The 71,105-nt window shown below is 47.7% G+C and overlaps 1 protein-coding gene, 2 long non-coding RNA genes and 1 pseudogene across 4 annotated transcripts; 3 read left to right on the forward strand and 1 right to left on the reverse strand.

The window, feature by feature from the left end:
* Positions 1-623: 623 nt before the first annotated feature.
* LOC142870094 (uncharacterized) lies at positions 624-12,278 on the reverse strand. The gene is made up of 3 exons (XR_012918659.1): positions 12,150-12,278; positions 7,580-10,486; positions 624-2,646 (listed from the first exon to the last, which is right to left on the reverse strand). It is a non-coding gene; the product is annotated as an uncharacterized LOC142870094 (long non-coding RNA).
* Positions 12,279-12,512: 234 nt separating this feature from the next.
* On the forward strand, positions 12,513-55,881 carry RHOH (ras homolog family member H). 2 transcript variants are annotated; one of them, XM_076001208.1, is made up of 4 exons: positions 12,513-12,603; positions 15,284-15,453; positions 16,291-16,551; positions 54,345-55,881. In XM_076001208.1, the coding sequence occupies exon 4, from the start codon at positions 54,556-54,558 to the stop codon at positions 55,129-55,131; it is 576 nt and encodes a 191-aa protein (XP_075857323.1). In that variant the 5' UTR covers positions 12,513-12,603; positions 15,284-15,453; positions 16,291-16,551; positions 54,345-54,555; the 3' UTR covers positions 55,132-55,881. The 2 variants fall into 2 exon arrangements, with proteins under 2 accessions (XP_075857323.1, XP_075857325.1); XM_076001210.1 differs by lacking the exons at positions 15,284-15,453; positions 16,291-16,551 and having other exon boundaries at positions 12,515-12,603.
* A 1,759-nt stretch (positions 55,882-57,640) lies between these two features.
* Positions 57,641-59,540, forward strand: LOC142870095 (uncharacterized). The gene is made up of 2 exons (XR_012918660.1): positions 57,641-57,805; positions 58,522-59,540. It is a non-coding gene; the product is annotated as an uncharacterized LOC142870095 (long non-coding RNA).
* Positions 59,541-70,660: 11,120 nt separating this feature from the next.
* Positions 70,661-71,105, forward strand: part of LOC109729720 (propionyl-CoA carboxylase alpha chain, mitochondrial pseudogene) — a 2,475-nt pseudogene continuing 2,030 nt past the window's right edge.

Here is a 71,105-nt window from a genome sequence, read left to right on the forward strand (position 1 = left end):
CAATTTGAGCAGCACATGTGCCTTCCACGGGATTAGACAGGTCTGTGCAGCTGCTGTCTGCGAGCTCTGGCAGGGCAAGACTCATGGTTGAAACACATAATCCCTGCCTTCTGTTCTATTTGCTTATAGCTTGCTGAGTTTTTGCATCTATGTGATCTGCCGTGCGACACTCTGTGCTCCTTGTTTGCAGTCTTCAGTTTTCTGTCTGTCTTCATTTACTGATTTTCATTTTTATTGATACAGGCAGGTGGCAGAAAGGGCAAGACTGTTTATAAGGATTGGCGCATTTGTGGAACATTTATTTATGGGTCATATTAGATATTAACCACTTTGGTGGGGCGCTCACCGGCCGCGAACCCTCGCCCACAGCCGCACCCCCAGCCCGCCCGGCGCTCTGCGCTGCGCATGCGCCACCAGCCCGTCTGCTCTCATGTGACGGGAAGCGGGAAAGCAGCGACAGCTTGCTTGACTTCACAGGTGGCTTTACTTGTCATGTCAATCAGAATAGGTAACATGCACATATATGTTTTCATTACGTTATTTTTAAATGTTCACGGTTTTATTTATTTATTTATTTCATTTTATTTTTATAAATGAAAAATTAGAAAAGTCATATCACGGCTGCCAGCTAAAGTCGACTCTCAGCTGCGCACCTTCACATCACGGCTGTCGGCTAAAGTCGCTGCGCGTTCATCTGAGGCTGTCGACTACAGTCGACGCTCATACCAAAGTGGTTAAAACATTTTGGAAAACTACCATCACTAAGTCACAGCAAGAATAATAGCTAATGTTTATTGACATGTTCTGTGTTGCAAGGAAGTGTTCTAAGAAGTTGGTTTGTCCTAATTCATTTAATTCCCACAACAGCCTTACGAAGTACTGATGCCATTACCATATCCATTCAACAGTTGAGGAAACTCAGGCACAGAAAAATTAAATAATGTTCCTGAGCTTATACGGCATAATCAAGATTTAAACTCAGTCAGGTTGGTGCCAGAGACTATACTATTAATCACTACGTTATTGCTTTGTCATTTCAAAAGAATGATAAGTCATCAATTACTAGAAAATATTGTTTACACTTTGGAGTGGTAAAGTCTTTCTGAGTAATCTCTAGAATTTGAAATTTGGGCATGGCAAAGGACACCAAAAACAAAATTAAAAGACAACAAATGACAGACTAAGAGATATGTCTGTAAAATATATTGAGACAGATCATTGATATCTTTAATATGTAAACAACTTTTCTAAACTAATATGTAAACAATAAACAACTCAATAGAAAATATAGGCACAGGATATAAATATACATTTCAGAAATACAAATGACTGGTAAATATGCAAAAATATGTTGAATCTAATAATTAGCAAGATACCACTTTTTAGCTGACAAAAACTAAAAAGATTTATAACATCTAATGTTGTGAGAATTCAATCAAATACTCATCCTCATGTATCGCTGACGGACTTCCCTGGAATGCGATTTGGTGATATCTACTGCAATGAAACCCAGCGAAGTCACGTCCTGCCATCATTCCACAGGAATGCTTACACATGCACAATTACACTGAAGTGTTACATTGTCTTGTATGAATATAGCACTGTTGGTCATAGCAAAATGAATTCACATCATGATGGACTAGTTATTATGAATTAATTATGGCACTTCCGTGTGGTGGAGCACTGTGCTGCTGTAAAAGGCAAGGGTCATCTATCTACTTTGTAGACTTGGATGTCCATGCCATATTTATAGGTTAAAACAAAACAAAAATAAGTTGCAAAACACTATGATCATATTTCTGGTATAAAGAAAAACCATATACTACATATATGTAAATACATTATCAAAACATGCAAACATGTAAAAATTGGCTCTAATACTCATTCCCTATTGAGTGGGAAATACGGCATTTCTAGCCATTTTCTGAGGGTTTGGGGAAGAGGGTGTTTATTATTAGCTCTGATTTCCTGCTTCTATTGAATGTACAGCCCTTTTATATTTCACTTCTGCTGTTGTTTGACTCTGCCTTAATCCTTCTTCCTTGATTTTCTAAAAAACTTGCTCATGCCAGGCTACTGTGAAAGTTAGACTTTTACTGAGAATTTGGTGGTAACATTAGAGAATTAAATTGTAGCATAGTACAATAGGTGACAATATTTAATATTAGTCACCTTTGTTCTTAAAAATCCTTTGGTCAAATCTTTGCCCTCATCCCCTCCCCCACAATAGCTACTGGTGGCTCCAGCTTCTCACTGTCCTGCCAGTCCACTGTCTCTTCTTCAGCCATCTGTTTTCCCTTTCAAATGAACCCAAAATCCCCAGAAGACTGTTCATTTTTTCTGGATAGCAATTCAGTGATACTGTTGTCATCCCTCTTCTAAAAGCATTTTTGCTACTAGCTCACCTTGTAGATTAATATATCAATTAGGATTAGGTTAAGTTGTGTGTGTGAGAAAACCCCAAAACAATAGTGGGCTATGCAAGATGTAAGTTAATTTCTCTCTTCTGTGTAGATGCGACCCAGATGGAAGCGCTCCAGGGCTGGTATGGCAGCAACGCCATCCTCATCATCTTCTTTCTTGTTCCTTCAAGCTCAACTCTTGGCTTTCATTTCATGGTTCCAGTTGGCTGCTCGAATTTAAGATCTAAGAGGAGAAGACAAAGAAGAGAGTCTCTCTTCCCACTGCGGAGATTCCTGGGGGCTGCCTGGAGGCGGTTACATGCCTAGAGCCAGAACTTAGCCACATGATTACACCCAGCTAAAAAGATCGGGGAAAAAGAGCTTGGATTGTAGGGTGCTGTACGCTGAGCTGAAAATTATGTTCTGCTGTCAAGGAAAGGGATTTGGGGGTACCCAGCAGTCTCTGCCACAGCGCTTGGCCTTGCTCCCCAGGAAAGGCTTCCCAGGCTGATGCACGAGCACGCGCAGAGGCAGGCAAGCGTGCTCACTGCAGCTGCTACAGGACGTGTGGCGGGAGATGAGGCCAGAAAGCCAGGCAGAGCCCATGTCAGGAGAGACTTTGAAAGTCAGGCTGAGAAGTTTGATTTTGTCCTGTAGGCAGCAGGGAGCCAAACATATTCTTATATTTGATATAAATTCTTCCAGGATTTAAGCTGATTGCTTGTCTATATGAGTTCATTTTATAATTTTAAATGCAAAAATTGTAACCTATGAGGCCCAACATTTAGAAAATAGAAAGCACTGTAGTCATAGTGTATATACAATGGCAATCCTGTTGTTCTTTTTTCACATAACCTTACGTCATGAGCATCTCCTCATGTAACATGACCTTCTTAAATATTATTTCTAAATGACTGTATAATAGTCCAGGAAAATAATCTAACCATTTCTATACAACATTCTACATTGTTGGCCATTTAGATTAGACATTGGCTAAGTTTTTATTAAATTTTGTAAGATATTGGTAGCTTTAACTTCAGACTTTTGTTACTTGTTACTAAATCATTAGAAGACATTTAATTTCAAGTACTAGGATACTTGAAATACTTGAACTATGGCTTAGATAATAAAGGCACTAATTATTGCACATAATAAAAATTGAGAGGTGGTAAGTGGGTCAACAATGTCAGGCCCTGGCCGTGTCTCTGCAGTTTTCTTGGGTTTCATGCTTGTCCTGAAATGGCTGCTATGGCTCTCTGGGCATCAGATTCTCACATGACAACTCTGAAAGCGTGACAGGAAGGTGGGTGCTCCTGCCCATGCCTCCCTGATCTAACTGTTGAAGAAAGTTTTTCCCAGGAGCAAGCAAGAAGACTTTCCCACACTGGGTCACATACATAGCCACCCATAGCTGCAAGAGAAGCTGAGAAGTAGGAATCGGAAAATTCTTTTTCATGGTCTTAGACTGGACATCAGGATTCATCCCCTGGTCCAAGACATTTTGCCCATCCCCAAACAGAGGTTCTTTTAGCAAGGAAGAGGAAATGACTATTGGGCAGGTAGTCAGTCGCTTATATTAAATGTTGGACTTATTATGGAGACAAAGAAAACCGCAGAAATGGTTTTTCAGGGTCTCCAAACCTGCCCTGTATTGCTATATGGGCTAGAATGGAGAAACAGGCCCTCAAAATAAATGATTGTGATTTCACCTTTTTTTTCAATGAAACCTCATCTGTTTTCTTTTTTAACAAAAAATTCCCAGCAATCTAAAAATGAAGTGAACCCAAATACATTACAGAATCACCAAAGAGAATACATGATATATCTACAGCACTGCATTTATTTTTTTTGCCCAGCTGACACCTTGATTTCATATAGCACTTTATTAAAAATAGATGTAATGTTTATCTGATTATAGAGTTAATCCTTACTAATTGCTAAAAATTTGCAGAGTACAAAAATTTAAAGAAAAAAGTGAAAAAATTATCTCCCATTTCACCCTTCAGAGACAATCACTGTTATTATTTGGTATAATTATTTTTAGCCCTTTGGACATATGAATAAATTTTGAATATAAAATTGGGATTTTACTGCACAGATAGTTTAGTTTTGTATCTTACCCTTTATACTAATAAATCTATGACCCTTTAAAAATAACAGAATTTTTCTACTTATTGTTTAGCTCTCTTCCATTCAACATTTACCTCTTATCATGCTATAATTAATTTAGATAAGTAATTTGTTTTCTTGGAGGGAATATGCTATAGAAGTACATTGATCCAGACAGCTCTCTCACTCTTGGCTGTATGGCCTTATAGAAGTTGCTTAACCTTTCTAAGCTTCAGTTTTTTCATTTGTAAAATGAAAATGTTGCTAATAATAATAATACTGGTTTTGCTATTTTGCTTGTGATAAATGATAATATTTATCAAAGTGCTTTGTAAATTAAAGTTGAAAGACAAAAATTCAAAGTTAAAAGAAAACTTAGTGCTAATACCCTTTAAAATATTTTAGACATCACATTATTTTATATTTGGAAAATTAAAAGATGGGAATTAGACAATAAAAACATTTTTCTTTTATATTTTGAATAATAATAAATACCATAGAGATAAGTTTGCTCAAAATTGTAAAATCTTTTTTGTTTTTGATAAACATTTGAGAACTTAAATTTTTTATTTGGAAAAAATGTTTTAATAGAAATTCTGCTTTTTAAAAAAGATTTATTTGGTTAAAAAAAGTAAAAGTAACAGATATTTGTTTATGACTAATCTTGAAATTTTATGCATAATTTAAAATGTCCTTTCAGGAAGTGCATATTTAGGAGAATTTACAAAAATACTTTCTTTTCTTTTGAATGATTAAAATATGCACAGCTACAATAATTTAAATAATATTCATAATACGAAGAAAATAGCAGGTTTAGTTTGAAACCAGATTTTGCAATCGTTGACTGCACTTGTCACAAACATGTTTTCCTCTAATAAGCATCAAGCATTTCCCACTACCTCTTTCTTTTTGAGCTCAGACACTGAATTAACTTCCCGGAAACCTCACTCTTTTATTTCTGAGTACTCCTTTATCTTCCCATGAAAAGATAAAGCTACTATTGTAGCCCAGGATATATTTCCCAAGTATCATTTCCATTTTTAGTGAAAGTTAAGACAGGGCTTATGAGAGGTTTAATGCAAAAGCCTCCCTTGTTTTTGGAGTCTATCTGGAATTCATATCTAGTTGAAATAATCTAAACATGACCATGTGTAGGCCGAGTAATGAGGAAGACAACTTTGCTATGCTCAGCTGTGGTTCAGTGATTGTCCTCTGAGAACCAACTGCTACAAAATCACAGGTTATTACGCAAAACATTCTGCAACTGAAGCAATGACTGAAACAAAACATTCTGCAACTGAAGCAAGGGTTTATGGAGAAAACTTGCTCAATGCAGTTTAAAAAAAGCAATAACTTTTCATCTAGTTTATATAAATAATAGATACTCATTATAGAAAATTTGGAAAATACAGAAAAGCAAGGGAAAAACCATAAAAATCACTTATGGCCTGTCAACTAGAGGTTGCTTCTATAAACAGTTGCGTTATGTGTATAAAACAACAAGTTGAACTCAAATTCAAGTTTTGTAACCTCCTTTTTTCACTCAACAGCACATTGTGAGAATGTTCCCATCTTGCTAAAGATCATTTGATTTACAGTGAGCTGATGCTGCCTGGACTCAACGACCAGCAGCACAGGAATGGAATCAGCGCCTTCCAGATGGAAGTGGCTGCCCTGGTGGCCGCACCTGTCCCTCTCTCGTTGAGCCCATGACTGTTTTCCCTGATAAGCAGTGCCAACTAGTATCATGTCTCAGCTAGATGACATGTTTGTGGTTTTTTAAAAAATCTATAGGCCTAATTGCAATTTATAAACCAGTATAAACTTTCACACAGATATTTAAAGATGGTTCTCTCTATGAAGGTTGCAACAGTAATAAAGTGAATGGAGTTTTAGTTGACTAAGTCAATATTTATCATTTATCTTGTGCAAGTGGATATTTCCAAAGCAAGAAGTTAATTGTTGAGTAGGAAGGGATATGCTAATCTGAATCTGGCTTCCTAAAGTACTGGCTAAATTATTCCAGATTTGCCCTCAGGCCAAATATAAGTTCTATTCAAGTAAAGAAAGCTTGAGGAGTATGCTAATTTCTGGTGAGGTGATTCTTTTGACCATTTTTAATACTGTAAATGGAATCTTAAAAAAAATCCATATTCCTCCAAAGCCGAAAATCTATACATATTCTGTGTATTTGTGCAAAAAAAATTTTAACTGCTACATATAGTTAAAATGACACTAGTCATTTTATTTCCAACTCAACACACACTGGGCCGGGTGCGGTGGCTCACACCTGTAATCCTAGCACTCTGGTGGTGAGAGAATCGCTTGAGCTTGGGAGTTTGAGATCCAACCTGAGCAAGAGTGAGACCCTGTCTCTATTAAAAATAAAAAAATTAGCCGGGCATGGTGGTGCATGCCTGTAGTCCCAGCTACTCAGGAGGCTGAGGCAGGAGGATCACTTGAGCCCAGGAGTTGGAGGTTGCAGTGAGCTACAATGATGCCACAGGACTCTACCCAGGGTGACAGAGAGAGACTCTGTCTTAAAAAAAAAAAAAAAAGAAAAGAAAAGAAAAGGAAAGAAACCTACCCTGACTTCCTTTTGTTGGTTATATGTTGCTGTAAGATGCATTTTATTCACTTGAGAGATCTACCTGTTCAGATTATGAACTGACAAGCTGTATCAATTCTAGTTTTGTGTGATTTTCAGAAGGCAATCACACACCTTGTCTATAAATCAGTATATGTCTATAACATCATCCAGACCTTTTTCAGAAGGACAAATGAAAGCCATTCTTACACACGTCCTTCACATTGTCCACAAAATTGTGAGTGAAATTCATCTTGCTTATTTGTATAGTGGCAATAACTAATAAAATAGCATTTAAAATTGAATGTCAGCTGGGCGCGGTGGTTCATGCCTATCATCCCAGCACTTTGGGAAGCTGAGACAAGAAGACTCCTTGCTTGAGGCCAGGAGTTTTAGACAGGCCTGGGCAACATAATGACACCCTGTCTCTACAGAAAAGTTTAAAAAAATAGTCAATAGCTGGGCTATTGGTGGCCCATACCTGTAGTCTCGTGTACTTGGGAGGCTGAGGCAGGAGGATCCCTTGAGCCCAGGAGTTCCAGGCTGCAGTGAACTATGATCACACCATTGCACTACAACCTGGGCAAAAGAATGAGACCCTGTGTATAAATACATATATACATACATACATAAATCTAAAATTTGTGTCCTATATCCTAAACAAAAAATAAGAGGTATCTTAGGAAAAAGAAAAAGACAAAAAGAGGCAAGGAACTATTCTTCAGAAGTGCAAGGAACAGAGAGAAGACAAAGGAAAATGTTTCTTTTTTCTTGGATAATAATGAATAATAGTAGCTTCTGAAGTTTAAAATCGATCTTAGTCAAGGAACCATTTGGAATTTAGGATTGGGCAAACTAGCTTGAGAAGTTGGGGTACCCACCTTCTGTGAGAGACCTAATAAATAATATTTAAATATAGCTGCATATACAGCTGATATAGCTGTACCCTGTAGTCAAGGATACCAAAGATATTGGCAGAATTCAGCTGGCTACCATCAGAAAGAAATGCAAACATGCACTACGAAATCAGGCTGCGCCATTTAGTGCCTGTGTGACCCTAGGCAAGACACTAAAGCTGTGTCCCTCAGCTTCCTCCTCTGTAACTGGAGATGACAGTAGCACCCACCACATAATCATTGGTATGATTAAGTAAGGAAATATACATCAAGGGCTTAACTGGTGCATAAGTGCTCAGTAGTGGTGAGCCAATGTGATTATTATTATTATGTTATATTATGATTTGGTTAAAAAGATCAAGGGAGCAGTGAATAGCAAGCTGAAGAAGAAAGCAGCATTATGGCACCAGGTCTTAAAAAGGTCCCAGTACTCTGGAATTTTCCACAAACCTCTGACCTCTCTAGTTCTCTCTAGATGCCAGCAGTCTGTTGTGGCAGACTCTCAAGGGTTTTGGGCGCAGGGGTGAGCAGCTAGGCGGGGGCGGGGACTGAGAAGTGAGCGTGAACCGGCCGCCCTCTCCTCCCGCCTGCGGTCTGGGCAGGAAAGCAGGCAGGCCTCCGGCCCAGCGCGGCGCTCGGCGGCCCTGCGGCCCCTACGCCTTCGGATTTATGCCGATAATGTTATGGAGCATGGCACATTAAAATGGCTTTTGGATGTTTTAAGAACCTCCTTCCCGGGAAGGACTTTCCTGACCACCATATTTAACTCTGTGTCCCCCGTACCCCAGTTTCCCATCTCCCTTCCCTGCTTCATTTTCCTTCTTAGTTATTAGCACACTGCTGCATGCTCCACTACTGAAGTTTCGTGTTCATTGCTTCTCTTCCTAGTAAGTAGACGTAAACTCAAAAGCGCAGGCTATTTTTGGTTCCTGTTGTTGTTCACTGCCATCTCCCTAGTGCCTAGCCCAGTGCTCCGTAAATATTATAGCAAATATCCAGTAACTCATTTGTTGGATGCAAGGAAAGGATAAATTCTCAAATATCTTAAGGCATTTGCAGTGTGGTGACCAGAGGACTTCAGGAGGCATTTCTGAAGATTCTATGTTGTTCAGATTATGCATAAGGAATTAAAGTATCATTAACAATTTGATTTTAAAGTTTTTGGACACTTTTACCCATTGAGACAAAAAATACATGGCATTAGAATCCTATGCATGATATGTAAGCTTGTATGATTATATTCCAACAGAACAGAGCTTCTCAAATTTTGCAATTTAATGGTTGTTATTTAAAGATGGAGAAGGCATGGGGGGGGGGGAATAAACTCCAGAAGGCAAAAATCCAGAACAGAAATGGCTAATAATAGCCATCATGTCTATTGTTTTCCAAGCACTATACAGTTTTTTTTTTTCAAGATAAAACTCTTCGAAAGTGGATATTTGACCTACTGCACAGACGGGAAGATCAGGGCCTCATCCTTAGTAAGTAGTAAGTGGAGCTGGGATTTGAATCTTGCTTTATGTGAGTCCAAACTTATATTTCCTCAAACTTTCCGATTGCCTCTGAGTGTAAGCTTCAACCTGTTCCCTCCAGAACTGTGCAGATCTGTTATTTTGAAAGGTGGCAAGCGAGCGCTCGGCTTGCCCGCCTTATAGCTGAGTGTCTGTGATGCCTGCCCGGAGCAGACGTGCAGGTGCAGCTACCCTGTGATGTTTGTGCTCAAGTGAAGGTCCCCATCAAGGTGATGTGTCAAGTGTGAGTTTGAGAAGGAGCAGTGATGGGCTTCTTCTCACCCTTTCCTTCTTTTAAAAAAAACCCCAGAATTCTACACCAGTGCTCATCTTGTATGCTTTGCAGTATTTTCCCTAGAGTCTGTGTGCTTGATCCAAAGATGCTGCTCTTACTAAGATCAGATTTCAAATTCTTCTTCTGGACTTACTCTCAGAGCCTGCGGCACATTCTTTAAAAATTTCATCAAGGACAGCAAATCTTTGTCCTTTTAGAGTGAATTTGATTTTAGGACACAGCCATGTGGAACTATACCCAGTGAATAAGGTGAGTGAAAATGCTGGATAATATTTTGAGTAAAAACCAAAGTAGTGAACAGAATGTGGTGATAATGGTTTGTTTTGTAGTTTATTAAATTGTCTCTGAAGGATGTTGTGAAAAGTTTCTAAAAGTGCTTTGGCTAATGTCTACGATGTTGGAAAAGTACATCAACTACCAAAAGGGACTGTGTTGAAGGGTAATGGTCATTTGACCACATTAGCTTTGCTCTGACAGTCTTAAAAAGAAAGTCGTATCATAACTTTAGATCCGTGGCTTGAATCATTGCTGTGGTTGCTGCCATCTGCAAGGAGACTCCATATTGTCATGAATTACGGCTCTGCAATCAGAAGAACCAGGACATGAATGTTTGCCAGATAAACACAGTTATGCAGGGCAAACCAGGATGAGAACAGGAGTGGAGAATCCTGAGAACCTAATATTCACTGAAACAAAAAGCAATATGTTACATTACATTAAAACACTTAAAGAGAAAATAGATGATGAGTATAACAGCAGGAAGAAATGATGTTTTTATGGTTATGGCAATAAAAGGGAAGCTAGAAGATGTTTGAAATGATATTCTTATCTAGTTAGGGAGGCTGTTGTTTATAAGGAATTAAAATATGAAAGGAGGAAATCATTCATGAGATTTCCAAAGATAGTTCAATATTTAGATTTTTTTTTTTTTTTTGAGACAGAGTGTCTTTGTTGCCAGGGCTAGAGTGCTGTGGTGTCAGTCTAGCTCAGAGTAATCTCAAACTCCTGGGCTCAAGCGATCCTTCTGCCTCAGCCTCCCCAGTAGCTGGGACTACAGGCATGTGCCACCATGCCCGGCTAATTTTTTTTCCATATATTTTTAGCTGTCCAAGTAATTTCTTTCTATTTTTATTTTTTTTTTTAATTTTTTTAATTTTTTTTTTTTGAGACAGAGTCTCGCTTTGTTGCCCAGGCTAGAGTGAGTGCCGTGGCGTCAGCCTAGCTCACAGCAACCTCAAACTCCTGGGCTCAAGTGATCCTCCTGCCTCAGCCTCCCGAGTAGCTGGGACTACAGGCATGCGCCACCATGCCCGGCTAATTTTTTATATATATATCAGTTGGCCAATTAGTTTCTTTCTATTTATAGTAGAGACGGGTCTCCCTCTTGCTCAGGCTGGTTTTGAACTCCTGACCTCGAGCAATCCGCCCGCCTCGGCCTCCCAGAGAGCTAGGATTACAGGCGTGAGCCACCGCGCCCGGCCTTCTTTCTATTTTTAGTAGAGATGGGATTTCACTCTTGCTCAGCCAGGTCTCCAATTCCTGAGCTCAAATGATCCACCTGCCTCAGCCTCCCAGAGTGCTAGGATTACAGGCGTGAGCCACGGTGCCTGGCAATATTTAGAATTTTAAAATGTATTTTATATCAATTTATTTTTACGCTGAAAGTTATATCAGAAAATTAAGATCTTTCTCTTAAGAAGAGTTAACATTTTGCAATACCCATCACGAAATCTCTCCATCAGAAGGAATGGGTATTTTGTTTCAATACGGTTGCGGAGCTAGGAAGAGAATGATTACAATAGGACAAATGCTCAGGGTTTGAAACTCAAGGCATTCAGACAAGGTTTTAGTACATATTTCCCATCTTCAGAACCCACTGAAAAATTTCATTAGGTGGCATACAAATGAGGGTGTGTGTAAGCATTAAGAACTACCCACTAAATCTAAATCATTTCTGTTAATAGGCCAACAGTAAGAAGGGGGAGGCGTCTCATTAGCCAGGGCCGAACGGACCGAGTGACGGTCTGCGCGTCAGCACCGCGGCTGTTCCTAGCAGGTCTTTCCGGTGTCGCGGCAGCGCACCTTTGCGACGCGCAAGAACAGCGCTCATGCATGAGGACAGGGCCCAGCCAGTTGTCTTATTATTTAAAAACCGTCAATAAAAGAGGTCTTTGTTCTTAAGAGACGATTAAAGAAAAAAAAGCTGTTCTTTTGCCATTTGCGAGGGCATTCGAACGAAGGGGTTTTGGGGCCTGCGGGACGGCGTGTGCCCGGAGGCCCAGGGCGCGGCGGGCAGAGCGCGGCGGCTCCGGTTCTGCTTTTCCTGTGCGGGCAGCAGGCTTCACGCACCTCGTTCACCAGTCGAGGCTGTTTCCGTGGCTGGAGGACAGGCTGCGCCCGGGCGGCTGTGAGGCTGGACGGGAGGATGCGTCTCTGGCCAGCAAGCGGCTACGCAGCGGCCGCGGTCCCCGACGCCCGCGGGCAGGCGGGCTGCGAGCGAGCGGGGCTCCTGCGGCGCGCGGCCTTCTCGGCGGCTTCCCGGGGCCTGGCTCCCACTAGGAAGCCTGGCCCACAGCTTTTCTCTCTGCCTCTCGGAAGTCCCCAGGGTCCCTCCGCTCCGTCCCGGGGCTGGACCGCAGAGCGACAGAGGCGACACAGGAGAGTGCTGGCCCGTGCGTGCCCGCGAGCAGGCGTGCGGGTCCGTGCGTGTCTGTCGGCGCGTGTTCCCCCGCCCTCCCTTTGGCTAAAAGTCTGATAAAATAATGAGGGGAAGAGAACACCAACAGGGGACACTTCCAGGAAAGTAAGAGACTGAGATGGCTGTCCCCTCCTTTCTTCCTCCAGGAAAATCCCCTCCGACGGAGCCGCGCGGGCCACTGGAGGCGCGGGGCGACAGGAAACACGCTCCCCGGGGCGACAGGAAACACGCTCCCCGGAGCGACGCGGGCCGGGCGCGGGGCGGCCGCGGGGAGGGGGCGCGGCCGCGGGGAGGGGGCGCGGCCGCGGGGAGGGGGCGCGGGGAGGGGCGCGGCCGCGGGGAGGGGCGCGGGGAGGGGGCGCGGCCGCGGGGAGGGGGCGCGGGGAGGGGGCGCGGCCGCGGGGAGGGGCGCGGGGAGGGGGCGCGGCCGCGGGGAGGGGGCGCGGGGAGGGGGCGCGGCCGCGGGGAGGGGGCGCGGCCGCGGGGAGGGGCGCGGGGAGGGGGCGCGGCCGCGGGGAGGGGGCGCGGCCGCGGGGAGGGGGCGCGGGGAGGGGGCGCGGCCGCGGGGAGGGGCGCGGGGAGGGGGCGCGGCCTTGGGGAGGGGCGCGGGGAGGGGGCGCGGCCGCGGGGAGGGGGCGCGGCCGCGGGGAGGGGGCGCGGCCGCGGGGAGGGGGCGCGGCCGCGGGGAGGGGGCGCGGCCGCGGGGAGGGGCGCGGCCTTCCCGCCCCTCCGGGACGGGGCCGAGCGGCGGGAGCGCCCGGTTCCCGGCAGCAGCTCCGCCCTTGCGCGGCGCGAGGCGCAGGCCCTGGGCTTGCGGGCGCTTCTCGCGCCTTCCTCGCCGCCCTGCCCGGCTCCTCCGCGCCCTGCCGGCCCGCGCCCAGCTGGCACACTGGGAAGTCCGCTGGTCCCCTGCTGGAAGGACAACCAGTTTTGAGCTCGATGCCACCCTAAATCTTTTAGAAGCTTCGATGAGAAAAATCTCTCGCCAGAATGTTCTAAGTGACACCTCCGCAGGAAATCGGAGCCTGCAGGCGGCAAAGGCCGCGCCGCCCGCTCCCGTTCCCGCTTAGTTAGGGTTTCGTTTCTCGTGACCTCATTTTAAAATTTATTGCTTTTAATTCGTCTTAACAATATCTTGCTAAGGTGCATGTAATTTTAAGCTGCTCTAAATCTTTCGATGAAGAAAACAAGTAAATAAAGAAGGCGAACTCACGCCCTCCGCCCGCCTGACGCCTGGCGGCCTCCGCAGGGGCGTTCCGGCCCGCGCCCGGGCGGACGGTTCTCACTGCGCGGTAGCACGGCCGCTCGCGGGCTCGCGCGGGAGTGCGGCGCGTGTGCGACCGCGAGGGCGCGCCCCGCACCGCCCCGCGAGTCCCCTGCCGCTGCGCCCCATGCACGCCTCTTCCGGCACCTCCCTGGGCCGCCGGCCCTGCCCTGGCCCCTGCCCCTGCCCCTGCCCCTGCCTGGCCCCTGCCCCTGCCCCTGCCCTTGCCCCTGCCTGGCCCTTGCCCCTGCCCCTGCCCCTGCCCCTGCCCCTGCCCCGGCCCCGGCCCCGGTCCCGGCCCCTGCCCCTGCCCCTGCCCCTGCCCCTGCCCCGGCCCCTGCCCCTGCCCCTGCCCCTGCCCCTGCCCCTGCCCCGGCCCCGGCCCCTGCCCCTGCCCCGGCCCCTGCCCCTGCCCCTGCCTGGCCCCTGCCCCTGCCTGGCCCCTGCCTGGCCCCTGCCCCTGCCTGGCCCCTGCTTGGCCCCTGCCCCTGCCCCTGCCCCTGCCCCTGCCCCTGCCCCGGCCCCTGCCCCGGCCCCTGCCCCTGCCCCTGCCCCTGCCCCGGCCCCTGCCCCGGCCCCTGCCCCTGCCCCTTCCTGGCCCCTGCCTGGCCCCTGCCCCGGCCCCTGCCCCGGCCCCTGCCCCTGCCTGGCCCCTGCCTAGCCCCGGCCCCTGCCCCTGCCCCTGCCCCTGCCTGGCCCCTGCCCCTGCCCCTGCCCCTGCCCCTGCCCCTGCCTGGCCCCTGCCCCTGCCCCTGCCCCTGCCCGGCCCCTGCCCCTGCCCCTGCCCCTGCCCTGGCCCCTGCCCCTGCCCCGGCCCCTGCCCCTGCCCCTGCCCCTGCCCTGGCCCCTGCCCCTGCCCCTGCCCCTGCCCTGGCCCCTGCCCCTGCCCCTGCCCCTGCCCCTGCCCCTGCCCCTGCCCCGGCCCCTGCCCCTGCCCCTGCCCCTGCCCCGGCCCCTGCCCCTGCCCCTGCCCCGGCCCCTGCCCCGGCCCCTGCCCCTGCCCCTTCCTGGCCCCTGCCTGGCCCCTGCCCCGGCCCCTGCCCCGGCCCCTGCCCCTGCCCCTGCCCCTGCCTGGCCCCTGCCTAGCCCCGGCCCCTGCCCCTGCCCCTGCCCCTGCCCCTGCCCCTGCCCCTGCCCCTGCCCCTGCCCGGGCCGGGCCTCTGTGGCGTCTGCCTCTGCCCAGCGCGCCTTCCGCTCCCCCCAGGCACTCTCCCTAGCGGAGTTTGAAACAAAGCTGATGCCCAGGCCCCAACCCGGACCAGTTAAGCTAGAATCTTTGCATTCAGAGCCCAGGCACTGATATTTTTTAAAAGCTTCTCAGACTCATTTCCTGCCAAGACAGAGACACGGCTTTAGGTCTGGGCTGAAGCGTCAGCTGCCCCAAGAGGCCCTCCTTGAACACCTCCAGGAGGGAGCTGTTGTCTTGCCACTCAGCTCCGCTTCTTCCTTGGTTCCTTGGTATAGTTATCATAATTTGGAATTATTGCATTTATTTGAATGTTTTTATTTGTCTTCCCCCAGGCCCCTTGTAAGGACAGGGAATGTGTCTGTTTTGGTCTTTGTGCTTTTCTTCGGTGCAGTGTCAGGCGCGTAATAGATTCTGAGTCCGAGTGCGTGGCCGCCTCTGCCCCAGCCCTGAGCACTGCGTCTGCTTGTTGACTTGAATGGAGCTGGCTGGATCCTTACCGCAGGTGGGCACTCGGACGGAGGTATCACCCTGAGCAGTAGCATTCACAATTATTTGGGGATTTGGGGCACAGGGGTTGTGAACACATTGTGAAAGTTCAATTTGTTGGGTTAGGCCATTTAGCCATAATCTAAATAGTTGCAGATGGTTTCTACACCTGGGTTGCACGGAAGGACAAAACAAGTAAATTTGTGTCTTTAAACAAATAATGAAACTCTGAGGAGTCTGAAAACAACTCCTGGTGAAGTCCCTTGCGTGCAGGTGGCCTCCGCATGGCCGGCCGCCTGCGGGCTAGCTACGGCTGAGTCTGCTCTTTCCAAATTATTAGTTGGTAGTTCTCAAATAAAACAAAGCAAACCAAACAACCTGCCTGCTGTTTCCCCCCATAGTTAGTATGTTCACCAAGCTGACCAATAACTTCTAAGGTGCTTTTCCCTAGGTTTAAATTAACCAAGACCAGTATGTGGAGTGACTTTTTTTTTTTTTTTTTTTTGCTTTATTTCACTTCCTTAAGGAATCATCTTGGTTTCTTGGTTTTTCACTCTTCCTTTCCTGAGTTTTATGGGGCGATCTGCTGGAGGAAAACAGGGTGGAGGAGAGGGAGGAGAGAGGAGAATGGGCAGAGGATGGGAAAGGGCGTAAATGAAACACGAACCCAGCCATGCAGCAAAAGCCTTATTCTGCCTCTTATCTGGGGAAGTGCCATATTCTCATGGAGAGAAATGCACGTGCACACGCACACCCCTAAACCCACACAGATGGAACCTCCTCCGCGGAGAAGCCAGATACAGGAAACTGACTTGTGCACAGGAACTTGCTAATCTCTTTTGTCACGTCCCAGTTGCACCTGCCTCTGCAGTCACCACGCACACGGAGCCAGGCCGTCTTGCGTTGGGTGCTCGGCCGGCCCAACTCTTACATTTTTAGTTCATCGGATATGAGTCAGTTATATCCATGGGGAAGAAGGAGAGGTTGATCCTGGAAGGAAATCACCGCAGCGAAAAGGCTTGGGCCACTCTTGTTTTTTACCTGTGCTGAACAAACTTGACTTCCGGAGTCAGTAATTTTGGTGCCAAGAAATTTCTTCGGCATTCTACAACTGGTAAGACTTTTGCTTCTTTAAAAATATTTATTCAGTGTCAAAAGGAATTTTTCTAGTTTCACATAGCTCTTGCTCTAGGCTAAATGTGGTACTCGCCCTGTTTTGCCTGTTGTAAAGTATGGAACCAATTTACAGGGGAAGGGGGCTGCTCTGAGAGCCCTACACCCCCCCCCAAAGTCCTAACAAGATGCATATAGTGTTTGAAACATTAAAAGTTAGAATAGTTGGCTTTTTGTTTTTTCCAGATATTCTCCTAGAGAATGCCCATGCTTGTGATTGACTACGACTGAGCTCAGCTATGTGGGTGGTTTAAATATCATCCAAGGTTTGATGAAGTCAATCTAAAGATCCTCTAAGTTATGTAAACATGAATTTTAAAATTTTCTAGTTCAGAAAAGAAACAGAATCAAAATATGGAGATTTGGATCTGGAATTCCTAGATTGTTTGTTTCACCTATTGCCAAGGCTAATGTCTATCTTCTAAAAGTGGTATATGATGTATAAGTATGTATTTTTAAATTAAATTAAATTTTGTTTTCTGAAGTGGTTTGATTAGGAGACATGCTATGAGGTACCAGTGAGTAGCCTGAGTTGTAGCTAAATGAAGTTTGTGAAACCACCAGGTTTAGGTGCTTTACTATAAAGTAAAGCTGCCATTGAAGTATTTGAGCAAATCACAAGTAGTTAATAGTCACTTATTGATTCTAGGCTGGTGCTGTGGGGGATATAAGAGAAATATGAAGAAATGTGTACTTTGGAGGACTTTATAATCTAGTAGTTGTGGTAAAAAGTAAAATTTAGGAAGCCGTGCAAGATGGGAATTATGTGATGGACGGGTGGCATGGGCTTTGAGAGTTATAGAAGTTCCAGGAAGGGGTTGGGAGTGGACTGGAGTAGTCAGGAGAGATGGGCTTTGGAAGGGTTTCAGACTGGGAGGACTATGTAGGCGAAGACATCAAGATGAGGTTGATTTGGAGGTGACGAGCCCAGTTGAAGAGATGGCTGGAGAAGACAAGAAAGTGTATTTTACACATTGCAGGAAATAAGAAAGGAAGGGGTGCGGGCAGATTAGGGAGGACCTTGCCCTGCCATGGAGGAGAAGACCCTCCATTTGGTAGTTTCTAGTTGTCTTCCGCCCCTGGGCTCCTCCTTACCCACTCTCGCCGGCCTGCGTGATTCCATCTGGATGGAAGCCTGGCGAGCTTTGCCTCCTCGTGCTTGGGCTGCTTTTTGCTTCCCTGCGTCCATCTGTGGTCCTTTATTTGCCCTCTACTGTCTTCCCTCAGTCCATCATTTATGCAGAGGAAGGTCTGTGTGGCGTGCTGTGCCTGTAAGACTGCCACTTCTGGTTTCTACATTTTTGCGAGGCCCTTCAATCATCTGGTAATTAAAGTGGCCTTTGCCTTGGCAGAACAAATTGGTTGATGGTCTGTAAGCAGGACTCTATTCCTCAAAAGCCAGTCCAAAAATTCCATGAGATATGTGTTGCTTGCTGTGCATGTTTAATTGGGTTGATGTGGATTTGCTGCTGCTCTTGTCCAGACATTTTGTTAGTGAGTCAGGAGATCATAATGATTCAAAACATTTTTTCTGGACCATAAAATATCTGAATTCATATAATAACAAATATATAGTCTGGTGAATAAGAACCCAGACTTTGGAGCCAGGTTGCCTTGGGTTGAATCCCGGTTGTATCATTCCTGGGCTGTCGGAACCTCAGACAAATTACTTCTTCAATGCTCAGATTAAAAAAAAAAATCTATAAAATAACTCTAATGACAGTATTAATAACTGAAAATACCTACGTCAGAGGGTTGTTGTAGAGATAACATGAGATAAAAATACGTAAAGCATTTACCCTAGTGCTTGGCATCAAACAAACTCTCAATAGATGCAGCTATTATGATTCTTATTAAGAACTTGGCTATGGATGCAAACAAAGATGATATGATTCCTGGCTTGGGAGCAAGAGATCTGAAAACTAACGTTTTGAATGTTAATATTTCTTTCAAGGAAAATTGGGGATGACAGATGGAGGCTGGGAATCAAAGGTTTTTGAGCACTGAGTATAGACTAGGCACAGGGGTTGGGTGTTTTATAGTGATAATGCATAGGAAAAAGGAAAAAAGATTAGAAACTGACTTTCCAGCCTTTCCGTACCAGTTTCTCAGGCTTATAAGAGGACTCCTCTGAGGATCTACTGCAGGGTCTGTGGGTGGCTGTGGTGGACACTTCTCTCTGAATGCTTTGGGTGAAAACACAGAGGTGCTTGGAAGTAGAGACAGAGAGAATGACCTCTCTTTCTTGGACAGTAAAATTATTTAATTTTATGATGTTTTAATTTTAGCATTAGCAAGGCACAACTAAAAGTCCATTTCTATTCGGGAGTTGGGACCATTTGACAATGAGTGCTCTGAGTGCTTATTTGGGTTCTTGATGCTTGGATCTGGATGAAAGAAAGCCAAGATTAAAAAGCATCTTGCTTCCCCATTTCACTTTCTAGATTCTAGAGTCTTGAGATTCTTTTGGATTAGAAATCTCCGTTTTAAAAATGCAAATACAGCTAGTATGTTAATTGTGTAGAGGATTCTCAGTTATGTGTGCAGATTACTTTAGTCAAATGTTTTCCTTCTAGAGCCCCGCTGAGACCGAAAGGAAGGAAGCCTTTCCAAACCAGTTTGGGGGCGTCATGGATGGCAAAGGATGGGCGCTGGCCAGGGCGGGGTGCCCAGGTGGGGGCTGGCGGGCAGTGGGAGCGGGGAGGCGTCCGAGTGTGAGCGGACCAGCGGACGAGCGGAAGGCGGGGGGGGGGGGGGGGGGGGGGGGGGGGGCGGACACGGGCACGCATGCGCCCTCTGGCTCTGCGGCAGCGCCTGCGCGCCCTGCGCCGCCTCAGCCGCTGGCGCGGAAGTCGTCGAGCTGCTGAGCTGCTCCCCGGAAGGAGCCGCTTGTTCGAGCCGAGGTTGATGTGTCCGGTTCTGGCCTGGAACAGTGGATCTTAAGCTGGCTGGACATCAGAACCACTTGGGAAGCTTTTAGGGAGTAGGAATTCTCACGTATCGTAGCCCAGCCCTGGAGTGGGGTCCAGGAATCTGTGTGATAAAAAAAATACAAGCCCTAAAACAACTAAGAAACAGTCATTTTACAGTGGGGATTTGGGAGCCATTAATCCAGAACTCTCCTACTAGGGCCCCCAAAACCAAGATGGTAAGTTGAATATGTGCTGAAGGAAGCAAATCGATTTCCTTTCTATTGTGATTATTATCTTCACACGGAAAGTGTTTTCCTTTGTTTCAAATTTATTCCTAGGGATGATTTCCTGGTGGTGGATGACTGCGTCAAGGGCGTGAGCATATTTAGCGCTATCATATCTATTAATACATTTTAGCATGCACTACTTTTCAAAAAACACTGAAGTGTTACGGACATGCATGAGCTATGTATCACTACTCAGGGTGAGCCCAAAGCAAGGAATTTGCTTTTAAGGGACAAAGTGCCAAATTACTTTCCCATCTCTCTTTTCCGGTAAAATAGAATACTAATGAATTACGTTTGGGAGAAATTTCCAGAGCGTTACTGAATGCTCATTTGCTTCTTAGAGCATGAGTTAGAGCTTTCTTATCTCTCTGCTCAGTTTCTTGTAAAACTGAAGTCAGCAGTGATCTCTTCCCCATTTCTTAGAAAAGACAATCAAGGAAGAGAGTGGTTGAGTAACAGGCGATATGGTTCCCATCACATTTGCCGTGAGAACTACACATGGTCATCTTTTCAGTTCATCATTAGAGCAAATAAATGATTGAGTAGTTTGCATACATGACCTGATGGAAAAACCCACTGTAAAGTGGGAGTACAAACATGCACCACCATACCTGGCTAATTTTTAAATTTTTTTGTAGAGACTGGGTCTCTCTGTGTTGTCCAGGCTTGTCTAAAACTCCTAGTCTTAAGCCATCCTCTTGCCTCAACCTCCACTGCAAGGTGTGAGCCACTGGGCCTGGCCTTATCAATATTTAAGAGGAAGGCTGTGGGTTTTGTGGACCAGATGTACCTTGCTTTTAACATGTAGATGTTACCGTAAATCCCTGGGCAAAGTATTGTAAAGGGAGTTTGGATTCAAGAAGTCTGGATCTGGAGTTGTGGATACTAAGGGGGTTTGTTTAGAGCAGCTCAGGAAGTGAGTAGCTGGGTACTGAGGACATGCTAGAGTAGACTGCAGGAACTCAGAAATAAGCCTAGGGAGAAGCTACCATCAAAGGGGTGTGTGTGTGTGTGTGTGTTAGAGAGAGAAGAGACGGGAAGGGAAGGGGAGGGAAGGGAAGATTTCTTAAGAAGTAACAAGGAGAAGCTGATCTCAAAGGTGAACAAGATGGATGTGAAAATAGCTCCATTTTGACCCCCCCCAAAATAGAAGCTCAAATCAGAGAAGAAATGATTCTTCTAAATCATTGCTTCTCAAATTGTAGTGTGGTTAAGAATCACCGGGACGGGTGGAGGACATGTTAGTTAACGCACATACCAGGCTCACCTCCATGTGTTCTGATATGGCCGGTCTGGAGGTTGCAGGAACATGCATTTGTAACACGTGCTCCCACCCTATGAAGACTCTGATGAAAATGGTCTGCAGATTATACTTTGAGAAACACTAACAGATTAAAGGTTATATTTTGGTTTGGTGCCGGGAATGTATCTCTGCGTGTGTGTGTTGTGGTTGAGGCTGCTACCTGGAGGCTCAGAAGCTAAGGCTGTGCCCTTTAAAAGGGGAGTGACAACAGAGAAAGCCCAGAGAGACAGGTCATTCATTTGGCAGAGAAAAAACTGAGAACAGAAGGCTGTATTTATGGCACTCTTTACAGGAGCATAGTTTGTACCACCAATTCCCTTCCATGAACTGTCAGACAGCATTTGTCCAGCATTTGTATTTTTTTATTTTTTTTTTACATTCCATGGATGGTGAGACCTGTCCAGCATTTGAACCAACTGAAAGTAGCCGTGCACAGGGCTAGTACGGCGTAGAGAAAGATGGCCCGGGGAGTCTGGAATCCATGAACATTCTGCTCAAACCACTGGGAAATGGCATTAAACCTGCAGTGGGGTGTGGGTGCGGTGTGCAGGAAACACTTTGGGCCTTAGTGTGTGATGACATTACATTAAAAAAGTATAATTTTTGATAAAATGTAGTATTTTAATGTATAGCACTTGAAATGGTAAGAACAATTAGACATATGCCATAGCAAGACTGTATCACAGAATAAACATATCGCAAATGAGTGGCACTGTCGCAGCGGGAGCCACGGCCCTGAGCTTATCTGTCCATCTGGCTTTAGAGCTTCAGTGACTGTAAGGAGCTCCTAAACGGCCTTCAGCGCCTTGTGTTCTTCTCACGCTGAAGGTGATTCTTTTACTTTAAGCAGTTCCCATCACCAGGGCCTCTAGTCCTGGGACGTGGCGGGATAAAGTGAGGACAAGCTAACGGCTGGTCTCGGCACTGGGGCCCAGCTTGGGGTCTGCTGGGCGTCACGGTCCGACACCTGGCGCCAGACCGCCTCCCCCGGCACCTGTTGGCGGTCCTCTTCCCCACGGCACAGGGTTTGCATGGCCCTGATTGGCTTATGCTTTGTTTCTTAATCTTTTTTTTTTTTTGTCACAAATTCCTTTGAAAATCTGATAAGAACCAAAGACTTTATCTTCATACAGGAGCGTATACATTTGCCACACAGTCTCAGGGGGTTTAGGGACCCTTTGCAGCCCGTCCACGGACGCCCGGGGACCAGAGGGCTCGTCTTACCGAGTGTGGCCTCGGAGCAGAGGAGCGCTGCAGAGGCTGTGAGAGCAAGTTCTGGTTGTGGCTGGTGTCGGGTCAAGCCCCTGCAGACGGCAATGCTGGGTCTCCTGGCCAGGCGGAAACGAGGATACGATAGGCACATGCACAGTTAATAGCTTCGACCCTTACACTGAGCAGCATGCGGGGCTGGAGTTGCTCCTTTCACAGCGAAGATGGCTAATGTCCTAAGGCCTTAGTGCTGAGTTCCCTTATGTGAAGCCAGGATCAGTCCCATCTGGGAGACCAGTCTGGCTCAAGACTCCACTCTGCGCCTGGCTGCTGTCCCACGGCGCGGTGTGCCAGCCACGCAGGCAGGCTGAGAGCGGCTCTGGCTCGGTGGGGCCATGCTGGACGCCAGTAGGGGAGGCATTAGCCGGTGTGCAACATGCTTGCTTCTGAGTGCAAGGTGAAGGTTTCACGTGTGAGGCTGAACATCTGGTTAGGCCTGATGACTCTGGGGATAGTCCTACTCCTGGGCAGCCTTTTGACCTCAGAAGCCCAGTTAGTCACTCTCTGTTAGTGGATACCTGACTTGCAATTTGGGGAACTAGGTGTTTTTGGCGGCAAGCTCATGCTTTTGTTAATCTCCTGTTCTCTTGGACTGTGATAGCAGGCAGGGTCTGCAGGCTTACCCCAAACCCATCTATTTATATTCGCCAACTCTGCTTAAAGAGATAAGATGAGACCATGTTCTCATGTCATGGTCACAGAGTGGATTGACACAGGATGGGAATGGGAAATGTAGTCTGTCTTCAACCCTCCAGAGGAAAATGTATGTGAAATTGACTAAATAAATTGTGAGTCAATGTTCTCTTGGTCTAGGGTATATAAAAATTGCAAATCTGTCTTTGGATAGAAAATGAAAATCTATAGCAAATATATTAATGTCCCTCAACTTGTAGCTGAAAGCATTGTTAGCTTCATGTGCTGTGTGTCTAATATATTAACGTCCCTCAATTAATGTAATTAATGTCCCTCAACTTGGGTAACCATTTTAATTATTGTATATCCATAATTAGGTATTTTGCCAGTTTCAATATGTACTTTAATAATAATACTGCATCACATAAGCTCCAGTTATAGCCCTCGAAACACAAATATTCCATGTACACCAAAGGCCAGCAGCAAACTCTGTACTCTTCTTCTCTCCTGGAGATTATTTCCCCTTCTTGGTCATTGTGTCTGGCTGCCTTGTTGCAGGAACAGGGGAGTAGCCCGGCACATATCTCTTCCTTGATACTTTTCTTTCTTTCAAGCGGGATCCCTGCCTTTCTTCTGTTTTCCCCCCACTTCTGGTTCCGCTATCATCTTCTTTAAATGTGCACCTCTAAATGTGCAACCTTCACCATGAACCTTTTCCTCCCCTTTTTGCAATTTTTTTGGTTGCCGCAAAAACTTCTACCATCTTTGTTCCGATTGTGAGCTGTAAATGATTCCCACCATGGTTGAGCAGTGTAAGAATGCCTGTGATTATAACAAGAAGGAAAACCATACATTCGGATTCAATTTTAAATGATATAAAACCACTGTCATCAATTTCAAAAACCACTGTCATCATTTCAGAAACCCCTAAGGGATCTAGAAATCCTCCTTGGTATATTTTCTCTTGATAAAGCCTGATTTTCCTTAAGCTCCAATATCTTTGGGGAATAACTGCTGAAATTTATGCCGATAGTCACTCTTTTCTCCGCCGGGTATGATAAGGGAGGAAGAGAGGGTGTCGGAGGTATATATAAGAAATAGGAGGGGAAAGGCCAGAAAACCTTACATATTGACAGTACCACAATTTCCTACATCTACCAAAATAATATTGTCACTATATTTCTGGGCACAGACTATATGGCAATATCAGAGAAGTATCTGTAATAATGTTGACTTTAGAAATATAATAATAATACCTGTTCATTGTAGCAAATGTGGCTTATGCCTTTTAACTTGAATATGCTTGTGTACATCTTATTTGTAAGACTTTAATTCAGTTTTTATGTATCAAAATTGCCATCATCCCTCCAAGATGTTTTGTTTTCCCTCCAAGATGTGCAAAATCTATAGAAAGAAGCTTAAACATTGGTTCCTAATGTAATAGAAATACAGCTAATGAGAGATATTGGAGTTAATAAATAGATTTGTGTGGCTTTTGTTTTTAAAAGGAGAGATAATTAGGTTTAGCTAGTATAAGAATTTAAGCAAAATATACAATATTTAGGTGATGAATACAGATGATTATTTCTAAATTTTTAACACATGAAAAGGTTCCCAAAGGAATTTTTTTATTTTTTTTTCTTTCTTTAACTGTACACAAGACTGAGCAATCCCAAAGGAATTTTTTAAGAAGCACATTTTCCTTATGCATCTTTTAAATATTCAATTTGGAAATAATTTACTTTCAAATATTTTGAAAAACATAGCTCTTAGGTAAATCATAAATGTATTCATTTTGGTATAAATTAGGAAAATGAAGGAAAATTACTTTGCATCCTTTCATGGCTATTTTCAACACTGTAATACCATATATCTAAAAGTTTATTCCTTTCAAATGCCAAATATTAGTTGGAATATAAAAATTATTTGAAAAGTTGATTAGTTTAGTGAAAAAAGTTTTCCTTTTAAATGTAATTGAAATCTCGTGTCTGATTTGGCAATATTCCTGATTATACTTTTTGCATGTGCTTCTTTCTGGCTTTGGTTTAACAATAACTCATGATCATGTTAGGATGCCTGTTGTTCGTGAGACACACAGCACATGAAGCTAACAATGCTTTCAGCTACAAGTTATACAATCCCTGACTAATGGGGGCTTAAAACAGCCAGGCTTCATTTTTCCTGGAGGTCTGTATTTCTGGCACTGGTTCAGCGGCTCGGTGAAACATCCCTGCAGCTCTGTGTTCCCTCCCGGCTGCAAGATGACTGCTGCAGCTCCGAGCCTGTGCACGGGTCCAGAGGCATGCGGGGGCAGAGGCAGGCAGGAGGGCGAGTTGGCAGTGTCTGTCTCTTTCTAGGACAACAAGAATTTTCCCGGAGACCTCCCAAATAGATATCAGCTTCTGTGTCATTGGCCAGAACTGGGTTACATGTCCATCCTAGCTGCTGGAGGGAAAAGGCAGAAACAAAAATCGTATTGTTAGGCCGGGTGCGGTGGCTCACGCCTGTAATCCTAGCACTCTGGAAGGCTGAAGCGGGCAGATTGCTCAAGGTCAGGAGTTCGAAACCAGCCTGAGCAAGAGTGAGGCCCCGTCTCTACTATAAATAGAAATAAATTAATTGGCCAACTAATATATATAGAAAAAATTAGGTGGGCATGGTGGCACATGCCTGTAGTCCCAGCTACTCGGGAGGCCGAGGCAGGAGGATTGCTTGAGCCTAGGAGTTTGAGGTTGCTGTGAGCTAGGCTGATGCCATGGCACTCACTCTAGCCTGGGCAACAAAGCAAGACTGTGTCTCAAAAAAAAAAAATCGTATTGTTTATATCTATAAAGCACTGATATACATATGGCAGTGTGTCTATGGTGTTAAAACTTAATGGATGGGGCAATCGGGAAAAAACTGTCTCAAAATTAGGGAGACTATAATGAAAGAAAAATTGAGAAGTACTGGCCTAGACCACCAGTGATTCATTGCCTGGGGCTTTGCATATTGTCTGACAAACAAAATTAAATTCTATTATTGATAACAAAGAGAAGCACAGATATAGAGAAGAAAACTAACAGTGCCTGCCATAGATAATGTCATAAATTAAATTAATGAACAGCTTACATTATCTTGTGATTGTTGGACGTCTTTTACTGGACTGTAAACTTCTTAAAAGTAGAAACTATGTCTTATTTGGACATATATCTTTGTAGATTAGTAGTACACTAGTCCTTCCATATATATGTTATGTAGGTTGAATGGAACAAACATTTTACCTGACGTGTTTTATAGCTGCACTGTCACCTCCAAACGTCAAGTTGCACACATTTCTCTCCCCCAAAGCCTTCAGCAGCTTCCGGGCACAAGGCCCAGCTTCTCATTCTCGCTTCCCACCGCTCCCCCAGCCACCCACCGCGCAGTGGCTGAGCTACTTGCTCCCTGAGCACAGCTCTGCTTCCGGTCCTCTGTGCGTGAGCACCCGCCACGCCCTGCCTTCCGCTCTGTCAGACTCCCTTCCCTTCTAGCCTCTATTCTATGTCACTGCCTCCTGAGGCCTTGAGGCGGTTCCCACCGCCTAGAATACTCTTTCCTTCCTTGCCAACTGTGTAAACCCCTCCCTTCCCTAGTTTAAGTCCTGCTTCTGCAGGTCTTTACAGTGTCCCCAGTCAGCGAATCTCCGCCCTTCTTAAACCCTGTGCCATTTCCTATGCCCTCGGTCCTTCGTCACCTGATTAACAAGTAGGTGTGCCTCACGTCCTCTGCACTCTTACTTCTCTGACTCAAGCATCTGGATGTTGTCTTCACAACAGGCTAAGTTTCAGGAAAGCAGAGAGTCTCCCACGATGCCCAGTGCTGTGTGTATAGGAAGCAATTAATAAAAGCTGGTTAAATAATAGATTAAATTGATAAATATCAATAGATAAAATGAGAGCCAACATGCTGTTGGGAAATTCGGTTTTCTTCGCAGTTCTAGAACCCACTGTGTTTGTGTTTCAACATAGCTATACCAAACCTCACAGGGATTTACTCACAAGAGAAAAATCTGGAGGCCTGACCTAGGAGCCAGAAGTATCTACTAGCTCTGTTCTGCCTTCCAGCTCCTGTCCCTCTCTGCGAGAGAGTGTTGGAAGCACGGAGGTGTGGCATAAAGCTCAGGACTTTGGAGTTGGCCCTGGGGTTAAGTCAGCCCTGGCTCTGTTACTATTAGCTGTGAATCTGGAGCAAGATTTAATTTCTTTGGGCCTCAGTCATCGTGTCTATAAAATGGGTGAAATATTAGCTACCATGTGGGATTGTTGTGAGGTTAAAATGAGGTCATGTATGAAAGTGTCTGCTTCACAATCTGGTGCCTTGTGGATACTTAGTAAGTGGTGCTGTGTATGTTTTGGGGGCAAATCACTTTGTTTTACTAAATTTGCTTCGCAGTATTCCCTTGAAGAAAGGAAGTCTCTTTGGTGCACTTGTTTGAAAGATATTTCTATCAGAGTAGTTAGAATAAGAGTAATATCCACATTTCATAGCATTTGTAACTGGAATGAAACCCTATTGTTTTATAGATGACGAACCCAGAGAGGGTGAGTAATTTGCTCCTGATGACAAAGCCAGGGCAGAGATGAAATTGAATCTTGACTCCAATTATCTTGACTGCTGATGAGGGCTTTTTTTTTTTTTTTTTTAACTTGTTCAGGGTTGCTAGATCTAGCAAATAAAAAATACAGGATGCCAGTTAAACTTTGGATTTCAGATAAACAACAAATAATTTTTTCTTTTTTTTTTTTTCTTTTTTTTTTTTTTTTTTAATTTTCCAATTGCTAAAACCTGGCAACAAATAATTTTTTATGTAGGTATGTTCCATGGCTGTTATAGTTAAAGAAAAATATACCATACCTGGAGAACAAGCTAGAAGAACAGTGTGCAGAGGCTATGTGATACATAACAGTGCTGTTGGCAACCTGATCCAGTAGGCACTGGGACCTACCTTTAAAAGGGAAAAAAGCCAGCTGGGCGCGGTGGCTCACGCCTGTAATCCTAGCTCCCTGGGAGGCCGAGGTGGGCGGATCGTTTGAGCTCAGGAGTTCGAAACCAACCTGAGCAAGAGTGAGCCCTGTCTCTACTATAAATAGAAAGAAATTAATGGGCCAACTAATATATATAGAAAAAATTAGCCGGGCATGGCTGACGCCACGGCACTCACTCTAGCCTGGGCAAAAAAGTGAGACTCTGTCTCAAAAAAAAAAAGGGAAAAAAGCCACTTTGGGGAAGTGAGGCTATTGATTGTTTTTTTAAAGTTGCCTTATTACTAAAGTTTCAAACACATTCCAAAGAAAAGCAAGTAGTAAAACCAGTCCCCATATCCTATCACTCAGACTCAGCAATTGTCAGGATATTCCGTATTTGTTTCATCAGTCTTTTCTCCCCCTTTGCTGAAGCAGTTTAAAGTAAAGCTCAGATGTCATGTCACTTCACTTGTATAAACTTCACTGTGCATCTCTGAAAACAAGAATATTTTCTTATACTACCATGATGTCATCATCCCACCTAATAAAATTAGCAGTGAGTGACCCTTGAAATCTCCTAATACCCGGTTCACGTGCATGTTTTCCTGATTGTCTCAAAAATACCTTTTTCCGTTGCTTTAGTTCAGCATCCAGAGAAAGTCTACCCATTATATGGCTGTTAAGACTCTTCAGTATCTTTAATGCTGGTTATTTTAATGGCTGAAATGAAGTGCTGCAGGAAGACACTTAAGAGCCGTAGTTGGTGTCCTGTTCCCACAGGGTCCACAGCAAGCCGCGGGACTGCCCATGTGCGGGAAAGCCCATGGCGGGTCTGACTGTTCAGGAGATAATCAGCGCTGATAGTTCCATGGCTTTGTTTGTAAGAGATGAAAAGGAAGGAAAATGGAGAAAGAGATTTTTTGTTTTGTTTCATTTTGTTTGCCCTCATTGCTTCTCTGTGCCTAAGCAGCTTCAATTGTAGAATGGGGATAATAGTGTAATAATCCTTCCTTCCTAGATCGTAAGGAAAGTCAAATGGGTTCCTCCCGCCCGACCGGCACTTCACAGGCAGTCCCCTGCCCAGGCCTGCTGCTGAAAGCATGTTAGACAGCCTCCCAGCACAATTTTGATGTTCAAATTTGGAGACCTCCGCCTTCACCCTCGGGGCCTTGATTGCTTTGTAGATTATGAATAATGATACTTCCCAGGGCTGTGGGGTGGGTAGCAAATGCAGTGAATAAGTTACCAGATGCTTCCTTGCCACCTTAGTTATGAGCAGTATTATTAATCCAGGTGATCTTTATCCATACATTGGACACGGCTTTGGAATGGATTAGAATGCCTCAATTTCCTTCCTCCTCTGTGCAACAGCTAGTCCATTGCCCAGCACGTTGTCAGAATGCAGTACATATTTGGGAAAGGATTACATGATTGATATTATGGAGAGTTTAGATGAATGACACTTCAGATTATCAGTCCACAGATGACATAGGAAATGGATGGACTGCCATGGCTACTGTAGGTCAGTAGGGCCCAGACTTAGCCGGGAATGGCGCAGAGAATAGGATTGGTGCCCAGCAACCTATGTCTTAGATGCCTCACCTCTCTGTTGTACAGGTGTTTTCTTTTGCTTTTTTTTTAAACTTCCTTGTCCTCCAACCAAAACTGGCTTTGAGGAAAGAATGGAACTGGAAGCACATTCATGTAACTGTGGTAGTGGTAAACAAGGCTTTACCTTCCAAGGGTATTTGCATTTCAACAAAGTACCAAGCCTCAAGAGAAACGGCTGTTCCAATGGTGGCAGGTATACCTGGTAGGGAGGGGACTTCTTATCACCTTTGACTGCCCCAGTAGGCACGTGCCCTCTGACTGTGGGACGCCTGCTGTGCCAGCCGGCTTGTGACCCTGCCCCCGGCCGACCTTCTTGCAGGGCATCATTTGCAGTAGGGACCGTGGCTGTTGCTGATAGATGGGCGAGCTGGTGCTTTAGCCATCTCCCCATAGGGAGGAGGCCTCTGAACTGGGTCTTTAATAATCCCAGTCCAAGAAGTGAGCTGTGGGAATGTTATCAGATATTTCTGAACTATAGTCCTTCTTAAAGTGAGGGGCCCAGAGCACTCCGTTTTAAGCACCAATAGCAATGATGACTCGCAGGTGGGAAGACCCTGGAATTCAGCCAGGAGAACATCGTTGAAGGCGGAAGAAGGTATAACAGACTTTGCACGTGGTGGAGAAAGCTGTCTGTATCATGAGGGGCACAGCGGTGCCAAAAGGAGGGGACACAGCTGACACAGATAGTCAACTCTATGGCAGTGACGGTTCCTTGGACCTTGTTTCAGAAAAATAGCAAGTGTGGCCTCACTCTTCTAGTTCCTGATTTCACACACACACACAGACACACAGACACACATGTTTGGGTCAGTTTAATAAAGCTTCATGGGAAATGGAGCACTGAAGAGACCAGTGGGGGTTTTCAAATTTAATCCTACTAGGTAAGAATTATTAATACAAAACAAAAGTTCTCTAAAATAAACGCTTGTTGGGGTCTGGTTGAGAGAACCAACAAGAACACAGGTGTCAGGGCACATTTACCAAAGAGTTGCTCTGGCAAGAGAGGGGCGAGAAGCGATCTCAGGAGGGCGCCTGGGAGAGCAGCCGCTGCAGCTGCGTGACCCCAGGATGCGGCCTGTGCCCGCTCCTGCACCGCTCCCTGTCGCGCTCCTTCCTCTGGCTCTTTTGTTTTAAAAGCTTTAGTGCACGAAGCATAGACTACTGTGAAGATTTACTCGGTGTAAGTGCAAATTCTCTAATCTCCTCATTGGGTGTTTGGTCAGCGGGCTGTGTTTTGGGTGGCACTTTTGGGATGGTAAAGCCAGAGGAAGCCTTCTGGCGGGTGTCTGCATGCATGTGTGAGTGTTACAAGACATGGGCATAATGCCTGGGGCAGAGGTATTTAGAGGAGGGTGAAGGAGGTGGAGGGGTTATCTTCTGGTACATTTCAGTTCACTTTGGGATTATAGATTTAAGAAGGTTGGCTAGTGCTCAGTCCTGGGGTAAGCTCTTTTGGGGTTCTATTGTCTCTTGAAAGTCATTTTGGGTGGGCTTGGGGCCACCAAGGCCAGACAAGGGAAGCCTAGTACTTGAAAGGGACCAGGGAATCACCTCCTGAGAAGCTGGATTTAATGCAGAGGTATTGATCAGAAAGAAGGACTGATCATCCACGGAACAAGCAGGTCCGAGAATCGTACTCTGGCAGTGTCCGTCCATGCGTTCTGGGCGGAGAAGGAGTCTTGGCTAATGGGCTTCCTGTGTTTTGGTCCCATTGACAAGACCATAGGGAGGGAGTGGGCCTCAGGCTAAAGCATCTTCTTGGGTCATTCTGCTGACCCGGGAACTTCTCCTTATAGTTTGGCTTTCTGATAGCTCTTCCCGAGGGGAAAGGGTACACAGGCTGTGCTGAGGGTGGTCCAGTCCTTGTGACAGTTGCGTTTCTCATGGTCAGCAAGTGAATTAGCATGCTGGTATGTAAGCAAGTCTTGTGAACTTGATCGAAGTGAGTTTCATCTGGCAAAGTCAGATGCCTTCTTGTTGGTTGAGGGACTCAGACTTCTGAGGGTGTAAGGTGAAGCCAAGAGCTCTTGCAAATTCATTCAGTAGATAAGAACTGCCAGGTAAGGCAGCCCGTTTTCTTTAAAACTGCAGCACGTATATCCAGCAAGGCTCCTCTCATGAGACATCGAGGCTGTCAAAAGTGGGTGCCAAACTGACATCTTAAGAATGGGGGAATAGGAGGCCACTAATTTTGAAGACCGAAATAATTTCTCTTCTACTTTTGTCTCTCTTGCTTTAGGTAGTAACATGTACCTTAAGATAATAAAGGTGCTGTCTTTGTACTCTCATCACTGTCCTTGTAAAATTATTTGTATGCATTGTCCAAGGCTTAGGGTAAAAATGTGCTCCTTTAGAGAGACTTGAAAACTTTTGCCAGGTGCCTGGGTGGATTCCAATCTTTCAAGAACTGTACATCTTTTCTTGTCTCCTCCCTCCCTCCATCTCCCCCTCCCTTCTCTAAATGTAATCTAGGTACTGCCTCTCTCCAGTTTCTTGGGGCAGGATTACTTCTGACCTCCTTTCCCTGCCCTTTGCAGTCCTGCTGAAAGGCCTGTGTCGGCTCCGTTGACTTATCCACCTTGGGTAGACTCTGGACTTCTAAAAGAATTTTTAAAATTCTTTATTTTTATATATTTAGGAGGTACAAATCGAATTATGTTAAATGTATGTGTGGTGCAGTGGTAGAGTCTGGGCTATTGGTGTACCAGTCACCTGAGTAATGTATATTGTGCCCCACAGGTGACTGTTCTCCTCCCTCTTGTGAGTCTCCAGTGTCCATTATACCACTCTGTGGACACCGGACTTGACTTCTGCCCTCCTTGCACCATGAGGTCATCTGCAGCTCATTTTTCTTTTTTTTTTGTACAGATGAGGTCTATGTTGCTCAGGCTGGTCTTGAACTCCTGGCCTCAAGCAATTCTTCTGCCTCGGCCTCCCAAAGTGCTGGGATTACACGCGTGAGCCACCAAGCCTGGCCCATTTTTCATTTTTCATCTTCATTTCTTTCAGTTTACAAATATTGTTAAACTCACTGGGTTCTCCTTTTCTCTTAGGTTTTGGCCTGACAGTTCCTGTCTATATTTTCATCTCTTTGATACTTTTAAGAAGATGGTTTTTATGTTTTAAACATTTTAAGGTTTTTTTTTTTTTCTTTAGAAGGAAGATTGAGGCCAGGCATGGTGGCTCATATCTGTAATCCCAGCAATTTGGGAGGCTGAGGTGTGAGGATCTCTTGAGGCCAGGAGTTTGAGGGCACAGTGAGCTATGGGGACACCACGGGGCACTCCAGCCTGGGCGTAAGAGTAAGACTTTGTCTCAACAAACAAACAAATGCCACCAAAAAACAAATAAAAAAAAAAAAAAAGAAGGAAGATTGAGGCAAAAAGTATAGCTTGCCATTATTGGATAACAATGTTTGATCATTAAAAATGTAGCCTTTATTCCTGTTAGTCTGAAGCTGTTTATTTGAGTCTCAGCTGTTAAAAACTTTAAGGAGTTTTTTAAACCTGATTTTGGGTGATCAGAACATGAATTTAGTTAGAATAACATTTTGCTAACTAGGTAACAGGTTAGTTTATTGCTATCAAAATCACACTAAATAAAATTGTTCTATATTTCATGCAAAATGAGAAGGAAAATGTCTATGAGTTGTATTTTTAGGATTTTATGTGATTGACAAACTGGATTATTTCAATTTTCTTTAATAAGCATTTTATTTGTTCTGAATATAGGTGAATTAAATCTGCAGTAGAAATAAGTTATGAAAGTGACTCATTTGATGACATAATGACTAAACCAAGGGCCAAAATAGCAGAATGCTGCCCTTAGGAAGTAATGACTCCTCTGTCCCTTGGCACCATCAGGAGAGATCAGAAGATTATTGTTAAATTCCTTGTGTTTCTCCTTTATCAACAAATGAGAGTCAGATTAGCCTGCTCCAAGGATTATTTGTCTGTTTGGCTCCAGGCTAGCTGAATTATTTTTTTGTAGAGAGGAAAGAAGAAATAAACCAACTAACCAAACAAAAACATAAGTCCTTCCCACACAGATCTGAGTCTTTAGGCAAGAGGTTTGTTTCTCTGGGTGTCAGTTTTCTCAACTGAAAACTTTGAAGATTAGATTGGCTATATATTTCCCCAACTACAGTATGCATATCAATGGTGGTAAATAAGATCTTTTTAAGGGCAAACATTAAAAAATGTTTTTAATATTTATTTATTTTAATGTTTTCAGAAAAAAATATAATTGACAATCAAATCTGTGATTTCATACATTTTATTGCTTAGGGCAAGATCATGTGAATTCATTAGATTTGATCTTTAAAACATACCAAGTAAATAATAGTTCAGGGAAGATGCAGGTATATGGCAAAAACAACAAACATGGTAATCAGGTAACTAAAATTTGGGGGCAGGATTAGATGGTATTTTAGATTTCAACAACTTGACCATTCTGGTCTCAATGACAAAAGGAAAAGAGAAGTTCCCATGAACCCTAACAGTGGGGTCCTGTGGCATCACACAAGAAACCAATTCTCCTAGGATCTCAGTTCAGTCAGAAATTTTCCTAGCTAGAAACAATCCAAATCACTGGACTAGTCCAAATTTTTTTTTTTTTTCCTTTTCTTTTTTCAACTTTGAGTGGCATATGAAAGAGCCCTGCTGTGAGTTCCCGCAGGAAGGACACCTGCTGCCCAGCGAGGCTTGCTCCTCTGTCCCCGGGGTGCGGGCGCTGACAGGGCATTCGATTGGTCAGGGGTCTGCCCAGGCTACAGGCCTCTTGTGCCACAGTTTCTTGAAAGTGTCTATGCAGTTATACCCACAAATGTTACTTCTTCCCAGAAAAAAGCTATAGGATACATTTATATTTTCTTTTATAAGAAATCACGAGACATTATTTTACAACATTTTTTGTTACAGCAGTAGTATATGTTTATGAAGGAAATTTGGAAAATATAGATAAATACACACACACATCTGTAATTGCACTGATATGAGCATTGTCAGCATCTTTTATTTTACCTTCTCTTTTATTTTTACTAAAACCTCAGGATCATGTTGCATATACTGATTTTCACTTGCTTTTTTTTGTGTAACAACGTTGCAATATACTTTCTCCCACATTATTAAATTTTTTAAATAATATTAATAGTAAGGCATTCAGTGATAAAAGAGGAGTGTTGTTTTTTCCCCCTTTGAAAAATTTTGCAGTGCAGCAGCTTGTCTTGTATTTTAAAAGGAGAGTAAAAAAGAGGGCAAAAATGAATAGGAATGGCAAGTCCATTCCACAGGCAGTGTGCTTTCTGCAAGTCCCTGCTGCCAGACACGGTGCTGGGCTGTGCCCTGGTTTGAGACCTGCTGACAACAGCCGAGTGGAGCACAAGAGGGGTGTGGAGGCCGGGCGTGGAGGCCGGGCGGCGAGCTCCAGGTGGTAGTGCGGTCAGTGAGCAGCTCGCCAGGCTTCGGCCTGGCTGGCTGCTCCTCCCTGGATGTCTGGTCAGCGATCGCTGGCTGTCCCAAGGCTGTGGGATGCCTTGTCCAAGCCCAGGACTTCTGTCCTGGGTGCGCACATTTGGGGGCAAGTGAGCGGTGTGGCCGGCGGCTGCCTTTTTGTCTAGGAGGACATGAGGGTGCCTTAGAGAACCGAGGGTTTCTTGGAGCCCAGTGACACGCCTCTGGCCCCTAGGCCACACTGGCCACCTGGCTGTTCTGGTGCTGCTGGTCCACAGGTGGGCCTGGTGGTCTCTCTGGGCCCCGAGCTCTCTGAGGCCTTCGTCACCTGCCATTTCTCTCTGTCACGAATTAGGCCGGTGGGCTGTAACTTGGGCTGGGACGTGTTCCCAGGAAAAGGCGCCCCAATTCTGTTTCTATCTTGCGTGAATCTGAGACAGCTGCTGCCGGGCACAGGGCGCGGACACTTGCAGGACCCCTGTGCTCGGCGTGGAGCCGAGTGCTTCCGCGGGCGCCGGGCCAGGCCGGGCGAGGGCGGGGGCCAGCGGGGCCAGAGGAGAAGCCTGGGCGTGGGGGACGGCCACCTGCGGTGGGAGCTTTAAGCTGTCTGGGCCTTCATCCTTTTCTCTGTCAGATCTGCTCTCAGGCAGATCTGACAGAGACGGGGCAGCGGCGCGTCTCGGAAACAAGGAATAGCAGCTGCGGACATTGAACGCTGAGCTGGAGCCCGTCTAGTTCAGTGCTCCATTTTATAGATGAGAAAACAGGTCCGGAGAGGCTACCTGGCTTGAGCAAGGCCACGTAATTAGTGGTAGAGCCGGGATTCAAGCCTGGTTTCGGTCCGGGGGTCTGACCACCCGAGCTGCATCTGCACACGGCGTGCACGGAGTCGTGCCGGCTCGCTGGCTCTCCGTTCGCATCCACTGCTGCGCTTGGGCTGTGAGTGTGGTCCCGGGGCGGGCGTGGGGCGCACGCCTGCGGTCCCAGCACTCGCTAAGGTGAGAGGGTTACTTGAGCCCAGGAGTTTGAGGTTGCTGTGAGCCAGGCTGACGCCATGGCACTCACTCTAGCCTAGGCAAGAAAGCGAGACTCTGTCTCAAAAAAAAAAAAAAAGAAAAAAAAAAAAAAGTAAGAAGATAGCCAGTCAGGGTGGCATGTGCCTTAGTCCCAGCTACTCGGAAGGCTGAGGCAGGAGGATTAATTGAGCCTAAATGTTGGGGACTTCAGTGGGCTATGATTGCACCATGGCACTCTAGTCCAGGCAACAGAGCGAGACCTCATCTCAAAAAAAAAAAAAAATTAAGCCATAATTGAGGATGCATTGTTTAGTCCTCTACTAAAGGACGTTAGAAAGAATCAAGCAACTCAAAATCTGATAAGGAAAATGTTTTATGACACATTATCAAGAAAGACATCAGGGAATATAGTGCAGTATGCTGCAGTTTTTGATGAAAATATATGTGCGTGTAATATTTACACATATGCATTCATACATACATGCATATGAATTCGTGTAATCATGCTATAGCTTTGTGGAAATGCGTGAGAAACTTAGTGCTGTGGCTGCCTCTGGGAACCTGCCCGGGCGCTGAAGAACAGGAGGCAGGTGTATGTTTCACTTTCATGCTGTCTGAAGTTTACTATAGGCATGTATTAACTATTCAAAAAAGTAAACATGAAAACATTTAAAGATGACACGTGAGCTCAAATAAGGGAGAAAAAAGAGTTTACTGGGAGTTTCTAGAAGGCCTCACGGCGGAAGTGGCATTTGAGCTGGGTTCTGGAGCAGACAGACGTTGGCCAGGAAGTCAGAGCAGAGAAGACCCACTGTGGGAGAAGAGAGCAGCATGGCTGCGGCTATGGAAGCAGGGAAGGGCAGGAGAGTTCAGGGATGGCACGGAGTCTGGAGAAGCTGCAGCAGTGGCTAGTTGAGGTGGGGCCAGGGCAAAGGAGGAAGATGAGGAGAGAGAAGGCTGGCTGGAGGGTATTTGCTACTTCACTTGGAATAAAGGACCCTTTACAAACTGTCCCCTTGTCCCTTTCCAACATCATCTTCCACCTGTGCTTTAGCCACAGAGCCAACTCTCTACGCTCCAAATACACACCTGGGCTTCGCTGCCCCTCCCTCTTGCTTTCTCTCCTCCAAGACCCGGTTCAGATATGGCTCCCCTCAACTCTGCCACCCGACACCCCGCCACCACCCCACCCTTCCACCCTGCCACCCTACCCCGCCACGCCACCACCCCACCCCACCACCACGCCACCCTACCCCCACCCCACCCCGCCACCACCCCACCCCACCACCACGCCACCCTACCCCCACCCCACCCCGACACCACCCCACCCTTCCACCCTGCCACCCTACCCCGCCACGCCACCACCCCACCCTTCCACCCTGCCACCCTACCCCGACACCCCAACCCACCACCCTACCCCACCACCCTACACCTCCACCCCACCACCGCGCCACTCTGCCACCCCGCCACCCCACCACCATGCCACCCTACCCCACCACCCCTCCACCCCACCACCCCTCCACCCAGCCACCCCTCCACTGTGCCACTCTTCCACCCAGCCACCCCTCCACCGCCACTCTGCCACCCCGCCACCCCACCACCGCCACTCTGCCACCCCTCCACCGCCACTCTGCCACCCCGCCACCCTTCCACCACCACTCTGCCACCCCACCACCGCCACTCTGCCACCCCGCCACCCCTCCACCGCCACTCTGCCACCCCGCCACCCCTCCACCGCCACTCTGCCACCCCGCCACCCCTCCACCGCCACTCTGCCACCCCGCCACCGCCACTCTGCCACCCCGCCACCCTACCACCGCACCACTCTGCCACCCCGCCACCCCTGCACTCCACCACCCCCGCCAACCAGGAAGATTTTAATGCTCTGTCCTCAGTATTCTCTTGGCATTTCGCTTTTCCCTTTATTATAGCACTTGTCCATTTAAAATTCAATTTTTGTGAGATGAAGCTGAGAACGAGGTCATTTATATGCAGAATGTAGCTTCCCCTCTCTCTAAGTCAGCATTTTATTCGCTAAAGTCCTAGCTATATGTGGGACCTTATTAAGATGAAGTACAGCCACATCCTTCTGTTTTTTCATGGCCATTGCATGACCTCTTTACATGAAATCATTTCTTCTATAGAGAAAAAAAAATACAAGGGCCAGAGACATTAATAACTAAGTCAAAAAAATTGTTTTTAAACCTCTAGGCCTAGTCTAAATTGCGTTAACATTTTCTTTATTATCTGCTGCCCCATTAGGCTCTTTAAGAGGAGGCCTAGTTTTAAGCCAATTAACGGCAGATATTCTCTCATCTTTTTTTCAGACTTCTATGAATTTAGAATTTAATGTTAATAGAACATTATATATTCATAAGCAATGAATGACACCATTAAAAAACAATTTTGTTCTGGAGTATCCTGATGGTTCAGGATCATTATGCATTTGTTCCTTCTAGTTTCTTGATCTTTCTTATCAAGTCCTTGATCAGAAGTTGCATATCTAGGGAAATATTTAATCTCATTGCTGTGTATCTGCAATATCATCATATAAAAAGTATATAAATCTTTATTCCAAAAGGGGATTTAAAAAGTTTAAGAAAATCTGTACAAACTTGTTTTTAGATTATTCCTTCATGTTCCTCTTCTCCCTTAAACAATTCAGGGAGTAGCTGTTACATTTCTGCTACGGTTTTATCTACATTCCTTTTTTTAGAAATAGTGTCCCCCTCTATTGCCCAGGCTGGAGTGTGCAGTGGCACAATCATAGCTCCCTATAAACTTACACTCCTGGGCTCAAGCAGTTCTCCTGCTTTAACGCCCTCCTGTGCTGGGATTGCAGGCGTGAGCCACTGCACCTAGTTTATACACCTTTAATCCAGCAATTCCTACTTGCCTTTTGTCATGCAGTTCCTGAGCAGTACACACATGATGACCTCATTCTTTTTAATGCTGTATCAGATTCTGCCATTCAGATATGGCATAATTAATTTAACCCTTGTTTCTTATTGGACTTTTCAGTTATTTCCAGTTTTTTTTTTTCTGTTACGAATAATACAGCAATGGAGATTCTTGCACATCTTGACTACTTGTGCAGGAAGGAGGTCGAGGCTGCAGAGCTGTGATCATGCCACTACACTTCAGCCTGGATGACAGAGTGAGACTTGTCCTTAACAAAAAGATACATACATTACATTTAAAAAAAATATTGAGACAGGGTCTGTTGCCCTGGCTGGAGTGCAGTGGTGCAATCACAGCTCACTGCGGCTTCAAACTTCTGATCTCAAGTGATCTTCCCAATTCGGCCACCTGACTAGCTGAGACTGTAGGCACATGCCCCCACCTGGGCTATTCTTTAAAAAAAATTTTGTAGACATAAAATCTTGCTATGTTGTCCAGGCTAGTCTTGAACTCTTGGCTTCAAGTGATTCTCCTGCCTCGGCCTCCCAAAGTGCTAGGATTATAGGTTTGAGCCACATCCACCAACGATGTGTGAGACTATCTGATTAAGGCAGGAATCTTTCAAATGCTATTAGAAATTATGCCTGTAGTAAGAAAGAAATCATTCACTAGCAGAAAAATGTCTTTTCAGCACTCCTCACATCCTGCCTTTGTTTTAGGGTTGTCTGTTTCATCAAGGTTGCAAAGGTAGGCGGCTCTTGCCAAGGGAGAGGCAGGGGAGGTAATAGCCCCAGAGGCTGGACCTCCAGGCTCAAACCCCAGTGTCTCTCCTCATTAGCTTGCTGTCTCCACTTCTCTGTGCCTTAGTTTCCCCAGCTGAAAAATGAGACAAAATTGGTATTGACTGCAGTGGTGGCATCATGATTAAATGAGGTAATTTTCATATAGCACTTAAACAGTGTCTGGCATATGTGTTTATTTTTATCTATTAAGGGTCAAGAATTCAACTAGTAGGCATGGGAGATTGTTTTTTTCAATTGCCTTAAAAATCCTACAAATGATGCATCGTTATCCACATTCTGCAGTTGTAGTTAAGTGACTCTACTGAGTTATGCTGCTAACCAGCGAGGAAGATGAGACTGTAACTCAGACCGCTGACTCCACAATTTGGCTCTTTGCAAATGATCAGATATTGGCAATTTTATACATTGAAACTAAAACTAAATCTCTTCACTCCATTCTGTGCTCTGTGCTAAATATCCAGAGCAAAATACCTTGACTTGTTTTATTGTCTAAGCAATCTATAAATTGTTTATCCTACTCCTAGAGAATGTTAAAAAGCTAATGATTGCCCCTAAAGAGAGATGATCCATCTCAAAGGAAGCCAATGAGAAAGGGAAGAGCTATTTGAAAGTACTTTTATATTAAAACTGGGAGCTAGCTTCTGAGTAAAAAGCCACCAGTACACAATGAATCTTTCTCTGGAAAAAAGGCAAAACTGGTTGCTGAATAATTTGGAATATCTATCTAGCTGTCTATATGAGCTCTGTGCTTAAAATATTAAGGAAATTAAGTATGGGATATAGAATATCGACATCATATACATTTGAAAAGACCCTGTGGGTGGAATGAGTGCTGAGTGGCTCTGTTTCTGGGCCTCTGTGAGCCTTTAGGGGCTCACCACGCCTCTCTAGACTGTGCTCCTGGGGGGAAGTGAGTGGGCTGGACCAGGTGACCTTTCAGGCATCTCGTCACGCTGAGCGTTTCCACCGCAGGTCCGAGCTGCTGTACATTCCGTTTGGGGGTTGCTCCATGACGGGGAAGTAACAGGGGTTGGGGAATTCCCAGAATACATGGACACAGTATATACGTGTGTGTATAAATAAAATATTTGCAACACACTTAAGAAATGATTAATATCCTTAATTTCTAAAAAGATTTTAAAAGTCATTAAAAAATGATGACCACCTTGCTAGAAAAGTAGGTACAACCAATGATTTATAGATGAGATTGGGCAAGTTCAGGGGTGTATGGCTGAAGGTATAAGCCAATGATTTAGAAAAGAAAAAATATGCATAGTCAAAAAACAGATGAGAGAATTTTAATCGTCACCAATCATACATGAAATGTGAATGAAAACAAGTCAAATTGGCAAATATTATACCCTATGAATGTTGACAGTGTGGTGAAATGACAGTCTCATACCTGGCTTGTGAAATATAAATTGGTCCAATTGTTCATCTCTTTTTTTTCAGTAATTGTACTCACATCTATTTAGCCTAAAGAAATAATCATATATTTATATAAATTTACATTAAAAATGTTCACTCGGCTGGGTGTGGTGGCTCACGCCTGTAATCCTAGCACTTTGGGAGGCTGAGGCGGGCGGATTGCTCAAGGTCAGGAGTTCAAAACCAGCCTGAGCGAGACCCCGTCTCTACCAAAAATAGAAATAAATTAATTGACCACCTAATATATATAGAAAACATTAGCCAGGCATGGTGGCACATGCCTGTAGTCCCAGCTACTCCGGAGGCTGAGGCAGTAGGATCACTGAGCCCAGGAGTTTGAGGTTGCTGTGAGCCAGGCTGACGCCACGGCACTCACTCTAGCCTGGGCAACAAAATGAGACTCTGTCTCAAAAAAAAAAAAAAATGTTCACTCAGTGTTACTGCAGTAAAAATTAGGAACAATGAAATATCCAACAATAGGTAATTGGTTAAATACATGATGCCATGTTTGAAGAATCTCGATATAGAAAACATTTGTGATATAAATGTTAAATCTAAAAAAGCAAGATGCCAAACTGTACACAAAGTATGATATTAGTTTTGAAAAAAAAGTGATACACTGCATAAAGAAACAGGAAATGATACACTACTACCGGTATTTTACAAGTTTTGGTTCTAGGTGTTAGTTGATTTTTGCCTTTTCCTTCACTTCAGTGTTTTCGAAATGTTTTATAATGTATGTGTACTACTTTTATAATCAGAAAATAAGGGCATGTAGAAACAGTCCGGAGAGAACGAGGAGAGGCTGGCAGAGGGGAGGCCGCTCGCAGGCTGGGCCGCAGCGTCAGAGGTGGCGGGCGGTCGGGTCAGGCGGGCCGGCTGGGCTCCTGGTCCTAGGTCGCTCGAGAGCGGGGAGGGCTCTCGGGCTCAGTGGAGGTCACAGGAACAACTGGTTTGTCCAAGACCCGCCTATTCTTAGACAAATGCCTTTGTTGTGATAAGTAGCACAGAAAAGAATGTGCTTCTAGCTAAGCGTTTCACGTTCTCGGGAGAGCAAGACCGCCCTTGCTGTGCCCACCTCTTCCCTCCCGCTCATCCGGGAAGCGCGGCCTTGTCCTACGCAGCCCCTGGCGCCCCTCAGGGCTCTCTGGGTTCCGCGGCACCCCAGTGGGAAGCGCCGTCGGGCCTCGCAGCCCTGGCTCCCTCAGCGACCCCGTCTTGCCAGCGCCTTCTTCCCGGCCCAGGCCTGTGTGTCAGCTCCGCCTCGGGGTCGCTGGCGTCCCTCTCCCTCGCCCGTCGCACAGCGCGCCCGGACGCCGTGCCCCCAGGAGCCCCGCCTGCGCCCTGGCTTTGCCCGCCGCGGCCGGCCCGCCCTGCCGGGGACAGCCCTCCAAGCCCTCCGCGGCCCGCCCTGCCCTGCCGGGGACAGCCCTCCAAGCCCTCCACAGCCGGCCCGCCCTGCCCTGCCGGGGACAGCCCTCCAAGCCCTCCACAGCCGGCCCGCCCTGCCCTGCCGGGGACAGCCCTCCAAGCCCTCCGTAGCCCGCCCTGCCCTGCCGAGGACAGCCCTCCAAGCCCTCCGTGGCCCGCCCTGCCGGGGACAGCCCTCCAAGCCCTCCACAGCCGGCCCGCCCTGCCCTGCCGGGGACAGCCCTCCAAGCCCTCCGTGGCCCGCCCTGCCCTGCCGAGGACAGCCTTCAAGCCCTCCGTGGCCCGCCCTGCCGGGGACAGCCCTCCAAGCCCTCCGTGGCCCGCCCTGCCCTGCCGGGGACAGCCCTCCAAGGCCCGCCCTGCCCTGCCGGGGACAGCCCTCCAAGCCCTCGGCGGCCCGCCCTGCCCTGCCGGGGACAGCCCTCCAAGCCCTCCACAGCCGGCCCGCCCTGCCCTGCCGGGGACAGCCCTCCAAGCCCTCCGTGGCCCGCCCTGCCGGGGACAGCCCTCCAAGCCCTCCGCGGCCCGCCCTGCCCTGCCGGGGACAGCCCTCCAAGCCCTCTGTGGCCCGCCCTGCCCTGCCGGGGACAGCCCTCCAAGCCCTCCGTGGCCCGCCCTGCCCTGCCGGGGACAGCCCTCCAAGCCCTCCGTGGCCCGCCCTGCCCTGCCGGCGACAGCCCTCCAAGCCCTCTGTGGCCCGCCCTGCCCTGCCGGCGACAGCCCTCCAAGCCCTCTGTGGCCCGCCCTGCCCTGCCGGGGACAGCCCTCCAAGCCCTCCGCGGCCCGCCCTGCGGGGGACAGCCCTCCAAGCCCTCTGTGGCCCGCCCTGCCCTGCCGGGGACAGCCCTCCAAGCCCTCCGTGGCCCGCCCTGCCCTGCCGAGGACAGCCCTCCAAGCCCTCCGTGGCCCGCCCGCTCTGCCGGGGACAGCCCTCCAAGCCCTCCGTGGCCCGCTCCGCCGGGGACAGCCCTCCAAGCCCTCCGTGGCCCGCCCTGCTGGGGACAGCCCTCCAAGCCCTCCGTGGCCCGCCCTGCCCGGGACAGCCCTACAAGCCCTCCGTGGCCCGCCCTGCCCTGCCGGGGACAGCCCTCCAAGCCCTCCGCGGCCCGCCCTGCCGGGGACAGCCCTCCAAGCCCTCCGCGGCCCGCCCTGCCGGGGACAGCCCTCCAAGCCCTCCGCGGCCCGCCCTGCCCGGGACAGCCCTCCAAGCCCTCCGCGGCCCGCCCTGCCGGGGACAGCCCTCCAAGCCCTCCGCGGCCCGCCCTGCCGGGGACAGCCCTCCAAGCCCTCCGCGGCCCGCCCTGCCCGTGAAAGCCCTCCAAGCCCTCCGCGGCCCGCCCTGCCCGGGAAAGCCCTCCAAGCCCTCCGCGGCCCGCCCTGCCCGGGACAGCCCTCCAAGCCCTCCGCGGCCCGCCCTGCCCGGGACAGCCCTCCAAGCCCTCCGCGGCCCGCCCTGCCCTGCCGGGGACAGCCCTCCAAGCCCTCCGCGGCCCGCCCTGCCCGTGAAAGCCCTCCAAGCCCTCCGCGGCCCGCCCTGCCCGGGAAAGCCCTCCAAGCCCTCCGCGGCCCGCCCTGCCCGGGACAGCCCTCCAAGCCCTCCGCGGCCCGCCCTGCCCGGGACAGCCCTCCAAGCCCTCCGCGGCCCGCCCTGCCCGGGACAGCCCTCCAAGCCCTCCGCGGCCCGCCCTGCCCGGGACAGCCCTCCAAGCCCTCCGCGGCCCGCCCTGCCCTGCCGGGGACAGCCCTCCAAGCCCCACGCGCCTCCGCTCTGGGCTCCGCCTTCCAGCCCGGCGGTTTCTTCCTTGGTCCCTCATGTTTCTATTTCTCTTTCGTCCCCGCCCGTCTCCAGCTCGGCTGCTTTGAGGGCCACGTTCTGACGTCGGGCTCCACAGAGCCCTCCCTGCTCCTGCTGCTGCAAGTAGCTCTCCTGCCCTTTGCTGGCGCCGAGTGCGTCCCCGCAGGCAGCTGCTGAAGCTTCCGTCTTGTACTGCCTTAGCTCTGAGCTCCGCGTGGCAGGAACTGGGTCTTTAACCCAGCCTCATTGTGTGGCTCGATGCCTGACACTGAGCAGGTGCCCAAAAAGTCTGGTGAACGAGTACTGTTTAAGTAAAAGAGAATAGAGAGGCAACAGTTTTATGTGCCAGAGACCCAGGATTTCTGCCGCTGTGGGGGCCACCAGCCCTGATAGGGTGTCGCAGGTGCTGACAAGCCGAGGTCAGTCCTGGCCCCTCTCTCATAACTCCCCGCTGGCCTCTGCCCACGCCACCACGCGGCCCACGGCGCAGCCTCCCTGAACGGCTCTCTGCTACCCCAAACCAAGCCTGTACGCCCCTTTCACGCCCCTGGGCCTTTGCACATGCTCCCCCACCCCACCCCACCCCACCCCCAGCCCCAACGCCTTTCTTCTCCTTTGCTCTTTGTCTTTACTCATCCTACAGATCACATATCACCTTTCAAATGCAGGATTCCTTATCACCAGTCCTGTCTCCCATTTCCAGAGAATTAATTGCTCTTCTTCTGGATGTCTAAGTACCGGTGCGTGTCTTCACCATCAGAGCAGCTACGGCAGGCAGTGCCTGTTCTGTTCCGGTGCTGTTTAAGCTCACGATACACAGTAGCTCATAATGATCTTACAACAACCCTTCATGGTACATGATGATAATGGTAAATGTTTCTGCAGTACTCATTCTGGGCCAGGTACCATCTAATGTGCTTTCCAACTGAAGAGAGGCTTAGAGTGGTTAAGTAACCTTCGTGAGATCACACAGCCAGCAGTGGGGCAGGCTAAAAGGCAGTATGGTCCCAGAGTCCATGCTGTCATCACTATGCTATACTGCCTTTGTTGTCAAAGGAACTGAAGCTCAGAGAGGCTAAGTAATTGGCTTGAGGTCACACAGTAAGTGGCAGACATTGGAGCTAAACCCGAGCCTGCCTAACCCCAGGTCTACGCCCTGTTCTGGCTCTGAACTGCCTTTCTTTATAGCAGAAGTTGGCGCACTTTGTGTGTAAAAGACAAGATTAAAAATATTTTAGGCTGTTGAGCCATAAAGTTTCTGTTGCAACTTTGCATTGTAGCGAGAAAGCAGCCATATCACTTTCATAGATAATATGAAAGTGAATGGGCATGACCATGTTCTAATAAAATGCTATTTATGGAAACTGAAACTTTGAATTTCATATTAATTTTCACAGCATAAAATATTTTCTTTTGATTTTTTTACAACCATTAAAGTACGTAAAACCCATTCTTAATTTGTGGGCCATACAAAAACAGGTAGTGGGGTGGACCTGGCCCATGGGTGGGCCATAGTTTGACAACCTAGCTTTATAGCACTGTGACACCATAGAATGATTAGATGTGTGTGATTGGCCTCTTTGCTCTCTCTCTCCTTGAACAATTCAGCTCCTGCCCCAGACATGCGTACCCAACTGAGAATATATGAATCCTTCGGTAAATGAGATTCACATTCCTTAGAAAGAAGTGTGGAGGCTGTGCGGCCTTCCTTAAGTGTGCCCCTTGGAGGCTGCTCCCTCGGCTTCCTGCAGTTTTCAGAGTATTTCTTCCAGCTACTTTGAGAATCATTTTTTCCATCACTTTAGTTTTGAGATGAGGTCCTAGTGTCTTTTTAGGGTGCTCTGGGCAGTCACCTGGGTGGCTGGTGTTACATCTGACTCTGAACTTGGGCCATGCTGAGAACTTTAGCCCTGAAGCAGCAATCCCTGGATTGTGCTCTTGCAAGTGGAGGAGACTAGGGAGGGGAGGGTGGCTGGGACAGCGAGGGGGAGAAGGCCACGGTCCCTGCTCGGCTGAAGGTCACAGGGGCAGGGCTCAGAGAGGCTTCCAGATAATGGGATGACTCAGGGCTTGGCATTGTTTGTTTTAATTCAACTATGTAGGGCCTAAATGTGCTTCAGGCTTAGGAATGTAAACACCGTAGAATCTCGACTTCGGAGAATGAACATGCATTAAAGGTTGTAAACCAGCATCTTGCAAACAAACTTTCAGAACAAAATCTGTTTTGAACAGAAATGTTATGCGTATAAAAATATACTGACTTAAAAGTGATTTCTTTTTGTGATTTTTGAGGGGGAATTTAATGATTATTTGTAGCAATTAGCAACACACTATGGGAATTATTAAAGTAGGTCTGAGAATTAATGAGATGAACTCTTGCAAGATGAAACTTGAGAAAATGAATCCTTATTTTTTAAAATATCTTTTGTTGAAGTTTAATTTACCTACAGAAAATGTGAACACATTGTATACAGCTTGATGACTTTTCATGTGTTAAACATACCTGTGGAACCATCATCCAGAGCAGGAAACAGCAGACTTCTTTTAAAATATCAGAAACTGGCTTATTTGTTGTAGGAAGAGACTAGGAGGAGGGACCTGGTTAGAAGGGGTGGCTAGGAAAAGTGTCTGGAAGCTGGGTTTGCAGAGAAAGCAGCTTTATTTGAGAAACCTTGGAGAGGGCCAGTGGGAGTGATGGTATGGGGGACACTCAGAGCTGGCGATGCTTTGGAGCCACACTCTGTCTGAGTCTACTTTGCCTCTGCCATTCCTCGCTGTGTGACTCTGGGCGAGACTCTCAACCTCCTACAGTAATCTCTGCCAAGACAGCGTCTCTTGTTCACCATTGTGACTTACGGCTTATTACAGCACCTGCCACACAGGACACCCTAAACAAAAATTTTTAAATGAATAAAACAGCTAATAAATAATATGTGCAAAGTACTTAGTGCAGTATCTGGGACAGACTCAATAAATGTAAAAAAAAGTCACAAAGTGACCCACACTGACCCAGTAACACTATGTTTGTCAATAAAGACCCTCTAGAAAATCGTCCCACGCAAAAGTGACTTATCTGTCTATGTATAATACCGTATGTACACACATCCCTACACATACGTATGAGGAGACTTCAAAAAGTTCATGGAAAATGGAATTAAAAGACAAAATTTAAAAATATAAACTTTACTTTTCAGCATAAGTAAGCTCCACCACGTCCAAGACACTTTTTTAAGCGATGATCCCAGACATCTAGTCCATCCCTAAAGAGCTGAGGGTCCTGGGAATTTAACCATGTTGATGTAGTCTTTTTTACATTATTGATGGAAGAAAAATGGGTGCCCTTTACAGATTTTTTAAGATTAGGAATCAAAAAGAAGTCAGAAGGAGCCAAATCAGGACTGCACGGTGGATGCCTAGTGGTTTCTCATGGAAACTCTTACAAAATTGCTCGTTTGACAAGAGGCATGAGCAGGAGCATTGTCGTGGTTGGTGGAGAAGGACTCTCTGGGGAGCTTTCCCAGGTGTTTCTTTGCTAGAGCTTCGGGTAACTTTCCCAAACACTCTTATAATTAAAGCAGATGTTATCATTCTTAGGCTCTCCAGAAAATCAACAAGCAAAATGCCTTGAGCATCCCAATAAAACTGTTGCCATGACCTTTGCTGTTGACCAGTCCGCTTTTGCTGTGACTGGACCACTACCTCCTCTCAATAGCCATTGCTTTGGTTGTGCTTTGTCTTCAGGATCGTACTGGTAAAGCCATGCTCCATCTCCTGTTGCAATTCTTCTAAGAAATGCTTCAGGATCTTGGTCCCACTTGTTCAAAATTTCCATTGAAAGCTCTGCTCTGATTTGGGTGCAACGGTTTGGGCACCCAAGTGAAAAGTTTGCTCAACTTTAATTTTTCAGTCAGAATTGTGTAAGCTGAACCTTTGAGATGTCCGTGTCTCTGGTGTTGGCTGTTGTTTCTGCTGGTGACCATTGGTGCTTTTTAATTAGAGCACAAGATTAATTAATTGATTTTTTTTCTCTCACAAGTGGATGTGGATGGTCTGCCACTGCTGTAGACTTCATCTTCAACATCATCTCCTCCCTTTTTTTCTTTTTTTGAGACAGGGTCTCACTCTATCACCCAGGCTGGAGTGCAGTGGCATCATCATAGCTCACTGTAGCCTCAAACTCCTGGGCTTGAGTGATCTTCCTGCCTAAGCCTCCAGAGTACTTGGTACTACAGGCATGTGCTACCATGCCTTACTAATTTTTCTATATTTTTGTGGAGATGAGGTCTTGCTGTTGCTCAGGCTGGTCTCAAACTCCTGGCCTCAAGTGATCCTCTCACCTCAGCCTCCCAAAGAGCTTGGATTACAGGCTTGAGCCACCACATCCAGCCTCATCCCTTCTTAAAATAAGTTATCCATTTGTAAATTGATGATTTCTTTGGGGCCTTGTCCCCATAAACTTTTTGTAAAGCAGCAGTGACTTAACCACTTTTCCACCCAACTTCACCATAAATTTGATGTTTGTTTTTCCTTCAGTTTTGGCAGAATTCATGTTGCTCTGATAGGGGCTCTTTTCAAACTGATGTCTTATTTTTAGTGCCTCAAACTAGATCTTGTTCAGAGATGTTGCAACAACTTAGTACGAGTTTATTTTGGTGCAAAAAATTTTTGAAATCCACGCATACTTTTTTCATAATATGCATTTTCCATGAACTTTTTGAAAACCCCTCATATATATGGTTAATTATAGTGAAATACTGGAACTAACTCAAGATATGCTAACAATGAAGCATAGCTATGCACTTATGAATTGCCGAAACAATGGAAATCTTTTTAGCTAAAACCTGGTAAGTGTGTAGACTATGTTGGAATTCTAAAAATTTTAAAATCTGAAAAAGTATTTAGAAGATATATGCAAATATATATTTATTAGAGAATAAAAACTGAGTAAGAATTTGGAGTGATAAAGTTTAGAGATGGTTATGCTTTTTTCTAGTAAGTTGCCTAAGATTTTTTGAATTTCTCCCCTCCACCCTGCTAAAAAAAGAAATAAAAACAAAGCTCCCAGCCCACCTTGCCAGGCAGGAGCCCCCGACGGGCTCGCCCATCCTGAGCAAGGCCTGCTCTTGCTGTGATGTCCCTGCTGGGCGGTGAAGGGGCTACTGATGGAAGGCGCTGGCCGGACAGGTTGCTGAGGAGAACGGTGGCTTCTGGTCATCTGAATGTGTTCAGTTCATGGCAGAGTCAGTTTCCTTAATGAACAAATTGGCTGCTGCCAGCACAGGCACTTTGTTCGAAGGTCTTTCGAACAAAGGAGGATGCCATTATATGTATGCTCTGTAAGCAATAGGCCATCCCTGGCCAAAGGCTGCCACGGGTGCATTTTTTTTTAAAAAAAGACAGCTTTGGATTCCATGAACATTTATTTTGAAGTAAACCACCTTCCCCAAAGCCCAGCTAACCCCAAACCGGCAATACAATAATTCGTTAATAGTAATCATGATTCCACCTTAGTTTTATATTATGCTGTATTGTTCTGAAGGGACTTTCTCACAGAACCAACAAGAGAGCATTTCCGAACGTGCAAGCATGGTGAAAGTCCCAGCACAAAGTATTGCCATATTGTTATCATTTCCACCATACCCTTCTGAGCTCCCTGTGAAGAAGGAAGAGCAGATCTCATTCCAGTTTTACAAATGAGGGCTAAACACCAGAAGACCAGCCATTTCAGCAGAGTGTGACAACTTCCACGAGAAATGTTCTCGGAGGCGTTATGGGAACACACCGGGGCCCTGACAGGGGAGGGGTGGAGGTAGCCAAGGACGCTTTTAGGGAAGGTGGGAGTTGGGGATTGAGTGAGGGGCAGGCCCTCCCAGGCAGACAGAGCAGCGTGGAGCATGTCTGCCAAGGGTCACGGAGAGCATGGCCGTTAGGGCTGAGGCTGAAGTGGAGTGATGTTTACCTCCTGGACAGCCCTCAGTTCTCCAGAGGAGAAAATGGATTAGGATGCCTCATTCCCTGAACTCCCTTTGACAAAGTGAGCACAACAAGCTTTTGCAACGAGAAGCCTCCCTTCCCTCCTCCATCTCTCTCTGCATGAACCATGGAGGCCCGTCGAGGATGCCCTTTCTGTGAATATGGTAGAAAGAGGAGGACAGGCAAGAGCAACCAAGTCATTGAGATCCCAGAGGTTCTGGGGTTGAAGTCTCATTAATTCCAGTGTGATTCAAGCCTGGCCCAGTGGGGCGTGGGGTGCCATCCTCAGACGCTGTGGAGGACACTTGGGGCAACTCTCTGTATGAAGAGACACATGCTCGAGCACCCTTGCCAGCTAGCCACTTGTGAAACGCCTCTGAAAACTCACCTTTAATTTTCACCTCGAAGCCCTTGTAGGGAGAATTTCTCCCTTTAGAAGAAATTCCACTGAAGTCAAGCCCATCAGCATCTTAGACAGACGATGGAACCCACAGTGGCTCACTCCTGGTACCTATGCCTTGCTCTGAAGACTATCGTCATGCCTAAATATGTGGTAGTGCTCTAGCCTGGCCTGGAGCCTCTCCCCCAGCTCCATGTTCAGCATCTGTCGAGGCTGCACACGTCCTCGGTTCAGCACCCATCTTCACTGCTGCGGAGTTGTGCAGTGGTTCAGGTTGTAGGCACTGTGGCAGGTAATAAAGGTTTCCCCTTTAGCTTAAGTTTTTTTTTTTTTTTTTTTTTGAGACAGAGTCTCACTTTTTGTTGCCCAGGCTAGAGTGAGTGCCGTGGCGTCAGCCTAGCTCACAGCAACCTCAAACTCCTGGGCTCAAGCGATCCTCCTGCCTCAGCCTCCCGAGTAGCTGGGACTACAGGCATGCACCACCATGCCCGGCTAATTTTTTGTATATATACTTTTAGTTGGTCAATTAATTTCTTTCTATTTTTTTAGTAGAGACGGGGTCTCGCTCAGGCTGGTTTCGAACTCCCGACCTTGAGCAATCCGCCCGCCTCGGCCTCCCAGAGTGCTAGGATTACAGGCGTGAGCCACCGCGCCCGGCCTAGCTTAAGTTTTAATAGAACCACCAAGAAAGCAAATCTTATCCAACTACTCACAGGTTAGGAAACAGACTCCAGGAGCTGACTTGGTGCTCTGCTCAGGGTCGGAGCTGGCTGGCACATAAATATCACTTGATCGAGCAGAGCCTGTCTGACTCTTCAGAGCTCTCTGGGTGGCAAAGGTGAGACAGGAATTTCTTTGTTTATATAATTCTTTCATTTATTTTTTTAAAAATTTTAAATTCGAATTTAAATTTATTTATTTTTTTGAGATAAGGTCTGACTCTGTCATCCCAGCTAGAGTGCCATGGCATCAGCTTAGCTCACAGCAACCTCAAACACCTGGGCTCAAGTGATCCTCCTGCCTCAGCCTCCCGAGTGCCGGAACTATGGACATGCGCCACCATGCCCGGCTAATTTTTTCTACTTTTTGTAGAGATGGAGTCTTGCTCTTGGTCAGGCTGGTCTCAAACTCTTGGCCTCAAGCAATTCTGCCTTGGCCTCCCAAAGTTTTAGGATTACAGGCATCAGCCACTGTGCTCGGCCAATATTTTTATTTTTATGCCATAAGAAGAAACTTCTTTCTCCTTTTTTTTTTTTGTAGTCATGTTTAGATTGAGATCAGAGCACCCTTTGCTAGAGAAACCTCTTTAGTGCAACTTCAATTCCCTACTTACAATGAATAATTGTGAGTTATCATTATGTTTAGTAATTTTAAACAATATTATTAATAGGGATTACTTGTGTGTTTACTATGTACATATAGTATGTTTACATTGTGCACTCTGCTCAGGAGTTTATACATGTAAGCTCACACACTTAATACCCTCAAGAGCCCTGTGATTCTCTGATGTAGATATTATTACATTGATTTTACAGAGGAGGAAACTGAGGCTTAGAGAGTCTAAGAAAATCTTCTAAGGTCATCACACAGGTAGTCAGTTGGACAGCTCAGATATAGTTCTAGGACTCCCTGACCTTAAAGCCTGTGTTCTTAACCATCATGCCTCACTGACTTCCTGTTGCAGATATTCGCTCAGGAAATTTGGCTTTAGCTCAATCAATTTATTAGAAAGGTTTCATTTAAATAAGGCTGGACACAAAAGGCTGGACACATGCACATTTTCCTAATTCTGGTCCTGCTGCATTGAGGTCAAAATAGAATTTAAGGCCAGGCACAGTGGCTCATACCTGTAATCCCAGCGCTTTGGGAAGCTGAGGTGGGAGGATTGCTTGAGGCCAAAAGTTTGAGACCAGCCTGAGCAACATAGTGAGACTCTATCTCTATAAAAAATAAAAAAATAGGCGGCATGGTGGCTTGTACCTATAGGCCCAGCTACTTGAGAAACTGAGGCAAGAGGATCACTTGAGGCCAGGAGTTTGAGGTTACAGTGGGCTGTGATCAGGCCACTGTACTCCAGCCTAAGCAATAGAATGAGATCCTGTCTCAAAAAAACAAAACAAAACAAAACAAAAGCTTAATGTTTTAAGAGGTCTTGGCCCTGGACTAAGTCACAAATGTATACATTTACGTGATCCCTTGGTCTAAGGAACGAGACTAACTGAGATCCTGCGTAGTGCCCAATTAGTTCTTTCTCAAGAGTTTGGTGACAAGTGGGTGTCTAGGACCATTGTGCCTGGGAGTCACCCAGTGTGAATCTTCAGAAAAAGTCCAGCCGAACATTCGGCCCCCAGCTTCTGTGCTGGGACATGCGATTTTTGGTGTTTTAAATGGATAGTGATGAAACAGGCAACCTGATGTCGCCCGTGATTCTCACGTGCCAGGCTCTCCACGTGCTGGGCCCTCACGGTGATCCTGTGAAGAAAGTGCTTTTCTGATCTTCATTTTTATGAGGAAACCAAGACTCGGAAAGGTTAAGTAACTTGGCCAAGATCATGTTTAAACACATGCATACGTGAAAATCATGTGAATTGTTTAACTGACTCATTTGCAAAGGTTATTATAATTAAACTAACAGAGATCGTGGGTTGACAAGGATAAAGATGTCTTGGAAGGCAATATCAGGATTTAGAGGAGTAATTTTTAAAAATTATGTCTTGCAGCAGACCTGTAGATTTGCTTTTTTATTGCTTTCCATGTCACATGTCAGGAAGATTGCCAATGGGTGGTTACAAGCCCAGATTGAATCAGTAACTTTGAATCAGTTTGGGTCTGAAAGGCCTTTCCTTTAAGCTGGGCTGGCCTTGCGGCAGCGCGGCACCAGGAAAGATCTGCACGCTGGGTCGGTGCTGGAGTCTGCCGCCCGCACTGACTGAGACTATTTGCACCTTCACGAATTCAGGTTCTCTCCTGTTTAGGCAGTCCTGTTTAAGTGACAATCACCGAATATGGTTGCTTTCAAGCAAGTTATTCTGTTTAACCAGAGTCCTAGTAGAGTTCTGATAAACAGGTGGCCATACAAAAAAAGAAAGAATTTAATCCTCACAACACTCCGAGAAGTGGCCCCTAAGTCTGTCGCAGTCTTGCAGATGTGTTAGCCGAGGCTTGTAGTCCAAGCAGCGTCCCCGGCTTCTGCTTCTCGGAGCAGAAGCTGGCAGCCAGCTGCGTGAAACCGTCTCGTTCACACACCAGGCTCACCGAGCTCTTTTTCATGCTGCTTTCAGAGCAGTTGCTTGTGTTTGTGTCACTAGGCTGATTTCAGAGATAAAATCAGCTTCCACCTCCTGACCAGGAGGCATTGTGGATGCACCTGTCAGGGGAGACAGAGCTAAGCCTTCCCTGCCCAGGGCAAGGTGGGCTGCGCAGGTGGGGTTGGATGGCGCCCTGAGATCGGCCCACATCTAATCAGTTTGACAATGAGGACGCTCAAAAGAGGCAAAAAAGAAAGACTCACTTTTCCCCCTTCTCTTTTTGTTCCAGTTGAAGACTCAGCTTTGGAGGTTCTCAAAGTAGATGCTGCCCGTCCCTTGGGTGGATGGGGCGAGGTGACATCCCGCAAGCTGCCGTCAGAGGTCCTGCGAACACAGAGCCGGCCGGCTCCCGGCCCCCTTGCTGGATGGCGCTTGCCGCAGCCCGCTGAGGGCTCTCTTCGCTGCGGCTCTGCCCGTGAGCAGGACGCCGAGCTGGGAAGATGCTGAGTTCCATCAAGTGCGTGCTGGTGGGCGACTCCGCCGTGGGGAAAACCTCCCTGTTGGTGCGCTTCACCTCCGAGACCTTCCCCGAGGCCTACAAGCCCACGGTGTACGAGAACACGGGGGTGGATGTCTTCATGGACGGCGTCCAGATCAGCCTGGGCCTCTGGGACACGGCCGGCAACGATGCCTTCAGGAGCATCCGGCCCCTGTCCTACCAGCAGGCAGACGTGGTGCTGATGTGCTACTCTGTGGCCAACCAGAGCTCCTTCCTGAACTTGAAGAACAAGTGGATTGGTGAGATCAGGAGCAACTTGCCCTGCACCCCTGTGCTGGTGGTGGCCACCCAGACTGACCAGCGGGAGATGGGGCCCCACAGGGCCACCTGCGTCAGTGCCATCGATGGGAAGAGACTGGCCCAGGATGTGAGAGCCAAGGGCTACTTGGAGTGCTCAGCGCTCAGCAACCGGGGCGTCCAGCAGGTGTTCGAGTGTGCGGTCCGCACTGCCGTCAACCAGGCCCGGAGACGCAACAGACGGAGGCTCTTCCCCGTCAATGAGTGTAAGATCCTCTAAACCCCAAGACACTCCACCTGACACTTGGGTGCTCACCCCAAGATGAGCGGGGAGGGGAGAGTGGGCAGGCCAGGAAGGGTTGGTGCTCTTTCTGGGCACGCCTCGAGCAGTGTTTGCTTTTGGATACAGCTAGTGCCAAGGCTTGGCCACTGGATGTTTTTACCAGCTACACTCTACAAATGAACTCCTTGCCCAGTCCAATTAGAAGACCCACTGGGAAGCTGTAATGAATATTCCATCTTCATTAAAAAAATAAAATAGGCCAGGGGTGTGGTGCTCGCACCTGTAGTCCTAGCTGCTTAGGAGACCAAGGCAGGAGGACGCTTAAGCCCAGGAGTTTGAGGTCACAGTGAGCTATGATGATGCCACTGCATTCCCGCTGGGGCGACGGGGGGAAACCCTGTTTCAAAACAAATAGAAAAACAAACAAACAAAAAAACCCGAGAAACCATAAAAAATTAAAATGATCTCTATAATTTTGGACAACAAAGTGAGTTTTCAGAAAAATTCTGTATTTAAAGACACATTTTATTTTAATAATAACAAAATGTATTGCTCTTGTATATAATTAGTTTTCACACTTGGAAAATCTTTCCTGCATGCTGAAAACTCAAACTGCTGTGTGAGTGAAGTGAGCTTTGGGGCTCTGCCGTGTGTTTGTGACGTTATTTTTGTGTGAAACAGTAATTTTGTTGAAACTACTTGCCTGCTAGATTTTACTATGTCATTAAATTTTAAAATGACCATAAACTGATCCTTGCAATTCATTTTCTACCTATCTTTTATTTAGAGTTGCATATAAAACACAGTTCCATAAAATATTCTAATACTGCCTGATGACTTTAAAGTCATTACTATATTTCTCCGTAGTTATAAAAAAGCAATTTATTTATGATTTTACCTTTCACTGAAAGAAGCCCAGTCACACACTACGCGTCACCGTTGCATTCACCAAGTCGGCCGAAGCAAAGTCTTTCCGCAGAGACTTGGCTGCTCCAGCGCTGGGGCGGACGTGGAGCTTCCTGTGCATGGGCACCGCCCCACGCATCCCCATCCGGCCCCACGCATCTCCACCCGGCCCCACCCGGCCCCACACGTCCCCACCTGGCCCCACCCCGCCCCACGCGTGCTCCACCGGGCCCCATGTGTCCTCCACCTGGCCCCACCCCACCGCGCCCCACGCTTGTGAGACGGAGCAGGCTCAGAGTGCTGTGTGGTGGAAGGTTTGACAAAGGTGTCCTCCTTCGAGCTCTAAACTGAGCTGGCATGGCAACATGATTCACCTTAGGCTCTAATCGGAATAATTGGGAAGGTGTCTGCACATATACACTTGTGCAAGAGAAAAAAGGTAGAATTTGTAGCCTTTACAATTTCATGAATGTGAATCACTGGAATGAAAAAAATCATAAATTCTGAATACAGGGAATAGGAAAGTCGTATTGCAATTGCTCAGATAACAAAATTATCAGGGGAAAGGCTGAATAAATTGGGACACACACACCCCTCCTGGACACCCAAGACCAGGAATCTGAGTGCGAACCCTCCCCAGGGCCAGGACCCGGCAGGAATCGAGCCAATCAACCTAATCACCTCCCAAAGTCCCCACTTCCAAATACCATCCCATTGGAGATTAGGCTTCAACGTTTCAAAATTCTGGGGAGACACAGACCACAGGTTCTTGAAGGCAGCCCCGTCTGCGAGTCCCCCTGGTGTCCCCAGGGCCCAGCACAGGGAAGGACATGTGGCCAAAGCTCTGTCGAGTTGGATTGGAGAGAGAAAGACAGGGGCTGGGCCTCTGCGAGGCAAGCGGCCCTGAGCAGGAAGCAGAGACTCCCGGCCCTCAGGGAGGAGGGAGCCAGTCCTGGCGGGGAGCCCGCCTCTCAAGCGCAAATGTGTGCTTTGCCTGCCCAGACACAGGCATGCTTCTTACACTTCAAACTTGCAGTGCTGTTTTGTAGACTGTTGTGTGTCTATTCTTAACTGTTCAAATAGCAACATTAAATATGCTCTTGTTGACATTAAAGAGTTGAGTTGAGTGGTCCAGAAATGCATCCTTGTCTCAGTCAGTCTGTGCCACTACAGTGGAATGCCATCGACTGGGTGGCCTGAATGACAGAAACTTCTCTCTCATGGTTCTGAAGGCTGACAAGTCCGACCTTGGGGCTGGCATGGCTGGGTGCTGGCGAGAGAGCTTGTGCCTGTTTGTGGTGGCTGTCTTCCTGCTGTCTTCTCATGGCAGAGAAATCGACTGTCTCTCTCCTGTGTCTTCTTATAAGACACTGACCCCACCCACGAGGCCTCCACCCTCATGGCCTAGTCGCCTCCCAGAGCCCCCACTTCCAAAGGCCACCCGTTGGGGATTGGGCTTCAACATTTCAAAATTCTGGGGAGACACAGACATTCTGTCCATGGCAATGCCAGTCTGACTGACCTCACGCTGACTGCTGGTGGGCGGCAGGCGGGGGATGGGATTAGGCGGGGTGGCGAGGGAGGGAAGCGCCCTGGCAGTTAACGCCTGTTAAGGGTTTCAGATGTGCCAGGCCCCATGTTAGGCACTTAATGTGCATTATCTCAGCACATGTGTGTAGGTGGCTCGCGCGACACAGAGTCCCATCTTACATGAGGAAACGGAGGCTCAGCATGTTGATGTAACAAGTTCCAGCCCGTGTAGCAGGTGAGTGGCAGCAGCAGGAGTCTCGAGCAGCTCTGTGTGACTCTAAAGCTCTGCTCAAAACCACTCTGCCCCACTTCCTCCCAGAGCCGCTTGACTGGATGGCTTTGCTACTTCCCACCTCTTGTAGCTTGCAGGCTCCTCCCCACCAGTCAAGTGGCCTGCATTTAAAATAATGCTTATTTTTCTTGTGACACAGAGTCTCACTCTGTCGCCCTGTGTAGAGTGGCAGTGGTGTCATCATAGCTCTCTGCAACCTCAAACTCCTGGTCTTAAGTGATCTTCCTGCCTCCGGCTCCCGAGGAGCTGGGACTGTAGGTGCTCGCCATGAGGCTGGCTAATTTTTCTATTTTTAGTAGAGACAGGGTCTCGCTCTTGCTCAGGCTGGTCTCGAACTCCTGACCTCAAGCGATACTCCTGCCTCAGCCTCCCAGAGTGCTAAGATTACAGGGGTGAACCACCATGCTTGGCCTAAAAAATTATTTTTAAATAAGATATTTCAAGTCTGATCTTAGTCTTACCCTTTTTATTTTTCTTCCTAACAATGAGAACAGGACCTACCCTCATTTGAAAAGGTCCCTACTCCAACCCTTGGCTTTTAAGCGTAATTTCATAGGTTGATGTTGTGTAAATTGGCAGAGATGAAACACATCATGATTTGATGCTTTGAAAAGCTTGGGAAATATTTTGTTTTTCTTATCTCACTTTTCTACCTCCAGGTTTCAGGCATTTCCTTGGAATTGGGGAGTGACAAGGGAGAAGAGAGCCTGGTTCTTTCGTTTCAAGGGTTCTTACCCAATGTGAGATGTGATGGAAGGCTTCCAACTTCGTGCATCTGTAGGGTTAGGGTATGGCAGTGGGGACAGGGCATCTGTGGGCGCCTTTCCTAACTCTGAGAAGGCAGTCCTTACAGGCTAAGATTGGCACAACTCAATGGTAGGGACCTATTTTTCCTGAGACTGTATCTCTCCTGATAAAGCAAAGATAAAGCCTAATCAATGGCCAATATCTCAAGCAGTTTTTCACAGGAAAAAGACTAAACTATGAAAGTTACTTGTGGTATAAGTTAATAAAGCATATTTGATTAAACCTGAAGTCCACATTAACTTTTTGGTAGACTCTAAAATCCTGACCTGGAACTTAATACTTAATGGTAGAGAGAAAGCCATAATGAATGAGTAGGGGGCCAGATAATTGTGATGTATTTCGGGGTCAGAAAATCTGCATTATGTATTTCTCAGCCTCAGTTTCCTTTTCTTAAAATAGGAATACTAATTCCTGGGATACTGTATAAGTCTTGGTAAAATAATGATCGTGGAAGCGCTTTATATCTGTAAACTATTGTTTGAATGGTGGTGTTATTTTGGTTTTGGTAGATCCCTTTGCAGATACATAAGCTAAATAGTCCAGATCAGATTAGAATATTCTAGAACTTGTCAGCATACGATGGGAAACCCACACAGAAGCACGCTCCATTTCTAACATTGTTAGAAATGTCATTGTTAATGACAGCAAGAGGAGTAAAATGACACACACGGATAACGGATAAGGATAAGAAACAGCAACACGCTGCGGCGGAAGGCCTCCTGGTTCCGGCCCTGCTGGGCCTGGGCCACGTCCCCGTTAGTGCTCGCGACTCGCTCACCAGGGAGATACTCTCTTTCCATCCATAGTGGCTTTTCAAGAGTTCCCAGTTTTACCATGTAATTTTGGAATAAACTTGACCAGCTAAAAATTATGTCATCGATTATATTTAGTGCTCATTTAGCCAAGACGGCGCGAAGGCCCCTCCCCTTCGCACGCTGCAGGCGCTGGCCGGGGGCGCGCTGGCGGGGGGCGCGCTGGCGGGGGGCGCGCTGGCGGGGGGCGCGCTGGCGGGGGGCGCGGGGGCGCGCTGGCCGGGGGCGCGCTGGCCGGCGGGGGGGGGCGGGGCGCGCTGGCGGGGGGGGCGCTGGCGAGGGGCGCGCTGGCGGGGGGCGCGCTGGCGGGGGGCGCGCTGGCGGGGGGGGGGCGCGCTGGCCGGGCGCGCTGGCGGGGGGGGGCGCGCTGGCCGGGGGCGCGCTGGCCGGGCGCGCTCCCTCGCCCACCTCCCCACCGGAAGTCTCGGCTCGCCCTGCCCCGCTGGTCGCGCCGCCCTCCGTCTCCGCTCTTCCTGCCCTGCCAGGCGCCCGGGAGCCCCGCCCGGCTTCCCGCGGGTTTACCAGCCGGACTTTGGCAGGACGGCAGAGGGCGGGAGGAGAGAGCAGCTGGGAGCCCCCAAGCCTTTCCCGCTCCGTGTGTGCGGCTCGGGGGCCATAGCTGCGCGCCCCAGGGCTGCCGCCGCCGCGCCTCGGCGGCCTCTCCCGCGCCAGCCCCGCGCGACGGAGCGGCGCCTTCGGCAGCCTGCTGTGACGCCTTCTCTCGACCTCGGAAGCGCTTTCATTCACGTCTGTTCGTTTGAACCACCTGGAATACATTTGGTTTCCTGCAGGAGTCTGAGTGACATGCTCACTAAATATTAAAGTCATATTCTGCCTTTAAGTGATTTCTCAAATCCCTACTGAAAGGCTTGACGTGGCAACCTGGATCCCTGCCCTTTCCTGAGCCTCAAAACCTCAGTAATACCACTCTCAACATCTGTTTGCTTGGAAGGGAAAGGAGGAGTATGTGGAATAATTCTACTCTGAATAAACAAAAGAGTAGTTCTGGGATAGCAGTGTTCAAGAATTGTAAGTCTTTTAATGACACATTTATATTTAAGAAGTTCTGCTCTTATCCCTGATATATAAAAAACAACTATGAATCAACAAGAAAAAGTCTGATTTCAAAATGGACATTTCCTAGAAGAAGAAAAATACATGACCAACAAACACTAGAAAAAATACTTAATTTCATTTGTCCTCGGGGAACTCATATGCTGCTCATAATTGTGTAAATTGGTAGAAAATTTTGGCCATACTTAGTAGTACTGAATATCCTATACTCTTAACCCAGAAATTTCATACCCTAGAGATACCCTTGCATAGATCTCCTGGGAGATAGGTACACGAATGTTCTTAGTAGCATTGTCAGTAATAGTAAAACAACCCAACGTCGTCAGCAGAGAATGACTAAGTAATTCTGGTGTATTCACTTGTGGAATACTACAGAGCAATGAAAAGTGAATACATGGTAGCTATACACATCGATATGAATGAGTGTAGACTATGTTGAGGGAAAAAAGCAAGTAGCAAAGTAGTATATGCAGTATGATTCCATTTATATAAAGTTCCAATGCAAGCCAAACTTAATAATATAACATTTGGGGGTAAAAACGTTTTGAACACAGAAATCATTAACATAGCATTCAAATAAGTGATTGCCTCTTCTGAGGAGGAAGGGAATGTGCTTGAGCAGGTCATCTAGGGGTGTCACAGGTATTGGTGAGTTTGGGAAGTTGGTACTTGAGTGTTTGTTAATTTTTTCTATTATTTCTTCCTTAAAAATATTTTTATGGCAGGAGGAGGGGGTGGGGGTTGCTCACGCCTGTAATACCAGCACTTTGAGAGCCCAAGGTAGAAGGATTGCTTGAGGCCAGGTGTTTAAGACCAGTCTGGGCAACATAGCAAGACCCAGTCTCTACAAAAAACAAAAACAAAACCCAAACATAAATAGGTTTACTGGTGAGTATGCTAAAAAAAAAAAAATTCTTATGTATTTTATATATTCTTTTATGTGTATAATTAATTTTAAAAGTCATAAGAGTTCAAGTTCTACAGTAAAATTACTTGGACTTGAATCCCAGCTCTGTACTCACTAGCTCTGCAGCCTTATGTAAATTAACTAACCTCTCTGTGTGTGAGCTTCCTCATCGGCAAAGTGGGGAAAATATCATAGCATCATAGCACAGTGAGCATGGAAGCAGCGAATACAGGTAAAGTCTATACTATGTCTGGCTCGGTGGAGGACAGCTGTCACATTCATTTGTTATATCACACACTTCAGAGCTGGGAAGACCCTGCTGTTTCATGGATAAAGACATTAAGGCCTCGAGACCATTAACTGGCTTGCCCAAAGCCCTACAGGTTGGTGGCAGACCCAGACCACCTTACTCTTTCTTCTTTTCCTTGCTCATTTTTCTATACTTCATAAATAGAGAGGAACTTTTACTTGTTCACCTTTCATAAGTTTGCTTTTCAATCCACATTTCCTGTACTTCATAATTTCTAGTATTGTTTCTTAGCACCTTTTAGTATCTTTCCAAAGGGATCAACAGAGCTTCAGTTCCTTATTGCATGTGGAAATAGACCTCCGTTCACCTATTTACCCATTCAGCGGTGTGCTGAGCACTCGAGGTTCTCTGGGGCTGATTCACAGAAGCGGAGGGCTCAGTGACTGCCGCAGGTGACCACAGAGTGACATCGCTGCACTCGCCACATTGTCTTGCAAGAATTCATGTTTCCAGCCGTCCCGTGGCTTCTTTTTTTTAATTTTATTTCGGCATATTATGGGGGTACAGATTTCAAGGTTTCAATAAATGCCCTTTCCCCCTCCCCCCACAAGTCCGAGTCTCCAGCATGACCATCCCCCAGATGGTGCACATCTTACTCATTCGTCCCGTGGCTTCTTAACACCTAGCTGGAGAAACAGGCAAAGTTCTTGTTTTCATGGAGTTTAGGACCTAGTTAGGGATAGGTGTGTGGATAGTAATTATGTAAAGAAATAAATAAGGTCAGTGTGGATGGATGATCACTGCTATGAAGATAATAAATCAGGAAAAAGGAGAGAGAACACTCAGCAGTTTGGCAGGAGAGGAGGGCCTAACTGAGGAGAGGCCTGGACAATGCTGACCGACTGCGTCCGTGACCTAGTTTTAACACAGACGGCCGCTCTGGAAACGAGAGCAGGCACAGCCTTCCCTGCCGCCGGGAGGGACACCCAAGCTGGGGACTGCGCAGACCATGGAGGCGACAGCTTCGCCGGGCTCCACGGCCGCCCGCCTGCTGGGAGACGGGCCGGCTCTCGGACGGACTGGCAAGCGGACGGGGACAGAGGCCGACGTGACTCGTGCAGGCAGGGCGGTGCAGGGCTTGCACAGGCAGGTGGCTTCTAACGGACTCTGGGCCCGGGGAAGGAAATGGCGAGAACTCAGGGCCTGGATAGGACTCGAGGTGCAGTCAAGAGCTCGCCCCCTGCGCCGAGCCCTGCGGGCGTGCACGCTCGCGGCTTGCCGGAGCCGCAGTGGGCGCCGTGGACGTCCTCCGCGGCGGCAGCGCCCAGGCCCAGCCGCGCCTGCGGGAGCCGCGCGGTGCTCACGCCGCGCTCCTCCCGCCCCCAGGGCCGCAGCGCGGCTTCTCGGGGAGCGGAGCCCTGCTGTGCGCCCAGCCGAGGCTCGGGCGCGCTCCTGGGAGAGCCTGAGCCCGAGAGGCGGGCAGAGGGGCGCCGCGGGCGCGGCCGCCAGTGCAGATTGCCTCCGGCGCCCAGGCCTGGGCGCGCAGAACGGGCTGCGCCCGCAGCGTCCCGAACCTTCCCTCCCCTGCTCGCCTCCCCGCTCTGTCTGTGGGAAAATTGTCTTCCATGAAACCGGTCCCTGGCGGCAAAAGGCTGGGCACCGCGGCTCTACAGCCGTGTCCAAATAGAACACAGCAAGGGGCCACAGCCTGAGTCTGGAACTTTCGCACGATGGAAACAGACTGGCGCACCTCGCGGCCAACCCACGCGCAGGTTGTTGCATGGTACCCCTGTCCTCTCAGGCAGTGCATTCACTGAGCATGTGGAGTGAAAATATTGTTTAAAGTCCACACTGGTGCTGGGCGTCCAGCAGCCCCCTCCATGTCACCATTGCGCACAGACACCGAGGCGGGCGGTCACAGTGGGAGCTCTCGGAGCTGGAGCCGCATCCACACTGGTGCTGGGCGTCCAGCAGCCCCCTCCATGTCACCATTGCGCACAGACGCTGAAGTGCAGCCCTCTCTACCCAGGAGCCTGCAAGCCCTCCTCCTGCAGCCCCGCTGCTCTGCCACATGGCGAGGCCGGCGTCGGAGCCCGACGGAGGCCAAACGGGGACGGGGACAGGGCCGAGCGGGGACAGGGACGGAGCGGAGCCGGGATGGGGACAGGGACGGGGCCGAGCCAGGACGGAGCGGGGACGGGCAGGGCCAGGACGGGGGCGGAGCGGAGCCGGGATGGGGACAAGGATGGGGACGGACCGGAGCCGGGATGGGGACGGGGACTGAGCGGAGCCGGGATGGGGACTAGGACGGGGACGGGGACAGGCCTGGCCGGGCGGGCACCGGGACGGAGCGGAGCCGGGATGGGGACGGGGACGGGGCCGGGCGGGGGATGAGGACAGGGACAGGGACGGAGACGGGGACGGGTGGGGAAGGGGAAGGAGCGGAGCCGGGATGGGGACAAGGACGAGGATGGGGCCGGGGCGGGGCCGGGCGGGCACCGGGACAGAGCGGAGCCGGGATGGGGACGGGGACGGAGCGGAGCCGGGATGGGGACAGGACAGGCGGGGAAGGGGACGGAGTGGAGCCGGGATGGGGACAAGGACGGGGACAGGGACAGGGACGGGCAGGGAGGGGACGGGGCCAGGGACAGGGACGGGCCGGGAGGGGACGGGGCCAGGGACAGGGACAGGCCGGGAGAGGATGGGGCCAGGGCCAGGGACGGGCAGGGAGGGGACGGGGCCAGGGACAGGGACGGGCCGGGAGGGGACGGGGCCAGGGACAGGGACAGGCCGGGAGAGGATGGGGCCAGGGCCAGGGACGGGCAGGGAGGGGACGGGGCCAGGGACAGGGACGGGCCGGGAGGGGACGGGGCCAGGGACAGGGACAGGCCGGGAGAGGATGGGGCCAGGGCCAGGGACGGGCAGGGAGGGGACGGGGCCAGGGACAGGGACGGGCCGGGAGGGGACGGGGCGGGGACAGGCACAGGGACGCCGAGTGGAGCCCGGATGACGGACAGGAGCCGGGCGGGGACAGGTACAGGGACAGGGACGGCGCTGCGGCCCAGCAGGCAGCACTCTGAACCATATTTCTTAAGTGAATCAATCCTTATGATCCTCATCTCCACACATTAATTCATTGAGCACTTCACAATTTTCCAGAGTGCTTTTCCTTCTCTTTATTTTGTTTTTATAGATTTAGGAATATAAGTGCAGATTTGTTACATGAATATGTTGCATAGTGGTGAAGTCTTAGTGTGCCCATCACCTGAGAAGTGCACATTGTGCCCAACAGGTAATTTTTCATCCCTCCCCCTCCCTTTCACCTTCTGGTGTCTCCAGTGTCTGTTGTCCCACTCTGGATGCATGTGTGCCCATGGTTTAGCTCCTGCTTGTGAGAGTGTGGTACTTGACCTTCTATTTCTCAGCCATTTCACTCAGCTGCGGCCGTGTTGCTGCAAAGTACACAAGTTTACTCTCTTTTATGGCTTAGTAGTGTTCCATAGTATAATATATACACGCCACATTTTCTTTACCCACTCGTCCACTGACGGGCACGTCGGCTGATTCCATGTTCCTTGTCTTACTGTGACGACCGCCAGTCTCCAGCCAGCACTCGGTGGCTTATGAAGCACTCTGAGCACACTGTCTCCCGTGACATCACAGCAGCGCTGTGGGCAGTGTTTGGCTCTTTTTGCAGAACAGGAAGCTAAGGTTCAGGAAGGTGAAACAACTGTCTGTGTGCATGTAGCTAATGCTTGGCAGAATCAGGACCTGTACTGACATCTCTTGGCTCCAGACTGCCCTTTTTACATCCCACATGCCTTCATCTGAGGCTCCGTGTGGCCTGGGAGGTAGACGTGTGAGAGAGGAGGTCCAGGAGGTGACATGCCTTGTCCAGGCCACTCACATATCGTTACTGATCGGAGGGGAGGTCTTATTCCAAGTCCTGGCCATCACTATTATCATCCTTATTATCAGAATATATTTTTTGTGTGGGCCCATTACTCTGTGGCTGTCTGCCGAGTATTCATTAGGTGAGTAAGCAGATCTAGATAATATCTCTGTTTGCCAAGTGGAAAAGTCTGAAAGGAGGAAATTATCCATAAATCCAGGTTCAAAACCATATTTGCCTTAATTCTCTGGTAAACTACATGCAAATCAACATGAATTTTTTTCTCTCCTCTTGGTGTGGATATTTTCATTGAGTCTAACATCTAAATCAACATGGCAGGATGTTTGCTTCTGCTTCTCTATTATTTCCTAGACTTATGGTTTTTGGAGTTGGAAGGGACCACAAGGAGCATTTAGCCCAACCCCGTCACTTTACAGATGAAGAAACCGACTCTCCCACTCGCCCCAGGGTGCACAGATGGCTTCAGGCAAAGCCAGGCTCTGCCTCAGCTCTGGGGTGTCTATGCCTCCTTCTGCGGCTTCAGACCTTCCAGCCTCTACCCTGGAGCTTGGGATTGTGCCTATTGGTTTCAGGTTTCAGTGATGGAAGTTTAAAAGGTTTACCCTTTGCTTAACATGTTGGGAGTATTGGCAGGTGATTAAAAAAGAAGAATGGGATTAAGATCAAGGTGGCGGAGGAGAAACACCGCCAGACAGAGTGTCTCTGCAGAAAAGACAGATTCTAGCAGAAATTAGAAGAAAGAAGCAAGAAGACGAGCCTACATTGGATGAGGGCCGGAAGGAGGGGTACCTGAGACCACGGGAGACTCCACCGGAGGAGGTTGCAGAGGAGAACTGGAAGCAGAGACCGCCAGAGCAGCCCGGAGACCAGCGGGAAGGTAGGTGCAGCGGTTAACTTCCCCTCCCCTGCATCTGGGACTGCTGGTGGCTCCCCAGCGAGTGGAGAGACCTGCGGACACCAGCCCAGAGACCGCCGCCGCCAGCGAGCGGTGAGGCTGTAGCGGACAGGGCACCGGACTCCCAAATCCCTCCTGGTACCTCCGCGTGCACAGACCCGAGCCGCGCGGCAGGTGCCATATTGCCTCCTTCTCCCCTCCCCCGACCCTACCCGCGGCTGCCCAGAGAGACAATACAGCCACCAGCCGGAGGCACCTACAAGGAACGGGACCTTCCCTTTTGGGGCCCTGCAGCTGACTAAGGGGAACTCAGACTGTGAGCTCCCCACCCGACAGCCCTCCCAGGTGCTGCTAGCACGGTGATCCCAGGAGAACGGGGCAGACCCTGAGGCTGAGAGACATAGACCCAGCTTGGGCTCCCCGTGAGTGAATTGGGACAGGCACTCCTCTTCCTGGTGGGGATACAGTTTGAACTCTGGGACCCAGAGGTTGGACCTGCAGGCCAGATCCCGTGCACCCAGGTCTCGCATTGCCGGGACACAGAAGGGATATTTGTGAACAGCCTGCTGAGGTGTGTGTGCCTTCAGGGGCAGATCAGCATCCTAGAGGGCAACCCTCCCACCAAAGGGAGGTCGTGCGCCCAGCCCAGGTGGCGTTCCCACGCAGGGAACCTCCCTGCCGGCATCATAGGCAGGGGAGGCCTGGTGGTGTGAGGTCTGGTCTGCTGGCAGAGGCCCAAGAGTAGCCGTGGAGTTGGGGATGGTGGAAAGAAGCCAGGCCCGCTCCAGACTGCGGGTCTCAGACAGCCCCACCCCCACACACAGACTTTCTGACTGAGCGGAACCATTCCAGCCCCTCCCTGGCAGCTTTTCCTAGAAGCAGAGAACAGAACTTTGACCCCTGCTAACGGCATTGGTGGTGCCTGAGGGCAGGCTTACCCAACCCAGCTCCGCCCAGACTCACTCCCAGACCAGCCCTCACTAAGGGGGAGAAAAGGACACACCTGTAAGTCCCAGGGCCCCACCCACCACCTGAGGCACTAGAGTGCCTCCCTACAGGAACAAGAGCTGATAACAGGACACAAAAACAACAGCGTAACCTGTTCCTCCAAGCAAGCACCACCTACTGACGGGGAGGGCATCCTGCACACCCTCTTCACGTCACCTACTGACTCATTATACAGGGAGTGGTCGAATCTCACCCATAGACACCACCTACCAGCTCAGCAACTAAACAAGGTGTGTGAATACCCAAAGAAAAACCTAAAGGAAAGAAACAACAACTGATGGACATGGGAAGAAATCAGCGAAGGAACTCTGGAAATATGAAGAACCAAAGGGAAAACACACCCCCAAATAGGAACACCAGCACCCTAGAAACAGACAACAACCAAAATCAGGCAACTAGAATGACAGAAGAGGAATTTTGAATGTGGATCATCAGAAAATTCAATGACCTGCAAGAACAACTCATTAACCAACACAAAGAAACCACAAAAGGCCTCCAGGATATGGAACAAAAGTTCAGTAAAGAAATCGACACAATGAAGAAAAGTTTAACCGAACTCCTGGAAATGAAGAATCAATTCAGGGAACTACAAAATACAGTGGAAAGTCTCAAGAACAGGGTAGATCAAACAGAATAAAGAATCTCAGAGATTGAAGATAAAACCCTCCAATTAAATAAATCAGTCACAGAGATAGAGCAGAGAAACAAGAGAAAAGAGCAAAGCCTACAAGAGATGTGGGATTATGTGAAGAAACCTAATGTGAGGGTCATAGGGTTACCAGAAGGGGAAGAAGACAACACTCAAGGGTTGGACAAGCTATATGAAGATATAATAAAGGAAAATTTCCCAGGTCTTGCTCAAAATCTCAATATACAAGTTCAAGAAGCTCAGAGGACCCCTGGGAGATTCAATGCAAACAGGAAGACGTCACGACATGCAGTCATCAGACTGACCAAAATATCAACTAAAGAGGCCCTTCTAAGAGCTGTAAGACGAAAGAAGCAAGTGACATACAAGGGAAAGACAATTCGAATAACACCAGACTTCTCTAATGAGACTTTACAAGCTAGGAGAAACTGGGGCCCCATTCTTATTCTTCTGAAACAAAACAATGCCTAGCCTAGAATCTTATTCCCTGCAAAACTAAGTTTCATATTTGAAGGAGAAATAAAGACATTCTCAGATAAGCAAAGTCTCAGAGAATTCACCAAGACAAGACCAGCCCTACAAGAAGTACTCAAAACAGTGTTGCGCACGGAACACCATAATAAAAACTCACGAATATAAAAACAACCAAAACCCAAAGATTAAAGGCCAGATATTACAATGGCTCAAGAGAGAAATCAAAGCAACAACATCCAACCCAACAGAATGAACAGTAATCTACCTTACCTATCAGTTCTCTCAATAAATGTGAACAGCTTAAACTCTCCACTCAAGAGGCATAGGCTGGCTGAATGGATAAGAAAATACAGGCCAAGTATATGCTGTCTTCAGGAAACACATCTAACCTGCAAGGATGCATATAGACTAAAAGTAGGCCGGGCGCTGTGGCTCACGCCTGTAATCCTAGCTCTTGGGAGGCCGAGGCGGGTGGATTGCTCAAGGTTAGGAGTTCAAAACCAGCCTGAGCAAGAGTGAGACACCGTCTCTACTATAAATAGAAAGAAATTAATTGGCCAACTGATATATATACATAAAATTAGCCGGGCATGGTGGCACATGCCTGTAGTCCCAGCTACTCGGGAGGCTGAGGCAGAAGGATCACTCAAGCCCAGGAGTTTGAGGTTGCTGTGAGCTAGGCTGACGCCACGGCACTCACTCTAGCCTGGACAACAAAGCGAGACTCTGTCTCAAAAAAAAAAATAAAAAAATAAAATAATAAAATAAAAAATAGACTAAAAGTAAAAGGGTGGAGATCAGTATCCAAGCAAGTGGAAGCCAAAAGAAGGCTGGCGTGGCAGTTCTAATTTCAGACGATTTAGTTTGTAAACCAACAAAAGTAGTGAAAGACAAAGAGGGTCATTATATAATGGTGACGAGCACACTTCAACAAGAAGAGATAACAATTTTAAATATATATGCACCCAACTTAGGTGCACCCAGATTCATAAAGCAAACCTTGCTGGATCTAAGCAAATGGATTGATAGCAACTCCATAATCACCGGAGATTTCAACACCCCACTGACGGCACGAGACAGATCCTCCAAACAGAAAATTAATAAAGAAATAATGGACTTAAACAAAACTCTAGAACAATTGGGTCTGACTGACATTTACAGAACATTCTACCCAAAATCCACTGAATATACGTTCTTCTCATCAGCACACGGGACATTCTCTAAGATTGACCATATCCTAGGACACAAAGTAAACCTCAAGAAATTTAAAAAAATAGAAATCATACCATGTATCTTCTCAGATCACAGTGGAATAAAAGTAGAAATCAACTATAACAGAAACTCACATTTCTACACAAAAATGTGGAAATTAAACAACCTCCTACTAAATGATTACTTCATAAATGAAGAAATCAAGATGGAAATAAAAATATTCTATGAAGAAAATGACAATGGAGAGACAAGTTATCAAATCCTCTGGGACACAGCTAAAGCAGTTCTGAGAGGAAAGTTTATCTCCATAAATGCCTATAACCAAAAGTCAAAAAGATCACAAATAGACAATCTAATGAAATGACTCAAAGAGCTGGAAAAAGAAGAACAGACCAACCCCAAACCCAGCAGAAGAAGTGAAATCAACAAGATCAAATCAGAACTTAAGGAAATTGAAAACAGGGAAGCTATTCAGGAGATTAACAAAACAAAAAGTTGGTTCTTTGAAAAAATAAACAAAATTGACACGCCACTGGCTAAGCTAACAAAAAGCAGAAAAGAGAAATCTCTAATAAGCTCCATCAGGAACAAAAAAGGAGATATCACAACTGATCCCAAAGAGATACAAGATACAATTTATGAATACTACAAAAATCTTTATGCACACAAACTGGAGAATGTGGAGGAAATGGACAAATTTCTAGAAACACACAGCCTCCCTAGGCTCAACCAGGAAGAAATAGATTCCCTGAACAGACCAATCTCAAGAGCTGAAATAGAAACAGCAATTAAAAATCTCCCTAAAAAGGACAATGGCGGGGCTCTGGGTAGGGGCAGTAGTGCTGGTGGTTGCTGGGCGGCGTGGGCGGCGGCCGCGGCAGCAGCTGATGCGGACCACGGTGCTGTGGACCTTGAAGCATGTTCCACACTATTCAAGACAGCACTTAATGGTGTCCTGTAGTCTTGGTTCAGTGGGATATGATCCTAACGAAAAAACTTTTGATAAAATTCTTGTTGCTAATCGAGTAGAAATTGCATGTAGGGTTATTAAAACTTGCAAGAAGATGGGCATTAAGATGGTTGCCATCCACAGTGATGTTGATGCTAGTTCTGTTCATGTGAAAATGGCGGATGAGGCCATCTGTGTTGGCCCAGCTCCCACCAGTAAAAGCTACCTCAACATGGATGCCATCATGGAAGCCATTAAGAAAACCAGGCGCAAGCTGTACATCTAGGTTATGG

Source organism: Microcebus murinus, chromosome 3 (genome assembly GCF_040939455.1).
Source record: "Microcebus murinus isolate Inina chromosome 3, M.murinus_Inina_mat1.0, whole genome shotgun sequence".
Taxonomy (NCBI): domain Eukaryota; kingdom Metazoa; phylum Chordata; class Mammalia; order Primates; family Cheirogaleidae; genus Microcebus; species Microcebus murinus.

Excerpts from the sequence above, each read along its gene's own strand:
- RHOH (XM_076001208.1), top strand. The coding sequence starts at position 54,556 with ATGCTGAGTTCCATCAAGTGCGTGCTGGTGGGCGACTCCGCCGTGGGG.